Source organism: Ursus arctos, unplaced genomic scaffold (genome assembly GCF_023065955.2).
Source record: "Ursus arctos isolate Adak ecotype North America unplaced genomic scaffold, UrsArc2.0 scaffold_16, whole genome shotgun sequence".
NCBI lineage: Eukaryota > Metazoa > Chordata > Mammalia > Carnivora > Ursidae > Ursus > Ursus arctos.
Genome location: NW_026622830.1, coordinates 34,994,965 through 35,065,837, shown reverse-complemented (window position 1 = coordinate 35,065,837; position 70,873 = coordinate 34,994,965). Strand labels below are relative to the sequence as shown.

At 48.3% G+C, this 70,873-nt stretch overlaps 1 protein-coding gene across 1 annotated transcript; it reads left to right on the top strand.

Moving 5' to 3' along the window:
- Positions 1–33,975: 33,975 nt before the first annotated feature.
- JAG1 (jagged canonical Notch ligand 1) lies at positions 33,976–69,697 on the top strand. The gene is made up of 26 exons (XM_026503023.4): positions 33,976–34,545; positions 34,976–35,281; positions 43,947–43,998; positions 49,296–49,550; positions 51,281–51,341; positions 55,180–55,310; positions 55,618–55,737; positions 56,179–56,292; positions 57,517–57,630; positions 58,221–58,334; positions 58,751–58,797; positions 59,120–59,293; positions 59,715–59,865; positions 60,693–60,857; positions 61,336–61,449; positions 61,980–62,093; positions 62,192–62,305; positions 62,450–62,566; positions 63,058–63,085; positions 63,555–63,640; positions 64,752–64,865; positions 65,476–65,585; positions 65,680–65,913; positions 66,100–66,231; positions 66,419–66,569; positions 67,419–69,697. Exons 1-26 carry the CDS (start codon positions 34,465–34,467, stop codon positions 67,874–67,876), a joined length of 3,657 nt encoding a protein of 1,218 aa, XP_026358808.2. The 5' UTR covers positions 33,976–34,464; the 3' UTR covers positions 67,877–69,697.
- Positions 69,698–70,873: the final 1,176 nt, after the last annotated feature.

Genomic DNA, 70,873 nt, shown 5'->3' with positions numbered 1-70,873 from the left:
CCCTATCTCTAATATATGCAGCTAACTCACAGAGGCTAACATAAAAACTGAAACATCTACACACAAAAAAGTACTTTGAAAACTACAACATTCCATACAAATATAATAGATCCTTACTCGAATTTTTAATATCTTTATAGAATCTGGAATATACAACAGGAGGTGAACAACGACTTCCTGGGAAAAGGGCATGCATTATCTAAAATTATTCAAAATAAGCCATACCAAAAATACATCCAAAAATAGGCCAAATATTTTTTATGTCTTTTTTCTTATGAGAAATTTCATTAAGCGAAGATTCATGGATGTTAAGAAATTATCATTAATATTTTTAAGGCATAATAAAGCTGTTGCAACTTACGCCTTTCTAAAGAGTTCTTACTTTGTAGCGTTGCATGGCAGTGGAAGAAATTATAAGCCAGAAATTTGTCCAGAAAGGGTTAATTAGAGTAGAGCTGAAAGATTAGCTATGATTAATTACTGAAGCTGAGTGATGGGTCCTTTTGTGCCTGTTTGAAATAATAAGATATTTACAGGAAAAAGTTTTTCTATTTATTTAAAAATCTCAATACAAGTGGACTTCCTTCCTCCAGAATAAAACCTCCTTCAGCTGATATTTCAGAAATATTCCCAGAGCAAGAGGCATGGCATATCGAATCTGGATACTGTTTCTTTCAACTTTAAAAACCAATTACCATCTTTTCTCAATGGCCATAGCACATTTCCCCAGTTCCTTCCTTGACTGGATTCCCACTCTCATTTGAACTTCAGGTTTCACCCTCTGCACGCTAACCACTGCAATCTCACTCCGCCCTGGCTATCTTTCTTCGTAACTGTCTGTTCACCCTTGCCTGAGCCACTGTCCACAATATGTTTTTCTGGGTAGCAGACTACGGAGCAGGGCTTGTGTTGATTCTGTGCAGTCCACATTCCTGGGATGTTAGTGCTAAGCACAGAATTTGACCTGTAACACAGTGAAGAAAGAGTTCAAATGCAAACTCCAAAGATATCCATCCCACAGAATAAATGCCAATAAGCAATTTCCTTTTCCCAGCCTACAGAGATTTTCATCAGATAGCCCATAACAGACAGAACCCGTGCCAATATTTTATAACCCATAAAATTTCTTCAAGCAATTGTACAGATTTCCAGCCATCCTTTGATCAGTCTTTGTAACAGTGACTCCGGGCCTTCGCCTAAAAATGATTCCTAGATCTCGATATATATACAATGGAAAAGATCTGGCCTTCAGAAAGTCTCTCATTAAAGCGCTAATCTGTTCCACCACATTCTTCTGAGACACAGGGATCAGCATTCTAGAAGGCCTCAATGGCCAGCCCTAATAAGACTGATAGAAACAGCTTAAGTAATTGGATTGCTATATGGGATTGAATGTCTGACAACAAAAGATAGCCATCTCTATTCGACCACCATATCTTTGTTCCAGCAATGAATTCATTTAGCAATGCACTTAGAGGCTCCTGGGCCCAGGGAGAAATGACAGACTAGGGACACAAAAGCTAGGCCAGCTGATGAGCCCAGAGACAGAGGCTACGCAATTCCAAAAAGTTAATTATGGTGAACACAGTCAGCAGACAATGACTTGTTGAATCATTACCATAATCACATTACTGCACTGGTCTCCAGTTCCCAGCCAAGGGCGGTGTTGGCTACTTCTCATTCTGACCGTGCACTTCGTCCTCACTTGCCACCTGCAATCTACTGTACGTGACTTCTTGGCTGATGCACTCTTAACTAGCCCAGCTTATTCATGTGTCCTAGAAAATTTTTTTTAATTTTAATATTTTGTTTCTATCAAAAGAGACTGATAGAAGTGTTCAAACTGTCAGTGTAGAAGACATTGGTGCTAAAATTATCTCAAATTTGTCTCTAAATTTGTGACTTGGGAAAACAGTATTATTCATTAAAATATAATTACAATATCAGGGAACCTGGGTGGCTCAGTCGGTTAAGCGTCTGCCTTTGGCTCAGGTCATGATCCCAGGGTCTTGGGATTGAGCCCCACGTTGGGCTCCCTGCTTAGCGGGGAATCTGCTTCTCCCTCTCCCTCTGACCCTTCCCCCTGCTTTTGTTCTCTCTCTCCCAATCTCTCTCTCAGATGGATAAATAAAATCTTTAAAAATACATATATATAATTGAAGTATCAAAATCCTGTATTTACATATAACTTCAAATAGGTCTAAACAAAGTTAAGATAATATAAATCAAAACATTGATTTATAACTTCAGTCAGATCTAAAAAGGGTTAATATACATCAGAATACTAATATCTAAAGCCAATCCTAGAGTGAAAAACAGCAAGTACTCCCCACACTCACTGAGTCTGAAGCAACATTTCCAGTTAATATTTTCCTAGAAGCTTTGACGTATTTATTTCTTGACCACTGGATATTTCATTTTCTCAGTGGTGTAACATAAATTATTTCACTTTTAACTTCTCTGGGGCAGTTTTGGTCTCTCTGGAAAGAATACCAGCCAGTGAGTGAGAATGGCATCTCACTTTATAATAAACAGAGATGTTGGTACAATGACCATCACCAAAAATGTAATAACATAGCAGCAATAATAAAAGCAGAAATATTATTGTTATTAAATAATAATTACTTTAGACATGCCACCTTAGAATGAGGATTCTACATATTTCTAAATGAAGTTCTGATTGACCCATATGGCTCAGGGATCACTCATTCTGCATTAAAATGGAAAGAAATAGCAAAGCCAGGATATCTTTGCTCTTTCAAACAGTGGCACCAAAGAAGCCCAAATGCAAATGTCTTGACATACAGTCCAACACTCCAGGTCCTTAAAGAGAATGGTTCAGCCAAGATTCCTTGCCCAACTTGGCAAAGAGAAAGAACTAGCTCCCAGTCCAAATTGTGACTTTGGATCATAACTGCAAATACACAATCATATGTTGTCCAAAGCTGGCATGTTTTTCTGTTCTCAATTTATCATTCTGCCAAATGGAGAATATAGTCTTAAAGTGCAATACCCATAAAAAAGATTGAAATACTTCTAATCATGGGTAAGGAACATATATTTCAGGGTCACCTCGGTGGCTCAGTCAGTTAAGTGTCTGACTCTTGATTTTGACTTAAGTCATGATCTTGTGGGATCAGGCCTGCATAGGGTTCCGTGCTGAGTGTGGAGCCTGCTTGATTCTCTCTCTTCCTCTCCCTCTGCCTCTCTCAAGAAATAGGGAGGGAGGGAGGGAGGGAGGGAGGGAAGGAAGGAAGGAAGGAAGGAAGGAAGGAAGGAAGGAAGGAAGGAAGGAAGAAAGGAAAGACATATATTTCATTTTGACATAAATCATAAGCAGAACCATAGAATGATTTCTACTCAAACCTTCTCTGCAGAGACTTCTATGCTCTAAGCTTTACTATGATAAAAGGGCCTCAAGTTCAACACAACATCCCAAATACCTAAAATACCTTCATTTCTTTTTATTTTCTAAAAGGGATTAAAGTTGCAATCAATCTGTATACAAGACAATCAAGAGTAATAGTATTTGCCGTATCTTTAAGCACAGGACAGGAAGTAGGTCCTACCTCCTATAAAAGTTCTTCCTCACCATGCCAGTCTTCCAGGCCCTTCTCTCCCCTCCCATCTATGCCTTAGGCTCCTTCCATTCCACCATTCATTTCTCACTTACCATGCCCTGCCTGTACTGGAGACTGTTCCTGTTTTTTAAGAAAAAGCATGTATTTCTTCCCCCCTTCCCTAGATCTAAAGCCCCTTACCTATTCCTCACAGTACCAAACACAGACTTGCATTCCATAAGTATGGCTGATTAGGCTGGAGGTTAAAATACTAGACAGACTGTGTTGTACTTATATACAATGTAAATATGCATCCATGGCTTACCTTTGAGGTCATCACCAATTTCCCAAGAAAATAAGAAAACAATAGGCTTCTAGTTCCAATGTTTGCAGTCTTTCTAAATCACGTAAAGTATGACTAGAACACAGCCACAGCTTTGTGTAAACCCCGAACCTGACAGCCACTTACAGGGTTACAGGAAACGTATGTCTACACAGACGGGGCCTTTGTCTTGAAGCGGTAAATACCCACTATATCTGTGACTAACAGTGAAATCACTTCTTTCCTGAGACCACGCCCTGGCTCCTCTCCTAACTGCTCTGGGGTCATGCAGGAAGGCATGACATGTTGAAGAGAGGTAGACTTATGTCCCCTGACCCACAGTCATTTCACATTTTCCTCGTCTCTTACTCATTGTTCTCGGCCTTGTCACCTGCCCCTGCATGGCAATGGAAGGCTGTTGGGCCTTTGAAAAGGCTCTGTAAATCTCTGTTCAAAGGGCCTTTCCCCACCTTAATGTGGCTTCTCCTTGTCCCTGAGATGAAGGCCTAACAAGAGTCTAGGCTGATTTCTACCCTTTACCCTTACGCCTAGACCACTCCCAGGCCTCACTGTCACTTGCAGATTATCTGCCTCACAGGCTCTTATCTGATTTTCTAGGCTTTTCCCATTTACCACAACATAAATACTATAAATTAGCAGCCTAACATATGCAGGAAACATTAGGCTTACAAATGAATTTCATTTATGCTCTATACTTTTGTTGTTGTTTTCATAAATTCATCACCAGTATTTTTAAATTAAAAGGTTTTATATATCAATTAAGATGTCTAATTGCTCTTTAGAAATTAGAAGGTTTGGCCACCCCTGGTCCGCATTACCACCCGGCAGCATCAGCTGAACCTGATTAATGGCTGCCCTTTTAGACATGGAGGCAACTCTCCTCTTCTCCACTGTCCCCAAAACTCCCCATTGCCATACACCAGATCCTTGTACTCAGGTATGTGTCTGCCATGGCAGAAACTAGATATTAGCTCAGAAAACATGATTCTCCCTCTTTCTGAACACACAAGACTCTCTCTCCCATCCTCCCCCGCAGTTAGGTGTGGTCATGTGACTATGTTCTGGCCAATGGAATATGAGTGGTCACTCTATGTTAAGTTCCATAAAATCTCTCACATGTGATCATTCACTTCTTTTCTCCTCCACTTGATGCAATCAAGCCATGTATTAAAAACGGCAGAGCCACTAGATAGAAGAATCTTAGGTTGGGGGATTCACCTGCAAGAAATGAAACTACTTCTATCATGTTTGAGCAATCATGCATATTGTTTGTTACAGCAGCTAACATGAGCTTAACACATCTGCCTTTCAACTTCACAGGAAGTCCCTGACTTGATTTAATGCCTGTATGCCCATAGTTCTCACCTTACATTGATCTGACCATGACTAATCCCTCTGAAAGGTACCATTTCTTATAAAAATCTACCCACCATGAACTTCAAAAGATGTACTTCCTTCCTGGACCTCCCTAGTGACTAGCTTTGTATAACAATATTAATTTATGCAGCTACGATTGTGTCTGAACTTGCCCCCTCACCTAAATCCTCACCTTATACCCTAGAAAGTTCGGGCTCTGGTTTCCATGAACTTCTCCTTGGAAAAGTAATGGACACTTATGACAATAGAATTAAAATAAATATAATTACCATCCTTGGAAGTTGAAAAAATTCACTGAGATAGTATGGTCCATCAGAATTTTTTTTTTCAAGGTAACCAAAGTCTAGAAAAGAAAAATGACTTGCCTAAAATCACACAGCCAGAAGATGGGAGAGAAGAATCAAACTGTCCTTTTTTATTTCCAAATGCACTGTACTTGACATTATCCTTCATCTCTTATTGCAAAACCCAGTGGTATTTTCCCTTTATCTACCACACACACGCAGCCCTAGCAATTTATGGAACATTCATTATTGTGCTAAGTACTATTCTGAGTCTTTTGCATGCCCTTCTCAAATTTTAATTTCAGAATATATGAATTATATAATCTCCATTTTTATGATGCAAAAAGTGAGGCACAAAAAGGTGAGTGAAATGTTTCAATATCACATATCTAGAAAATGGAAGGGAAGGTCTAACTCAAAAGTCCATGCTCCTAAAACCCATGTTATATTGCCCATTACAAACTTACCTTTCTTCCTAGAAGGAAGCACTTTTTGCATCAGTTAGCTTTTCCTGAGAAAGAAACTACCTTAAAATAGGGTGGCGCTAAGCAGCAACTACTTGCTTAGCCCATGATACTATGGGGTAGCAATCTGGGCCAAGCTCAGTGGGGCAGTTCTTCTGCTGGACTTACCTGGGCTCACTCATGTATGGGAGGTCAGCTGGCCATTTAGGTTGTGGCTAGATGAGCCAGATGACCTCATGCTCATATCTGGGACCTTAGCTAGAAGAGTCAGGATGACTGACATGGCACAGCCTCTCTCCACATGGTCTCTCATCCTCCAGCAGACTAGCCAAGACTTGTTCCCAGGTTGGTGTTTGCAGAGTTCCCAAGAGGATCACAAAAGGCAAGTACCAAAGCACTGTTACTTCTCAATTCTCTGCTGGTATCCTATTTGCTACTATTTGGCTAACCAAAGCAAGTCACACGGCTATCTCCAGTTGCAAAAATGGAAAAATAGACTACTTCTTGACAGGCAGACCTTTAAAATTATATTTCAAGGGGCACAAGGAATGGGGTGGGAAAAATTTATGGACATTTTCAATATTTCAGATAATTTAATTATTTTCTTCTAGTACTTACATCCATATTTCTAAATAATATGTGTATATGGCTACCTCTTATGTAACCAATTTTAAATGTTATCTTCTGATTTATTATTATGACAATTTGAAATTTAGGGCTTTTTTAATCCCTTTCCTTTCTACCTAAAATTCATATACCTCTCACTCAAATTCCCTAAATGCTTTATACATAAATATATATATTTCCTCCAAATCATATAATAAATAATATACATGATGTCCCTTTATCCCTAAATATTTCAGTGTATATTTCTAAAATCAAGGCTTATTATAACCAACTGTATAGTTATTAAAAATCAGGAAATCAACCTTATAATTCTATGACCTACTTTATCTGGTACTGTTGAATATAGTAGCCATTAGCCACATGTGACTAAATATATTTAAATTTAAACTAGTAAAAAATAAACATTCAGTTCCCTGGTCATACTAGCCACATTTAAAGTGCTCGACTGCTCGACATATGGCTGGAGACTATGATATTGAACAGTACAGAGAATGTTTCCATCATCACAGAAAGTCTCATTGGACGATGTCAGTCTACATCTTTCAGGCCCTGTTAGTTTATATTTACGGGAGCTATAGAGATAAAATCTGTAGGTGTTACAAGATTATAGTGCAAGGTAGAAATTAGTACCCCTATTTTTGGATAGGGAGACAAAATTAGAAAAGTGAATTGTGTCCATGTCTGTATGATAAGTCAATCCTATAAGCAGGAATTTGAATCTAAGTTCAATCACTGGAAAGACCTTTCTCCTACCACAGCAACATATTCCCTTCCCAGGAAACATAAGTCCATGTCTTAGGTTGGGTTCTCCAGAATCGGAGCCTAAGACAAATACTCATGTGCACAAAATTATTGAGCTCTCCCTTTATTCGGGAAGAATTCCCAGGAAAAATAGTAAAGGAATGAGGGGACCAGCACAGGGCAAAAGGAGCCAAGGAAGGTGGCAATAGGAAGCAAAGTTCAGCCTGATCCAGCAGGTCACTGTGAAACACAAATCATACCAAAGGCCTTGTCCCACCTGAAAGCAAGGGAGCTAGGCTCTCACCTGCCTACATCCTTCAGTTGTTGGCTACAGGCTGCACCAAGGGGATATCAACTTCCAAGTACTTGTGTGGGCAACGCAGTGCCAGTAGCCCAAGGGCTGTCCTCTGAAGAAGGCCAGTAGTTCCCACTGTTGGGAATCAAAGCACACAAAGCCTGAGGTGTGAGTACCCTGAATCAGTGAAAGGGGTCAGAGAATATTGGGAGCAGCCCAGACAAAAAACATGGCAGAGTACTCTACCTTACTATTCTTTGTAAAACGTGTTTGTTAAATACCTCTCCATGTTGCCTTTTGTATAGGTAAAACTTGAAAATCTAGCTGGTTTAGAATAAGTGCTCACTTACCCTAGCCTATTTCCGTGAGATATTGTTTGAGCCTACAATATCAGTTGAGGAATAATGGGTGGGTTGGGTGGGGCCACCCTTGATAAGGAGCATAAAATCAAAGGGCAAGAACCATGGCACACAGATCCAGGGCCATCTGAGTGCAAAGCAGCTTGCTGTTAGGGGAACCCTGCATTGGAGAAGTGTCTTCCCCTATACTAAAATCTACCCAGACTACAGGAATCCACACAAAGTAGTTTCAGTAAAAGGGGGAGAGGGGATTGTTTTGTACAATTCAAGAGTGCCTCATATAACTCAAGATTACAAAATTTAGTGGGGCATTGCAAGAAAGCTGGAGAACCAGCAGGAACAAGCTGTCTCCTCTTTCCCTTTTTGTTCTTTTCTTTCTCTGTATACCCTTGGATCTCTGCTTCTCTATGCGCATGGACCAAAAACACCTGCCCCAGACCCATAGTCCACAGATCACATGGGCTCCAGAAGTAGATTCAGAAGTATGGACTTCTCATTCTCTGGATTACTTAAAATCTCAATCAAGATAGAATCCAATTAGCTCAGTTCTCATGTCAGGTGTCAGAGACCTTGGGACTTGTTACAAAGATGGTCTTGGGCAAGGGTATAGATTAAGTTAAATGGTGTGGCAGACTATTTTTTCCAAAAGTGGCCACTGCAATATCTCTGGTGCCCTATACTGTCTGAGCCTTGCCACTCACCCTGAAAAGTAGGGTCCGTGTTCCCTTCTCTTGAATCTGGGCTGGAGCTTTCGACTGCTCTGAGTAGTCAATAGTATAGGGCAGAGTGGTGCCAGGAGACTTCCAAGGCTGCTAGGTCATTAAAAAATATAGTTTCTGCCTGGTGCTCCCTTCTCTCTCTCCCTCTCCCTCTCCCCTTACTCACCTTTGGGAACCCAGCCACCAGGCTGTAAGGAAATGCATGCCCCCTGGAAAGGTCAGGTGTTAGTGTTCCCCCAAACAATCCCAGCTAAGGTTTCAACTGACAGCCAGCAACAACCACCAGACATTTGAGTGAGGAACCTTCAGAGGATTTCCAGCCCCAGCCTTCAAGCTGCTCCAAATGATCCTGAATGGAGCAGAGTTGAGCTGTCCCCACCAAACCCTGGGCAACTTACAGATTCATAAGCAAGATAAATACTGATACAAAGAATGAATCAATCAATCAATCAATGAATCAATGAATGAGTGAATAAATGAATATTGCTGCTGTTGCTGGTTTTAGCCATGGGGTTGTGGGTAATTTGTTGTGCTGCCATAGTTGGCCTTCACGTCCTCTTGATTTTTGACAACCCCAATGTTCTGCTTTCCTTGTCTGGTCTCCTGGCCTCACTATTACCTAAGTCAAGCATGATTCTGAGGATGTGTGGAAAAGCAGTATTTCATTTATTACATGTTTCTATTCTGTAAGGATGATTTGAGATACTCACTTGCCTCCCAGAACATGCAGGGCAAGGAAAAAAAAAACTCTAACAAGTACGCTTCCATCAAAATATATGAAGAACAATCAAAGAGGAAACTACTCATCTTTGATGGGTAGAAGCTTCTGAATTTTTATTTTCATTTGTTGGCATGACAAAATATACAAGGGGCAAGTCTCAAACACTCCTCCTCTCTAAAAAAAAAATTCCCAAATGTAAAGATTCATTCAAATACACTATTGTCTGGATCCACTTAATGCAGTCCCTCCTTGAACAACTCCTTATCCAAGACCTGTGGGTTCTTCAAATGCCGCCTCTATGTTGGTTCAAAACTTCGGGAGCTCCTCAGGTGAAATCTAAAGCTGGACTCCATACTTGGAGGGCAAGAAGAGACTGGAGAAAGAGGCAGACCCTCTGGATCTGTAGGTGGCAGGTTTAAAAAGCAAGGAACTTGGGGCACCCAGCTGGCTCAGCTGGTAGAGCATGCAGCTCTTGATCTCAGGGTCATGAGTTCAAGTCCCATGTTGGGTGTAGAGGTTACTTTAAAAAAAGAAAAACACAAGAGAACTTACTTCAGGGTTTGTCCTGTGTGGTTGCATGATGAGTAGATCTCTGCACCTGCCCAGCAGAATCTTAAAAGCTTACATAAGAGGCCTTACCTGGGTGCAGTCACCTATATGGTTCTGATGTCAACGACATTTCACTCTCTCAATGCTTTGTCCTCAAATATGGCCCCCACTGTGGAAAGAATGTATATTCCAGGGCAGTGCAAGGGGCCTCCAGTTCCCTGGATCCAGCTCAAGGGTCAACGACAGTGATGTCCTCTCGATGACCTCCTCCAACCCTCTAGCACACCAGTCTGGAGTGAAATCCATCACACTGCACAAAAGCTGACCACACTCACTTCCTTTCCCACTACATAGAGCTCCCTGGACCTCACCCTTCATTACTGTTAAACCATCATTACCTCATTAGCCAGTAGGGTTTCCTTGGGGCTACTTACTATTTCTGAGGCATTTTATAGCCGTCTCGGGACAAATATCTCTTTGAGGGCAGGCTGAACTTCTAGCCTTAACTGGTACACTGGTTCTCAAAGTGTGGTCCCTGGGCCAGCAGCATCAGCATCATGTGAGAACTTGCTAGAAACGTGAATTCTTGAGCTCATCCATAACTACTGGATTGGAAACCCTGGATATGGGCCAGAAATCTGTGCTTGAACAAGTCATCCAACGCATTCTTATTTTTTTCTTTAAAGTAGGCTCTACACCCAGCATGGAGCCCAACATGGGGCCCTAACTCACAACCCTGAGATCAAGACTCGAGCTGAGATCAAGAGTCAGATGCCTAACCAATCAAGCCACCCAGTCACCTCCATCCAGGGCATTCTGATACAGGTTGGAGTTTGAAAACCCCTAGTCTAGTCAGGTCTGGTTAGGCATCAGATATCACACTAGTGACTGAAGAGAGAGAATAGAATAGATTGTTAGCTGAGTATAAAGTTCTAACCAGGTAACTGAAAAAGTAGAAAGGGAACCCCAAGCTCTCGAGGAGACCGCAAGGAGGAAGCAGCTGACGCTTGGAAGGCTAGGGGAACAAAGAGAAGGGATTGGAATTATGAAAAGATGCCGGGAGAGGAGAGGTCCTGCTGAACCGAGTAGCGGCCACTGAGAGGGACCTCCAGCTCAGCGGGCCCGGTTCTCCAGACTCAGTCACCCCAGGGGTTTCTGAGGAAGGGCCTGGAGTCTGGTGCCTGAGTACCCTAGGGAGCGCCATGAGGCTGGTTCTGTGAGGGGTGAACAAACTGCAAAGGCTACTAACTGCTGCTGCCACAGAAAACAAAGGATGCTCAGGGGACGCCCACCGGACCAGGAAGCCCCTTCCCCCTCCTCCAGCCTTGCCTTCGCAACCTAGCACCCCCTATTGGCAGCAGCTGACCGGGGAGGAACAGGGTCTCTGTCCCAGCACTGCAGAGTTCAGAGACAATGGCTTAACAACTGACAAGGTCATTTGGAGCTATTATTTCCAAAGAGTCTTGCATGGTCTCAGAATAAATATACCCTTTGGGGCAAGCTGCCCCTTGTCTAGAAGTCTGACAGCTACGGTCCTTGAGTGGCTTACGGTGGGTCACTGACCCGTGTGTGTCTGTGGGGGGGCTCCTCAGATGACAGGATGCACTTTCCTTGGCCTCTTCTCATGGTGAAAAATGGCCAGGGATTCTTTTACCCACTGCAGAGGATGAAAGCTAGAAAAGAAAGAATGGAAGGGGACAGCCAAATGAGCAGGGATTCTGGGTGAGGGGAAGGAACTGAAGGCGGCTGGGGGCTCAGGGCCTTTTGCTGCTTTTGAGGATGAAACACGCAGCAGAGTTGTTTGCTTCTGTCTTCCTGGGACATCAACAACCCCAGAAAATGAAAGCTCCTTGGATTTCCATGGAGCTGGGATGGGCCTGGCAAGCATGTCACTTGGCTACTTCAGAGAGCGTCCCCTGAGCTTTAAAAAGACAAAATCGCACATCCTTGAGGTCCCCTCTGACAGCTGAGAGCAACACCTCCACACCAGGCCCTGTCAGCCCCCGCCCATCACTTTCAAGGCAGCACTGCCAATGACGCTGAGATGGGTCTCTCTTTCTACCACACTCTGGCTCTTTTGGGAAACGGAATGCATGATGCTTAATGGAGAAAAGAACATGCAGATCTCTCAGTGAAATTGAAAAGAAATGTTGAGGGGCAAGAGAATATTCTCCACTTGGGCAGTGGAGAATAATGAGGACTTTTTCATGAAGGTCACAGATACCAAGAGATAGCTTCCATGGCTCAGTCAGCTCCTGCCCATACTTCTACCATGTCTCAGGAAACCCCAAGAAGAATACGCTGGAAAATCCTGGTAATAAAACACTATTTAGAAAAGAAAATGCCAGTACAAGAGTATACACTCTGTGTGGGCCTTGGGCCTCCCTTCTTTGGCTGTTCTTTGAACTCTAGCTTTTCTTAATGTTTAAGATTTATGCTGACTCTAAAACTTGCTTTAATGCATTTGATGTCATGTAGAAGAACCATTTTGTCTCAATTCACACCCAGCTCTGAACCAAAATGAGCTTACGAGATTTATCACAAGGTAAGCCTATTTCTCCTGCCCTGCTTGCCTCTTTGCAGAAAGGGAATGGTCAGATTATCACATACCATCCAACTTTGGAAGACTTCCTATGGAAGAGAAGCTAAAACTCACTCTTTATCGTGGCATTCAAGGCCATCCAGAGTCTGGCCACAGTCTTCTCTCTCCCTACCCTCAACTCTCTGTTACCTAAACATATGTTTATGTTCACAGACTTTCTTTGAACTTATGCATTTCAATTCTTTATCAAAATGCAGCTCAACCTTCTGGCTCCTCCTCTCTTAAGAGGCCCTTCTCCAGCTGAACCAGTTCACCTATGGCCTCACCCTGCTTCTCTGCTACTTAGTTTGCATCAACTAAATCTGACAATGATTGGCACCTCATCTGTCTTTGCTCTTCTGTAAGAAGGCGAGATACAGAGGCAAGCCCTCTGAGCACCTAAGACATTTTAAACTGACAGCATAAATACAAACGTGTATGTCAGAGTTCTTGGTACAAACAATAGAAACTGACAGCAACAAAAAAATATATATAAGGTACCTAAGAATCTAACAAAAGATATGCAAGGATTTTATAGATAAATTCTTTATCAAGGGGCATTAATAAATAACTTTAATAAACAGCAATATACCATGTTCGGGGGTGGGATGACAAAATCGTGAGAACGTCAGTCTGCAAATCAAAATAAAATTTTAATGCAATTCCAGTGAAAATGTCTACACAATTCTTCATGGATCTCGACAATCAGATTATTGGGCAAAGGCCCAAGAACAGCCACGTCAATTCTGAGAAAGAAAGAGGGTGAATGGAGAAATTCGTTTACCAACATCTAGTATTTTTATGTGTAGTGATGGTGATGAAGGCAGTGTGGCACTGGCACAAAGGTAAATAGAAGTCAATAGAACAAAGTAGAGATCCTTGAAATGGTCCCATTCATACCGAACGTGACATGTAACCGAAGAGGCTCCACAGATTATTGAGGAAACAATGACCCACGGATGAATGGTGCTGGGGAGATAGCTCATTACACACGTAATGAGCTCCCTGCACTCCACTACCCACAAGAATCCATCCCAGGTGGGCTAGAGGCCTAATGGTGGCAATATAGGAGAACCTGCTTATGGTTTCAGGGGAAGGAGGATTTTCCTAACAACACACAAAAACCCCCCACAAATCACACAAAAACGAGATCAATAGACTCAACTGCATGAAAATGTAACATTTCTGCCCATCAAAAGACACCACTGAAAAAATGAAAAAGGCAGGCCACAGACTGCTGGAAAAGGATATTTTCAGTGCTGGTAACGATAAAGAATTACGATCCAAAATACATATCTCACTCCTACAAATCTGCAAGGAAAAGACAGGCAACTCAGAAGGAGCGAGGAGGGCAAAGGATTCCCACTGAGGAGGCGATCCAAACGTCAATAAGCATCTGTAGAGGTAATCGATGTCACAAATGTATGATAATAGTACCAGGAAGAATATGAAACAGGAAACAGAATTATTACCCAGAGGTGGGCGTGTAATGATGGGGAAGAGCAACTTGTCAAGCAGCCAGTATATCTGAAGATAAATGTAGGCAGGGACCCACAATTGCACTCCGAGGACCGTACCGCAGGTGATGCCCCCAGGTGATACCAACACCGCCTTGAGGGGCAAGTTACTAAAACTCGCCTAAAAGTGACAGTCAACCCCCTTCCCAAACGGAGGAAGTATGTGAACTAGAAGCCCCGCGAAACGCACTTGACACCTCAAGGTCTTTAAAGAGGACTCTAACACTCCCGCGTACTCATTCCAACGGTTCTTAAAACGTATAAGACACTTCACACTGACAGGAATCTTGGTTTTTAAATAGTACTAGCGTCCAATAGTATTTCGTGTTTTCAGTGGCCACTTAGCACCTCATTATCAGAACACAGATATGACTTAAATGAGCCCAAGGATAAAGTGTCCTAAGACTGCTTTTGTACCTCGCTAACTATGACCCAACTGAGAGTTTAACCCGAATAAACTTTAACACCAGGGAAAAGGACGGCCTCGGACTGAAAACATCGTCGTGTCAACAATTTAAAATCTAAGTCGCCTGAGAACACTTTTAAACACAGTCAGGTTTGCAAGAGTGAAAAAGGCTCAGCTTTTGACGTGGAAGGCATGGTGACCATGGTAATGTGATTCTACCTTTCCAGCCAGAGCGGACGGGTTATTCTGTCCGCTTTACCCCGAGAAAGAGAAAGGCAGAGGTGACCGCAAAAGGTAAACGAGGCAAGATTTCCAACAAGAGGCCTATCTTTTGTCCGTTGTTTTAGTGGCTTCCAATCTGACCTATTAAAGGTATACCCTCGGCTCCAAAAACGGGGAAAGAAACTATAGCTTTGTATTCCCAACTCATGTATCTTTGCTCGCAATCTTGCCTTCAATTTCAGTGTAATATGAAGAGGCCTATTCTTTTACCAAAAGTTCCCTCTTCCCACCAGGCTTGTTTGTTATTTTATGTGTTTCTGCATCATTGGTAGACTCCGCTTTGATCTGCATTCCTCCTGGATGTGGGGTTTCCTTTTCAGCTACCAAAAGGAAAGCTGGTTTGTTTGAAAAATCTGTTTATTTGGATTTTTTTGCTAGCCTAAAGTCCCTCTCTTTATCAGGATGCGCAGAGCTCCGTGTCTGCCAGTCTCAGACGGCACTCGTTTTCCCTAAGGAAAAAGGCAACTTGGAAATAATACAACTTGCCCCGTTTGTATTTGGAATATTCTGGGAAAGAGGCTTTAGAGGTTTTAGTTTAAAGCCGAGGAGAAGCGATTCCTTACCAGATATATTTAATCAGCAGTGGATCTTTCATGTTTAGACTGAGAAAGAAAAAAAAGAGTTTCCTCTCATTATTTCTCAATTAGGAATTTTCTCAGCAAGTATGAGCTTACTCGTGTACACCACCAACTCCATCCTCGTGTACTGGCGAGGACCCGTACCTTCCACAGAGCGAGGGCATCTAGGACGGCGTGGCGTTGCTCTGTCTAAACCAGCATGTGGATGTAGGAAAAAAGAGTCAAAATCACACCAAGATGACCATATCACTATGCCACCATTTCCAGAAAAGTTTCCTTTGGAAAACCAGTGTTTGACTGAGGGATGGCTAGTAGGTTGCCAACACCACCCCAGCTCTGATGAATGCGCAATGGCTCCACGAAGAACAGTGGGTACATCAAGGCTCCCTGGGAAAAGGGATCCATGGTCACGTGATGAGGGATGCTGGCCATTGCATGGAAGGACGTGGCACGCATGGAAAGCCAGCAGCTGATGTATCTAAAGGTACCCTGTGAGCATCAGATCACTGTCATTGATGAGTATGTGTAGGGGACTGGGGGAAGGGAGTACTTGTTGAGGGCAGGGTCAGGGGTCTCTTAAACCAATCCCATAGTTTACTACTTATTACCTGTACGTGCTATTGGCTCCTGACCAGCATTTCTTCTTAGGAACAGTTCTTAGGACTGAAGCAGTCTACAGACAAAACAGAGAGAGGAAATACAGGGTCTCTGAATGGGGAAGACAGAAGACATTCTCCCACATCCTCCAAATGCCTCTTTGCCGGAGAAACAGGATGTGTTCCCCAAGGAGCTTATGAGACCGTCACCTCACGGGACGGCAGTGGCCAGGACCCTCTCTTCGGAGGGTTAACCAGCAGGATTCAATCTGGGAATCCAAACAAACTTAGGAAAACAATAGGCAGGACCAGGAAGGAATGGGAATTATTTGTCTGTTTTTAATAGAATCCTGCCTTCAAATTGCGGCTTTGCTCTAGGAAAAAAAAAGAAAAAAATCACAGTTTTCTTTAAAGTTACACATGAACAGTTTCTGGCTTCAAAAGATAGAGATCAAAATAAACTCCAGTTGTTGCCTAAGAACCACCTCTTTTTGCAGGGACACCGGCCCTCACTCAACGGAGGCTGCTTCGGGACAGGTGGTGAGTCTACGAAATCAAACTAGTTAGGTAAAATGACTCCACGCTGAGTTTCGCAGCTATTCAAGCAGTTACAAACCCCAAATAGGAATTAAGATAGACTTGTTTACACCAAACGCTGGGCTGATCTGATTTCTCCGTGTGCCCGTCTGTAGGGAGACCTTTGAGTCTCTGAGAGCCAGCAGAACCTTACACCCCCTTTGGTTACCAAACCTCAGAAGTCCACACGTTTGAAGAAACCAGAGGGCTTTGTTTTGGCAGAACATTTAGATGAGACTTTGTTCCTAAAAAAGACGACACGTATTCACTGTATAAGTGCTAGGTCCAGAAAGAGAGTGGGGGGGGGGGTCAAACTGAATTGAGGATTTCATTCTGGCCATCAAAGAGAAACAAAAGGTTTCCTTGTGGAGAGGTTTGGTTTTGAGGCTCAAACTACAAAGTTCAGCAAAGTGGACAAAATTGTCAAAAAGTTAATTAAGAAGAGACTGTCTTCCTTTTCAACAATCCCCCAGGCGCAAAAATATGGGACATACAGACCAGATTTACAAAATTGTATGGGCACGTCCGCCCTCATCTCACGCCGTTGTATCTCACGTGCTTGGGTGGGACACGATAAGGAGTGGTGACTTTCCTTGGAAGAGCTTGGATAGCACTCCCAAAATCCCCTCTAAAAGGGCTAACATTTGAGGCCAGACTTCCAACTAACATCCCCTAGAGAACTCACTGAAGTCTAATCCCTTCCCTAGCAGATAAGCGAGGGCATACACTTAAGAATCCTGAGGGCAGGTAGGGTAGACTACTCAAAGTGTGGACCTCAGACCAGCAGCTGCAGCTGGAAGCTCGTTAAAAGCAGGTTCCCAGCAGCCCCCGCCCCCCCACATTTGCGGAATCCAAATTGTGGCTGGGGGAGGGGAGCAAATCTGCTTCACAAGTTTTCAAAGCGATTCTTAGGTATTCCTACTTATGAGCTCTTAGGGAACGGCCCAGCTGCTGGCTAAGAGGTCCACCCCTGAAAGACTTTGTCAATGCAGGAAGGACCCAGCAGAAGGACAGGTAGGGGAGAGTAGGTGCCCAGGATCCCGGAGTAAAAAGGGAGCTTGGTGATCACCACCCGTGCCTCAGCATGAGGCCATAAAACCAACAGGGATACGTTAACTTTGATCTTTGGTGGAACGCTGGACACTTCCTGCCACCCTTCTCATTTTTCCTGTGGCAATGCGAAGGAAGAGCAGGTTCAAGGGCCAGAAAACTAAACAAACCCTCTCAAATAAGAGTGGACTCTTACCAGCCTCCTCTGTTTGGGCTCCATCTTGACTTCACCCTTCAGCGGCTCATACCATTCTGCTGCTTGTGACCTACTAACAACCTCTCAAACACACACACCAGTATCTCCTCTACACTCATCTCGCTCCTCTTTCCTGGGGGCGCTCATTCAAACTCAGGACTTATCGCCACTGATTAGGCCGTGGCCCCCGACCCACTCTGCTGGGTTGTCACGTAGGGTCAAGCGCCTTCATAAAGTCAGTGTCACTGCCACCCTAGATGCCTCCATTTCAACTCAAATCAACTCAGCAAGCTTTTCATTTGGCGATATAACCTGTCTTGCTCCCTGGTTACATTCTTTTTTTTTTTAATGTTTTTTTATTATATTATGTTAGTCACCATACAGTACATCCCTGATTTCTGATGTAAAGTTCGATGATTCATTAGTTGTGTATAACACCCAGTGCACCATGCAATACGTGCCCTCCTTACTACCCATCACCAGCCTATCCCATTCCCCCACCCCCCTCCCCTCTGAAGCCCTCAGTTTGTTTCTCAGAGTCCATAGTCTCTCATGCTTCATTCCCCCTTCTGATTACCCCCCCTTTCTTTATCCCTTTCTTCCCCTACCAATCTTCCTAGTTCTTATGTTCATAGATGAGAGAAATCATATGATAATTGTCTTTCTCTGCTTGACTTATTTCACTGGTTCCCTGGTTACATTCTAACTCTGTTCCTTCTGAAGACGTCAGACACAAACGGACTTCTTCAGAGATAAATGAAGCCTCTCAGAGCTCAAGTGTATCAATCATGATGTCTTTTTCAAAGAGCTGTTTTAGCCTTAGTTTCTGGAATTTTTTAGTTTTTACTTTGTTTGTTTGGAAAAAACCTTCACTCATCTCTCCCTCCCCTCTATCCCTGCATCAAGGCTGACCTTAGTGTCCACCCCACAGCCCACATCACGGTGACCACAGTGACCATGGTGATGACAATGGTAATGGCAGTTAAAACCTGTAGAGAGGGGCGCCTGGGTGGCACAGCGGTTAAGCGTCTGCCTTCGGCTCAGGGCGTGATCCTGGCGTTACGGGATCGAGCCCCACATCAGGCTCCTCCGCTAGGAGCCTGCTTCTTTCTCTCCCACTCCCCCTGCTTGTGTTCCCTCTCTCGCTGGCTGTCTCTATCTCTGTTGAATAAATAAATAAATAAAATCTTTAAAAAAAAAAAAAAACCTGTAGAGAGCTTACCATCTGCCAGGCATTGAACTAAGCATTTTACACAACGTTACTTAATTTTCCCAGTCGCCCTGGAAAGTACTATTATTTCCATCCTATAGATGGGAAAACTGAGGCTGAGAAGGGTTAAGGAATTTGCCCAAGATTACAGGGATAATCAGCAGCAGAGCTGGGATTCTAACCCAAGTCTATCTTGTATTCTTTATGCTTCATTGCCTCTGTAGGCATAAGAGAAAATACACATGAAAGTAGTTTTACCCCCTGAAGCACCATCCGCAAGAAACACATCCCCCCTCTTTCTGGCTCCTTCCTTAGTCAATCCCATTCCCCTGTTGACAACGTGGCATTCTCTCCATTTCTCTTTCTCCATGATTGCTGATCCCAGTCATGCTATGTGGCCTAAAGTTTCCCCTAACCCGACTTTCCTGTCCCATTGTGGTCATGAGACCCACATCTGATGGGCCTTCTGGAGAAGAGAATGTCATTGATTTGTTAGTGATTTGTTTGCCTTCTTAGTACACGGTTTGTGAAGCCAGAGCCAACTTTCAACCTTGGCCCTTGTTGAAGGCTGCCAAGTAGACCAATTAAAGCGGACTCTCTGGGGGTGGGGCCCAGCAGCAATCGCTTTTAAGGCTCCCCAGGTGATTCCAGTGTGCAGTGAAGATTGTGAACACTGCCTTCCTGCTACTGTCAAATGTTTTGTTTTGTTTTTTTTTTTTAGGTACCTTCTGATTACAAAAGCCTCCAGGACAGCCTTACGTCTGTACGCCTCCTGGGCCATCCTACATTCTTGGAAGCTTAAATGATCTTGTTGGGGTCCTGAAACAAGCCAGAAGGAATGTATTGTTTGAAGAATGGGTGAAATTTCCTATATTCTTTTGCCTTCTCTGTACCTGTATGAACTATGCAACTCTTAGGAGACTTCTCTCAGCCTGGAAAGACCTGAGAGGGTCTGGGAGCATGTTACTCATGGATCAGTGAGTTCTGGGATAAAAAGAGTAAGTTTGGTGCTCATTCTGAATATAGCAGTATCTTATGACCAAGTTTCTTAAAATTAAAGAACTTAGCTATAAGATCTCACACTTCTTGGTGGCGGGGGAGAGACCCAAGATATGTGACGGCGGGGTGCCTGCCTGGCTCAGTCCGTAGAGCATAGGCTGCTTGATCATGAGTTCGAGTCTCATGTTGGGGGCAAAGATTACTTAAAAAAAAAAAAAAGATCTGTGGCTGGGCTTGGCAGTAGAGTAAGATCATCTTAGCTTTCTTAGCCATGTCTAAAACAGAGTATAAAAAATGTGGTAGAGATCCTTAACTTAATCCATAGATGAAAGTCTACTCAACTCCCCCCTCAAACATCTCTACTTGGCCTGTGTTCCTTTGCTATCTTTTCTGAAGTGAATGCATGGTTAAAAGAAAATCCGAATGTTACTTTTCCTTGAAGACCTTATTTTAACCTCTCTCAAACAGGGGTTATGAGTAGAAGTTTCTAGATTAGGGAAGAATCAGCTTCCTGAATAGGATGTCAAATCGCGTGACACCTTTCATCTCTTTTCCAGTATAAGAATTAAGCCCAGGTTTACCTCCAGCTGACCGCACCTCAGTGAGAGAGAGCGGGGAGGATTTTCAAAAGGATTAAATGATATGAATAGCTTTCAGGTTTCCACTGGGGGCAGAGCCGGGAAGGGGGGGTGGTGCTACAGCAGCTGCTCCATGGAGAGGATAAAGGATTTGCTGGAGCTTTGTGTGACTCGGTGTATCTGCTGAGGATTGATCTGAGAGCCTTTCTTAGCCTCCTTTTGAGGGGAAGGGGAAAGACTTCTTTTCAAAGTCACATTATCTGGCAACAAAGCCTGACCCAGGAGGGTGGTGTTTTGGGGCTTGCACACTTGCGGGAAAGAGAGGTGGGCTCAAAGCCTCCCTCAAGGAGGAGGCATGCACGCCTCAACAGATGGGTCTGGAAGCTCGGAGGAGATGGGGGAGGTAAGCCCAGCTTCCCTCACTTTCCCGAAACATCTGACCTCAGCCTTCTCCCAGGTGGCTCGTGATCCCGGCGGCTACCTCCCCAAGATCCTAAAGGGAGCGCTGTCTGTGCTGTGTGTGTCTGGAGCCCAGGGGCGGAGTGGTGTGCGGCTCAGAAAGATGACCCACCTATTGCAAGGGGCAGCACAAAATGGTACAGCCATTCTGGAAAACAATTTGGTTCTTATAAACATAACCTTACCAAATGACCCAGCAAACTCACTCCTAGGTATTTACCTAAGAGAAATGAAAACTTACATTCACACAGAAGCCTGTATGCAAATGTTTACAGCAGTCTCTCTATTCCTAATCCTCAAGAACTGAAGCAACCCAAAGATCTCTTACTGGGAACGGGTAAATACACTGTGGTACAGCCCCACAAGGGAAGATGGCTCAGCAATATAAAAGGATCGAACTGTTGATACATGGGACAGCATGTATGAATCCCAAGTGCTTTATGTTAAGTGAGAGAAGCCAGACTCAGAAGGCTGAACACTGTATGGCTCCATATCTGTGGCATTCTAGAAAAGGCAAAGCTCTAGGACACAGAGAGAGGAGATGAGTACAGAGGGTTGGCTTGAGGGGGTGTGCAGGGTGATGGAAAATGTGTATCTTGGTGGTGATGATTACGCGACTGTCTCATTTGTCAAAACTCACAGAAGTGTACAGCAAAAGGAGTGAATTTTATGATAGGTAAGTCAAGAAAACCAACCAGTCACAGTTCTGTCATGAGAGGTGTGAAGAGAGGTTTTTAAACTCCCAGCCCTTGTAGTGGCTTTCGCTATAACTCACCCTCCCTTTTCCTGTTGGTGGTACCCAGGAGGGCAGAGTGGATTCCCATCATATGCTTCTGCTGTTGGTGAGCAGCTGACCCGATGCCCCGGTTGCTTCCCAGAGGTCATGGTAGGGCACAAGCAGCGGGTTTTCTTACTCTGAACCCAGTTCCTTCCCCTCAGCTAAATACATTCTCGAGAAGAATGTATGGCCTTGGCATTCCTCCTTGAGCTCATTCTTTTAACACAGATTCCCCTTTTGATCCCTCTTCAAATTCTGCATTGACAAAATAAAAGGCAAACTGTATTGTGTGTAGATTAAAGGACCATTCAGGACCTCCCCTTCCTGCTGAGGGACATCCCAGACTCCGCACTGATGCCGATGGGGTTCAGAGCCTCCCTTCTCCAAGTGTGTTCAGGGACCAGCAGCCTTGACATCACCTGGGAGCTTATGAGAAATGCAGACTGTCAGGCCTGCCCTAGACGGAATAAGGATCTGCTTTTTAGCAAGACGCTCAGGGATTCACATACACGTTAAAGTCCAGTAGCCCTGCTTTAGATTCAAGCGCCCATCCTAATGACATAATTTAGATCCCCATTAGCTGTTGTGGAAAGAATGGGGCCTTTGGTGTCTGCCAACACCAACTCTTAGCCCTACCGCTTTCTAGCTGTGTCCCCCATTTAGGTGAGTAGTTATAAAAGTATATAATCTTTTTGAACCTCAATTTTCTCATCTGTAAAATGGAGATATTCATGTCAACTCTTTATAGTGTTGCTGGGGGGGTTAAATTATGTACTACACGAAGGCAACACTGCTGAGCACATGGCATAGGTTTATATATCTCGGTTGCCCCACCCCCGTTCTCGACCTACTTGGCCAACTTAGTAATTGTCAAAGAAATTCAATGGGCTGGGGAAGGTGGAGGGACGGGGGAGGGGCAGATGACCTTCGTCCCTGAACAGCATCACCTGGAAGCTTGTTAGAATACAAATTCTAGGGGTGTCTGGATGGCACAGTCAGTGAAGTGTCATCTGGCTGCTGGTTTCAGATCAGGTCATGATCTTGGGGTCCTGGGATGGAGCCCCATGTCGGGCTCCGTGCTCAGTGCAGAGGCTGCTTGAGATTCTCTCTCTCCCTCTCCTTCTGCCCCTCCTGTTCATGCTCTCTCTCTCTCAAATGAATAAATAAAATCTTAAAAAAAAAAAAAAGAAATACAAATTCTAGGGTCCTACCCCAGATTTACTAAACAGAAACTCCGTGGTAGACCCTAGAAATCTGTGATTTAACAAGCTGTCCAGGTGAATATGATACATGCTAGTGCGACCACATCAGGTAACACCAAAACCCTGCAATTTCAGCCTTTTTCGATGAACTGGTATAAAAGAATCGATATTTAAAGAGGTTTGCTGGAAAGCTAAGCCGTTCCCTTCGGCTTCTGGGGTACTGATTTTCACACTCAGTATTGAAACACATTGGTGTGTGGAAACACGTCTGGTTTAGTTGTGATGTATATGTCAGCGATTTGCAACGAATTCATTCAACAAATGCATTCAGCAGCTAGTTCTCGTGCTCCTGTTATGTGTCAGGCACTGCTCCAAGCTCTACTAATAGAATAAGACCAAGTGATGCAATCATGACCAGTAATTGGCTAATCAAAAATGTCGTTTAAACAGAATCATAAAACATGACACACACAGATCCCACAAATGGTTATTTATTTGCCCAGCTTCTGGTCTAGGACAAAGCTTTTTAAGTGGCCAGCCTTGCATCGTACTTCATCCATAGCACCTCATTTATAATGTTCAGTTTGGGTTTCTTTAAATTGGAATGAAAGTTAAAAGACACCCGGGAAGCAAGTTGTCTTTCTCACATTCATTCAACAAGAATGTATTTTTGTCTACTCACATTTACTGTCACCAAATTATAGGCAACTTAGTTTGCAGAGAAGTGATAGCTTTTTTTTTTTTTTTTTTAAGCATTCCTATTCCACCAGTTCATGGAATAGTGAATTGAACGATGTATTCCAGAAACAAGGACGACGGGCGTATACAGGTTTGGGAACCCTCCAAACTGACTATTAGAGAATGTAACATCCCACCCCTCTCTGGGACAAGATTTAGTCTATTAGCCGCAGATGTTCTCCGTGCTGTGGGTACCAGTCAGTAGGGGAGAAGGGAAGGAAGGCATCCAGTGATTACATTTAAATACCTTATGGCTGCAAGAGTCTCTGTCATGATTGTCTTATGGGAGGCTGCAAATAACTTATTTTTTAAGATAGTTTGAGTAGACCAAGATTGTTCCTATAATAACACCACTTTAACTCACCTGTCAGCTTCCTTTCTCAGGCGGAGGCTGTTAAGATTGGTCGCCCCAGACTGTGCTCAGCTAGCGGCAATTATCACTCATTTCAGGCTTGCAAGCCATTTTTGTGTTTCTGTTTTCTTTAACATTTCACCCATGGAGGCCATATCAGTTATCTATCGCCACAATAGTGCTGCATAACAAAACCAGCCCCAAACCTACGCACTTCAAAGACCAGTTGTTATTTCTCAGGAGCTATGACTGGCTGGGAGGTTCTGCTGAAATGGGCCGAGGAGGCTTATCTCCTCTGGGCTTCTTGGTGAGTCAACTGATGGATGCCGACTGGGTAGGGAAGACCTCCGCGGGGATCACTCAGTTCTCCGCTATACACTCTAGTTCTCCAGCAGCGTAGCCTAGCTTGTCCCATGGCACTAGCAGTCTTGACGCTAAAGAGAGTATGGAAATGGGCAAGATCTCTGGAGGCCTAGGCTCTCAGCCTGCGCACGGGCCCCAGCACAGATTCCAGAGGTGGGGAGATAGGCCACACCTCTTGGTGGGAGGAGCCACAGAAACCACATCCCAAAGGGGGGCCTGTGGGTATGGGGCTGGGAGGGTAAAGAATGGGGGTGATTTTTGCAATTAATCAATCAGAGATGCATCAGTAATTAGGAGAGCCGGAAAGGATAGATGAAGAAAGCTTGAGAAGTAAATTTAAACTCCCTGAAGCTCAGCTTGTAAGCTTATTACTATTACGTGTGGAGTAGGGGTCTGGGAGAAATCAAGACATTTAAAAAAACAAATTGTAGTACTTTTTCATATCAGATTAGCCATATTAACCATTCTTGTAAAATTTACATTTTTGAGAAAGCTAAATGGCTTATTTCGCTCCTTCGGTGCTCATGAAAGTCTTTTTAATAAGTACCCTACCTCATGGGGGAAAAAAGAGGGCGTATATCCTAATAGTTTTACTTCCCAGAAAAAGGTTACTGAATTTCATCAAAATCTACACATCTACGTAAGAGGGAAATTTATACAATTGGGGGGGAACCCCACTGTGTACTGAGCTGAATAATCACATCCATATAAACTGGAAGATTAGTTACCTCAGAAAAGCTGTGCTGTAAGGGCCCATATCGAGCTGGTCTGTGGACAGGGCGATTTGTGAACGTTTTTTGAAGATGAACAATTAAATTGTTAGGAATTCATCCGTAATCATTTCTTACCCATAAGAATTTGTTCAGTGACTCGATAAATAGTTGCTAAGCAGTTATTAAAAAAAAAAAAAAAAAGCCATGGTACTAGATAGTTAGGGGTCATGTTTGGATTAAGCCAAACTTTCAGAAAGACGTATTCCTGCCTTACCCCTGTCCCCACCCCACCCTGCTTTCCCTGAGCAGTGCTTTGGTGTCAGGCCCTCAGTTTCCAGCGTATATTGTACATCGTTCTCAGAAGACAGTTGTAGTTCTCAGCATTCCATATATGTAAGACCCCAGTCCTCCAAGTAGCTATAATATACCTGCACATATGTGGGTGTTTTTCATCACAAAATGCCAGGAAAAGCTTTGCTTCACCTGAGGGACTAGCTTGCGGGCTCTGCGGGGGTAAAGTCAATCTTGTAGCTGGCTGTTTTCTTGGTCCGCTTGGCTGTCAGCGAGCTCAGCATCCAATTCTCAACTCAGTTCAAGGAGTTATGCTCAACCTGCTTGTCTCCATTTATTACTTTTCCTCCCTGATCTTGGTCTTCTTCTTTTAGCTCTATTTTCTAGGTCCTGATATTTTTATTTACATATGTGTTTTACCTGAAAGCCTCCTGAATTTTTTTTAAGAATATGCCCGTAGATGGGCGGCTGGGTGGCTCAGTCAGTTAAGCGTCTGCCTTCGGCTCAGGTCCTGATCCCGGGGTCCTGGGATAGAGCCCTGTGTCGGGGTCCCCAATCAGCGGGGAGTCTGCTTCTCCCTCTGCCCCTCCCCCTCCCCCTGCTTGTGCTCACACTCTCTCTCTCAAATAAATAAATAAAATATTTTTTAAAAAATTATGCCAGTATATAAACATATAATTGGATAAAATGGCAAGGAATTCCCACTATGACATTGAGTCCCTGATGAGACAACCAAAACGTAGATTTGACTAACCAACACTTCTCCCCAGTGATATGGTATTGCAACCATTCCTGGAAAGAACATTTGATAGCTTCTGCCTAACCACAGACTGTTTCTATATTAGGTGTAGGTTAGACCTTATTGTGCATACGAATTGTCTGGGGAATTGCAGATTCTGATTCAGAAGGTCTGGGGTAAGCTGAGAGTCCAAAATTCTATCAAGCTTGCCAGATGCCAATGCTGCTGGTTGTCGGACCTCACTCAGAATAGCAAGGGACAGGATGATAATGAGCCAGGGTTGTGATGGTCAACTCTGTGACATTGAGCCTTGACTTCTTTGCTGCAGCCGTTTGGTAAATATGTGGGTGACTGATCCTTGAGAAGTCAGTTCAGAGAGCAGATGGGTCCATGCCATTCTCACCCCTGCACACCGGGCTCTGCTAATCCTCAATCAGTGGCATCAACATCACATGGGTTGAAAACTGGCTCCTAGATTCTCTCTGCAGGTATGGACCCGAATTGCCATCCTACCCGTTAATCCTGCCATGGCCTCATAGAGATGACGTTCCTAGGAAATCACCTGGTTCAGGCTCCCATCCAGGATGGGGAATCTCCCTGGCTCCTGCCACTGCCCAGTGGTCCCAGCAGGCTCTATTTGATTACCTTCACTGGCAGGGACTCACTATCCCTAAGGCAGCCTATGACATTAAGGAATAGCTCTTATGAAAGCAAAGCTTGTCTTTCTGCTGAGTCAAAATCAACTTTCTGGTAACCTCCACCCACTGAGCCTTGTCTGCTGTTTGCAGCATGTCAAGTCTGCTCTGACTCAAGTCAGCCTTTCCAGCACTGCAGACCACTGCGATGCCTCCTTTTCCCTCTCCTCCAATTAGACGCTCCCAAGTCCTCCAATTGCTGGGCTAAAAGGTCTGAAAATGCAGACCTTCTTCTGAGTATGGCCCAGTTGTCAGGATGACTCTTAAAAATGGTATCCAGCATATGTCCAAAATAATTGAAAGCAAGGTCCTGAAGAGATATTGGTACATCCGTGTTCATAGCAGCATTAGTCACAATAGTCAAAAGATGGAAACAACCCAAGTGTCCACCAACGGGTGAGTGGGTAAGTGAAAGGTGGTGTATACATACAATGGAATATTATTTAATCTTACAAAGGAAGGAGATTCTGACACATGCGATGACATGGATGAACGTTGAGGACACTATGCTAAATGAAATGACAGTCACAAAAAGACAAATGCCTGGGTGCCTGAGTGGCTTAGTCGATTAAGTGTCTGACTCTTGATTTTGATTCAGGTCATGACCCCAGGGTCATGGGATGGAGCCCTGCGTCGGGCTCTGAGCTCAGCTGGGAGTCTGCTTGAGATTCTCTCTCTCCCTCTCCCCCACCCAAATAAATCTTAAAAAAAAAAAAAAAAGACAAATGCTGTATGATTCTACTTATGTGAGGTAGCTAGAGTAGTCAAATTCATAGAAAGCAGAATGGTGATTGCCAGGGGTTGGAGGAGGGGAGGAATAGGGGGTTGTTTAATGGGTACAGAATTTCAGTTTGGGAAGATGAAAAAGTTCTGGAGATTGGTTTCACAACAATGTGAATGTACTCACTATGGAACCATACCCTTAAACATGGTTAAGATGGCAAATTTTATGTTATGTCTATTAACTACAATTTTAAAAACAATGGTGCTCAGACCTGGTCAAAATACTTCAGTTGTGTAAAGGCTAGTATAGAGTATGCTAGAGCTATGATTTTTCCTTGATTGCTAATCGACACTTCTGGTAATGCAGCCTCAGAACGTGGCCCTAGTATTTTTAGTAGGCAAGTTGCACCATTAAGGCATATTACATGTGTGGTCTATGAAACCACCCGCTCCTCTTCACATGAATTACTGCCAAACTATCCTACGATAATGTAATTGACTTCTCTAGTTGTTACCTTTGAAAAAATATTGCCGTTTCCATGGAGGCCACAGCCATCTTTTAGAAACTAAACTTTTCTTTTACAGTCGCTTCCAGTTTTCTATGCCTTAAGTTCATCTCCAAAAGAAAAAAGAATCTTTGACATGTTCTGAAATCATTTTTAAATGATGCTTATAAAAATCTGTGTATGTTATGACTGGTATCTAGGGATCTAGAAGTTTATAGGTAGTACTTGTGGCAATATTTCTCTGCTCAAGTGAATGTTTTTTTAGCCGTCCTTGAGCACTCTTGGCATAAATACAATAATAAAAACAACTATTTACATTCCACATGAAAAATTAAAGTATTGCAAACATCCACTTTTCATGTCGTTCATAACTTCTAATTTAGAGAAAGGCATCAGTTAAGACACCGTCGGCTTGAGAACAAAAGTGTCAAACACAGACATTGTCTTGTAATTTATTGAGAACCATTAACCCAAACATGAAATACTCTGAGTGGAAAGCCCGTGGCTTTCATGCCATTGGCAGGTGTAACCACCTTTCTTTGACTCTCACATTTATGTATGTTTCGAAATTTTCTCAGATAACTGAATATATTTAGCTCTCCTTTTCCCAAGTTCCAACAACTACGTTAATTCTTAAAATTTTTTTTAGATCTGGAGGCAGATTTGGGTTTGCGCCTGTTTGCAAAAGCTGAATGCAAACAAGATGAAAAGGTGCTCACAGAGTGAATTGTATTGTGGTAGTTTCCACGTGCTACCTGCTTCTGAGAGTGTAATTTCCAGAGCCTTTTAGGAGATGAAAAGGTTTGTAAGAGCTCAGTCACACTTTGCAATTACAGAAAATTGTTAGTTGCATTTAGATCAGTCAACTGTACAAATGGACCAATTTGGTGTTTTTTTTTTTTTTTTTAATTCTATCCCAGAATATCTATGGGTCATGTTGTTCAGGTGTCATTCACAGAACAGAAAACTCACTACGTCATCACCACAAAAAGGAGGGTGAATGAATCATTTATAATTGTTTTGAGAAGGCCAATTTAACAGCAATTTACACCCAAGATTTTTTTTATTTTCAAAAAGGCTCTCAGCTATAAGAAAAGGTACATTTTACAAGTAGAACTTTTCCCCCCAGTAAACTATGAAACTATAAAACTATATAAAACTATGAAAGGTCATACAGAATTTTTGGTTTTAATTCAAGGAGTAAAATGAGGAAATCAGTCCCACGGTTCCTGGATTTTGCATCTTGGGTTTTTTGTGACTTTCAATCACTGGCTTGTTAAAGGGGCCGTGGACACGGAACTCTGTCCTGATAGCTTTTCCACATAATGTCTGCGAGACGGCATCGGGGCAGGACAGGCAAAATTATAAATACCTGAGCTCAAAGCCAAACCAAAACAATGTTTTAAATGAAAGCTCATTCAAAATTACTGTTAATAATGCAAGAAATTCATAGTTCTGGTTTCCAAAGAAAATTAATTCAGCTCTCTTGTGGATGTAAAACGAACCTTTGAAAAAAGAGGGCTGGATCTACTCAGTGTCTGCTTAAATGGATAAACTTGTGGCCTGGTGATGGTTGCTGTGGGAGCTATAACTTTATCCTAAAATTTTTAATGTCTTATTTGCTGCCCATAGGTTTTTCTCGGAACTTCTTGTGATGCGGAGGAAGGAGACTCATCCATGAAGCTGGTTGTCTGTTCAGAGACCGTGCTTCCTCAGAGAGCCGGTTGGGCAGAGTTTACAGGGGCTTTGCATTTTCTGAAGAGATAGAAGGTGGTAGAAGGAAAGAAGAGGTTGTAGGACACATAAGCATCCTTTGGTTCTAGAAAGGAACAGGAAGATATCACCACCTGCCCTTCCATGGAAGAGGGCTCCTGAACTTGTCTGAACTTCTCTGCAAATGTGCAAACAAGAAAAACGAAGACATTAAAAGATTTTTTTTTTACAGGTCCTTCATGTGTTTGGACCTTCCTCTCTTATTTATTGGAAAGAAGAAGGGTATTAGGGAGACGAGGAATGGGGGGAAATAAGGACCTTCTTTTTGTTCACTACCACAATCTACACGGCCATCATCCCTTGCAGGAATGCCCGCCACTCCGTAATCTTAAAGTCCACTGTTCTGGTGTCATCCCCTGTAGCCTTGGCACCCTACACAATAGCTGGCATATTCAGGTAACCGTTTTCCTCAACACTTTATAGGGGAAAATTTCAGGCAGAGACATTTGAAAGAATTTTATGTGAACACCATATACCCCCATCTAGATCCTATCCTTAACCCGTCACTATTTTGTCCAGCATATCTCCAATCAGCCAGCCAGCCTCTCTCCATTCATAATCTCATTTTTAAATGCATTTCCAAGCTGCAAGTATCATTTCACTTCCCTCTATATGCTTCAGCACCCGTATAATTAACTCAAGTTGACTATTACAATTTTGCCTCTTTTGAACACACAAGATGCACCAATCTTAAGGGCACTTACGGATTTTGACAAATGCATACACCCGTGTAAACCAAACCCTTATCATGATACAGAACATTATCCCTCCCCTGGAAGAACCCTCAAGACCATCCCAGTTCATCTCCATCCTTCCATCAACATTTTCTTTTACTGCAAATCAGTTTTGCCTGCCCTAGAATTTCATGTAAACGGTTTCATACAGCATGTAGTCTTCCGTGTCGGGCTTCTTCCATTCAGTAGGATGTTTTTGAGATCATCCATGTTGCTAGGTGTAATGTAGTTCTCAATAAATATTGATTTGATTTTTATCACAATGCTGAGGGATTTAAGTTGACCAAATGTATTGATATACAGTTATTACAGCTTGAATGTCTCTTATTAAGCCTTTCGTGGTGTGGGGGGTATTCAGGACTGCTGTTTGGGGATGACTCAGTAAACCAGGGCAAGTTTTGTGGAAGAAGTAAAATAAGGCATCTTTTTAAAATTAAAGCAAGTGGGGCGCCTGGGTGGCTCAGTCAGTTGAGCCTCCGACTCTTGATTTTGGCTCAGGTCATGATCTCAGAGTCCTGAGACAGATCCCCATGTGAGGCTCTGTGCTCAGTGGGGAGTCTGCTTGAGATTCTCCCTCCTTCTGCGCCCCCCCCCACTCTCTCTAAAATAATTACATCTTTAAAATTAAAGAAAGATACTGAAGGATGCTTATGAATGGAGCACATGAGATGGGCCAGACAGGAAGGGACCACAAACCTCTCTCCTTCTCACAGGTGTAGGTGTGATGGCTAAACATGGCACTTTCCACAGGAACTTTTTTTTTCTGGCATGTTCACTTGCCGTACCCGAAGGCAGGATGTGACTTGGCCAAGGGGGAATCTGTGTGCTTGAGTTCTTTCCGCAGTAGTTCCCCCTTCTCCAGAGATTGAGGCTGAGAGCCGGCTGCAAGGAAGTAGAGGGCAGAGTTTCCACTTGGTGTCTGTTGCGGTAAACGTGACTGGCTTTTTGGGGGAGTACCAGTTAGCTGGAAGAGTCCCAACTGAAAATTTTCAAAAGAATCCCCTCTAGCCCACAACTGCCTTCTCTAAAAGTGGGTTCCCAAGCTCAGGAAGGGTGAGGGACATGGTGCTCTTCGGCATGTGAATTTTGTGTTTATTAGTGATTTCACATACCTGTCAGGGTTCATCAGAGAGTTTCAACCCCCAGGAATCTACATTTTCTTTCTTACTAAGAAAAAAAAAAAAAGTCAAGGGGGCTAAACTCAACTGTGGCCTGAAGCTGACCCCAGTTGACCTGCAATCCAGATTACTACCTGGAGGCACCTGAAATCTCAGGTGGCCCTTCCAGGTTAACCCAGGTGGCGGGATCTAAACTCTTCAACTGAAGGCCTCAGCCTCCTCCCTGAGAAGTGTGTGCGGGACCAGCCACCATGCACAGAATTAAAACCGTTCAGACATGGGGAACTCCAAGGAGTGTGCAATTTAAGACCTCATCAGCCTTCACGAATTGTGTTTTTCCCCCCAGCACAAGCATTTTGCTTTTAAACCATTACTTAGCACCCAATGGACATTCAGAGGACAAGGGAGAAGGAGGCAGATAGGAAGTAGATAGAGGAGACTGGTTTGGAAACTTTGGTGAGAAAAGCCTAGATGCAATTACAGTTGACAACTGGATGCCTTGCATTTAGGATAACTGCAGGGACTGGGGCACATTAAGACAAAATGCTCAGGTTGTGGCCTATGCCGGCTGCAAACTTGTTCCACTCTTGGATTATGTCCTTTCCAAAATACGGGTTATCTCACCAATAATCATCAAGATGGGACACATTACTCCTAATAAGGTACCTTTCTTAGGAGTATTTTCTGGGCTGTTAAAATGCCAAGATTGCTAAACCACCCTTGGTGGCTTTGAAGGAACATAAAGAGGTCAGCTGGCTGCCTTATTCCCCAGCGTGATGAGATCTGGCACCGAAAATATTGTCCATTAACTGCAGTAAATAACCACAATTTACCCAACCTTTTATGCACTCGTAACTCAGTATATTGTTAACTATTTTCCCTTGACCCATTGCAGCCCATCATGCCCCACAGTCCCAGAGGGCTCAAGCCACGATCCTGCCCCTGAATAGTCACGCTTTTCCAAAGAACATACCCAATATAAGGGCCAAAACTGTGTCTACCCTTCAATGGAAATCAAGAGGTTCCCCTCAAACGCAGCAGCAGGTCTGCTGTGAGAGGGGTTGGCAGAAGCTTTGGCCAGCCCGCAGGTTTCCTTTGACCTTGGTTACGACCAGGAGTGTCGCTATTAACTGCAAGGCTCGCCTCAAGGTGGAAAATAGCATCGGTTTCCACTGCCACCCCAGAAAGCCAAGTTCTGCGGCAGGGCGATGGCGATGAGACGGTCCCTTCCAGGCTCCTCTCTTGCCACCCAGAGAGCTGCTCGGAGGCCGCCTACAGGTGCAATCCCCGCACTGCGGCCCGGGCAGCGGGACCAGGATGGTGGGAGCCCAAGCCCATCAGCATCTCGCTCAGGCCCTCCCCAAACTTGAGCAGACCCCAGTGTGTCCGCCTCCCTCCCCCACCCGGTTTCCCCTAGCCTCTGCCCTGGCACTGTTTGGAAAAGAAGCTGGGAGCCCTCCGAGATTAAGCAAACTCGGATAGGGGGGGGGTGGGGCGCGGCCGAGGCTTCCCCTCGAATCTGCGGCAAGCCTGGCTCCGGGAAAGTTTTTCAAAGTTCCCAGCAGCGCCTGCCCAGGTCGCCTCCGCCGGGCGAGCAGACGGCTGCAAGCACGCCAGCCTCGCCGCCGCCGCCGCCTCTGCCGCTACTGCTGCCAGCAGCGCGCTCTGGGCGGCTCGCTCGCTCGCGGGAAGCGGGCCGGGCTCCCGGCGGGCAGGCCCTCCTCCCGGGGCGAAAGCCGCAGCTGACGCAGGCGGCTCGGAAGGCGGAAGCTGCCCGGCTCCGACCGCTCCGGCAGCGCCGCGGCGCCTACACCTGGGGCCCCGACGGGCGGGCACAGGCGCCCGGCCCGAGGCTTCCGAGGGGGCTCCCGGGCAGCGACGCGGCGCCGCGCGTCCCTGAGCAACGGACCCTAGCAAGTTCCTCGCCGCACCCTGCCCCCTTCCCGCCTGGCCCAAAGCTCCCGAGGGCGGGGGTCCGCGCTGGGCCCTGGGACGTCTACGCAGTCCCGCGCGTCCCTGAGCCCCCAGCCCCTTCCAAGTTCCTCCCAGTACTCCCCCTCCCCATCAACCAGAGGGAGGGGCGTGTCTTCGCTTGACACGCCCCCTCATGAATATTAATAAGCGCGCATGCGCCGATCCGGCGCGCTGGGTAGAGGTGGCCAGCCCGGGCCGCTGCTCCCAGACGGGCTCTCAGAGTCCCTCTCCGAGAGCCGGGCGGGCACGCGTCATTGTGTTACCTGCGGCCGGCCCGCGAGCTGGGCTCGGGGTTTTTTTTTTTTTCCTCCCCTCCCTCTTCTTTCTAAGCAGCTGATCTGAAAGGGAATAAAAGGCTGCGCATAATCATAATAATAAAAGAAGGGGAGCGCGAGAGAAGGAAAGAAAGCCGGGAGGTGGAAGAGGAGGGGGAGCGCCTCAAAGAAGCGATCAGAATAATAAAAGGAGGCCGGGCCCTTTGCCTTCTGGAACGCGCCGCTCTTGAAAGGGCTTTTGAAAAGTGGTGTTGTTTTCCAGTCGTGCATGCTCCAATCGGCGGAGTATATTAGAGCCGGGACGCGGCGGCCGCAGGGGCAGCGGCGACGGCAGCACCGGCGACAGCACCGGCCGGAGCACCAGCGCGAGCAGCAGCAGCGGCGGCGGCGGCGTCCCGAGTGCCCGCGGCGCGCGGCGCAGCGATGCGGTCCCCACGGACGCGCGGCCGGCCCGGGCGCCCCCTGAGCCTCCTGCTCGCCCTGCTCTGCGCCCTGCGAGCCAAGGTAGGAGCCCGCCGGGCCTCCCTCCCGGCCCGCCCTCTCCTTTCCCTCGCAGCTCCCTGGACGCCTGCGGTTGAGCGCCTGGAGCGAGCTTGGGAGCCCTCGGGTGCCCGGCTCCCCGGCTGGGTCCCTGCTCTTGAGAGGCTGCACCTGGGCTGGGGAAGTTCCGGACCTCCTAAATGTACCCTCCAGGCGGGGCAGGGGGCTGCGTTCTCTCCGCTCTTCTCCCCGGGGACAGTCCTCGGATTTCGCCTGCGCCCGTGCATTTTATGCTCGGGAATCACGTTGAGTCTTTGCGCTCAGTTTTGCAAAATTATTTTCACTTGGCGCTGAGGGCTCGTCGGGTGGGCGGGGAGGGAGTCGCTACTTCCACCCTCGAAGAAAAACCACTTTCCCCTGCGCTCACCTCCCTCCCTCCCTCCCTCGCCGGCAGGTGTGCGGGGCCTCCGGCCAGTTCGAGTTGGAGATCCTGTCTATGCAGAACGTGAACGGGGAGCTGCAGAACGGGAACTGCTGCGGCGGCGTCCGGAACCCGGGGGACCGCAAGTGCTCCCACGACGAGTGTGACACGTACTTCAAAGTGTGCCTCAAGGAGTACCAGTCCCGCGTCACGGCCGGGGGGCCCTGCAGCTTCGGCTCGGGCTCCACTCCTGTCATCGGGGGCAACACCTTCAATCTCAAGGCCAGTCGTGGCAACGAACGCAACCGCATCGTGCTGCCTTTCAGTTTCGCCTGGCCGGTGAGTGAGCGACGCGGTGAGCGAGGCCCGCCGAGGTCCGCACACGCGCTGCCGAGTCCCGCTCTCTCTTGCGAGAGGGATTTAAAGGGCCTTGGCTTGAAACTCCGCGCTAACTGGAGAAGTCTTGCGGGGTGGGGTGTTAAGCAGCCGAGACTCCATAGTTAGATCTCAGCAGGCCCCGTCTTCGAGGCTCTCTGCTAAGCGCACAAAAGTGGGGAGCCCACAGGGGTTTGCGGGGCAAAGCTCCCAGGAAGGCTGGTTTAAACTTGCAACTTGAAGGCCCTAGAGTGACCAGCCCGCCACCCGAGCTGGGAGTCATTACAGACGATCTTTGCTTAACCAATTAAACCTGATGCGCCGTGGAAAACGACGCCGCGCAGTTTTGGCTTTCGAACGCCGTCCAAATCGGCACCCTCCCCTTTCTCGTGAGAGGCCTGGAGGGCGGGTGTGTCCTTCCTGGAGGGTGGGGGGAGCCTGTTTCCCGCTGCTCCCCTGGAGACTTTGGGGCGTGCGGGGACGCGCTCCAGGCTGGATATAAGGGTGCGGGGGCGTCCACCGCTTGGGGCGTGGGGGGGGGGGTTGTCTCTGGGCCTTGGCTGGAGCTGGGAGCCCGAGAACCTCCGCCCCCTGCCGGCCCCTTCCTGCCCTCGCCCCCGCGCGGTGTAGCCCTTGTGGCCTCACTTCCAGCGGTTCCCGGGCTCTGGAACCAGCTGTGTTTGCAAACTTCCCCGGGAAGGGCGGGGGTGCGCCCTCGTCCGGCGGGCGCCCGGCCCCCGCTAGCCTCCGGGGGCGTGTCAAGGCCTGGAAGGGGCGGCCCGCCCGAGGCGGCTGCTGAGAGTGCAAGTGCGTGGACCCCGGCCCCGGGTGCCACTTGAGGCCCCGGGCCGGCCGACCGACCCTGCAACGAGGCCCTTGCAACATCCCAAACTGGGTAGAAGGAAGATGACTGATTGCAGAAGAGGAAAGGGGAGGAAAGGGGAAAACGCTGGTGCCCTCTGCTCCGCTCCTGCTGTCCAGGAGGCGTGGCTCGTCGCCAGGACTCGGGCTTGGCCCAGCCGGAGCTGCGAGGGTGGGCGGTGAGGGGGGGGGGGGAGGGGGAAGCTCGGTGCCCGGGGGGACTATTCTCCGCCACGTGCTCTGATGGGGTGCACTCTGCTGCCTCCTATCCGCGGGCTGGGGTGTGATTCGCTTCGCTGGGAGGGGAGGGAGTGGGAGAATGCTTTGGAGGGGGGGTGTGTATCTTGGGATGGCTCTCAAGGCCCGCATTTACTGGAGCTAGCGTTTATAAAATGCCCTCTGCCATGGGTGAGATAAGACAGTTATCGGAAACATGCCATTAAAAGGGACTTATAAAAACCCGTGGTATGTAGAGTTCTCTGAGAATGGAGGGCTGCCTCTATTGTGGGATTTCAATTTTACAAAGAGTGTTTATCTCGTTTGTTAATCCCCTACTAGGGAGAACTTTAAAGAGGCTGGCCACTTTTTAATCTGTGCCCAAGTTAACTGTGAATACTGACCGCCCTTGAACTTGTATTTGGAGTTTGGGGGGGAAGGGGCCTGCAGGTGGTTCCACCCTTCTGAGGAGCAGTCCCGAGCCCCTTGCTTTTCACAAGACCATAAAAGGAATCTTATTAGTGATGTGGAAAAGCTGCAGGCCTGGCTGAGGCTCACTTTGGAGAGTAGGGTCAGAGGACGGCTTGGATGAGAACAGGGAGACTTGCTCCCCGGACTAGCTCTGGAAAAGTGACCTGGAAGGTGTGTCTGTCCCCATTTGACACTTGGCAGAGTCCTAGATGGGGAATGAGCAGAAGCAGTGTGTGGGGCAGGGAGACGATTGATTTGCTGGGGCTCTTCTGTGGTTTCAGGGCCCACGGGTCACCAACCATGAAATAGACTCTCGGCTTTTCTAGAATAGGGAGACCGCTGGGGCTACACTGAGTGTGGTTCTTTTGAAGTTGGGCCAAATGCATGTATCACTCATAAATGAGTCTCCACCCTGCCCCCCTAAAAGGCCTGCTGTGAAACATAAGCTTTACTTCCCAAGAGAAAGTGGCGTCTAGGTGTATTATTTTAGTTTATTTTCCCGAGTGTGGTTAGAGAAACACCACAGTCTGTAACTTTCAAGAATGATTTCAGGGTGAGTGTTAACCGAAGGGAAAGCCCTTAGGTATTGAAGTACATAGAGCAGTTTCATTCAGTTTGGCGATTAAATATTAGTAAGCATGTCTATTTAAAACTGACTTTCTTGAATAAGTAATAACTGAGCTTGGTACAGAATTCAAGATGGAAAGGCGATAGGGTTTTTTCGTTCGTTCTTTTTTGTTTGTTTTAATCAAACCACCTTGGACTTGCAGCCACTTGCGCCCCTGACCCTTAGGCAGTCACAATTACCAATTACCGTTCTAATGGGTCCTCCCAAATGTGCTGACCGTGGAAGAGCTGTAGTCCAGGGTGAACGGTAGAAGGTCAGTTTAGAAGGTGGTATAATTCATGTTTTTTTGGGGAATTACGACCGCAAACAACTGTTCATGTTCTAGAGAGGAAGAAGAGGACATGAGCAGTCACATTTGAAATCTAGTTCACATTCCAGTGCCCACGTGGGGAGCTCTGTAGAGGTGGGTCTGCCCGTGGGATAGTATCTAATTATGTTCCGCTGGATGTCTGCTGCCCCAGCTCCAGGCTCGTGGTTCTCATTGGGAGCTTCTAGTCCCCATACCAGTGCTGTGCTCACAAGGTCTTGACTTGAAGCAACTGGCCTGATTTATGACCCTCCAATCAGGGGGACTCAGTGATAAGAACACACATTATGGAAGGTGATTGGGCTCAAAGGGAAGTGATTTGTGCATAAGCATTTATAAGTCCCTGAAATGGTTAAGTTGCACCTCCCCAATCAGTGCTAAATCCTGGTAGTACCTGCTTATTAAAAATCCATTAGTGCGCTTACTACCCAGCCCCCAAAGCTTTTTAGGAACTCCAGAACCCCGGTTCGCTGAATTGATGCATTGCAGGCCCTGCAGTGAAATGAATCTAGAGAAACTTGGGGGGAAGCCGTTAATATATCCGGTCTCCTTGGCCCCCTATTTAAATGCCATTGACAGTGATAAAAGGCTGCTGAGAACAACTGAATTTTTCAGGGAAATCCAGTGAAGTGTGTTTCTTGCATATCAGAGGGATGCCAACTATGGCCTCCGGTCACACTTAAGGCCTGATTGAACAGCTGCCAGGGGTTTGGGTAAATCAGATGCTCCCACCAGGTTCATCACAGAATGTAATTGACATGTCCTTGTCTTCATGCCCTCTGCTATGTTTCTGGGTCCCTGTGCCTCTGTAGGTGTGGTGTGGACATGTGGAGGGTGGAGGGATGGGGGTCTCCTTTGGCTCCTTTCTGCAGCCGGTATGTACAACCCACGTGGCCATGATGCACGCAAACAGTACCCGTGAGTGTAAGTGCTCAGAGCAAGGGATTTTTCTCACGTGGAGAAAAACTCGTTTGCTCTCAGACACCTGTGTCAAATTAAAGTGATAAAATGACATGTCTGCATTGCAAAACCAGGCTGGGGGGGGGGGGGAAGTGGACCTGTGCTCACTTTGTGCTAAGTGTCTGCAGAATGGCCGTTCCCCAAATGAAATCCCCTCTCAAGGTACTTGGTTTCTAATTTTTTTTTTCTTTTCCAGGTGTAAACTGCTCTGTTTTCTTCCTCCTTATTGTCTTGTTTCTTAGCAACTTATTCAAATGTCCAGTACTTCTTTGAGTTTGCAACCCACCAACTCTACACCCATAATTCTACAGGGACTTCAGACATGGGTAGAGAGCAGTGAAGCTTTTGGCATCAAGGCAGTGGGGGCGAGGAGGAGTGACAGTGGCCTCTTACAGGCACGCCACTCCCCTGAAAACCAGTGATCTGAATACTGCCGAAAATCTCTATAGCAAAGAGCAGTAAGGGACCCTTCGGGTAGAAGGCGTGTGGGAAGCTTAGCATGGAGGAAAAAACGTTACTCATGAAGAAAGGTAGCCAAAGCAACAAGGAGTCTTCCTCTTCCTGATCTGAAAACACGAATGCACACAGAGGCCGTGGCTGGATTCACAGCAGCCACCAGCCCCTTGTAAAGGGCCAGCACTTGGTTCCAATGTCAGGCTTTCCAGATTATGCATCCTTGCATTGTAACGAATCTCCAGACGGGCATACAGTTAGCATGGTCATCCATAAAGGCAAACATTCCAGAGCATTCCCCCTTGGTAAACTGCTCTAAGTGTGTTCCTTCTGAGAGAAGGGACACTTGGCTCCAGCTTTTAAATGCACTTAAAAAATTAGAACAAAATACACTTAACACACCTTCCTAAAGTTGAGAAGTAGGTTAGGATGCGTGGGAAGTGATGATTCTTGCGTTTCCTAGAACGGTGGCAGAGGTGGGACAGGGTTCCGCGTTCAGAGAGACTCCACCTTTATCTTGGCTCGTGGTGCCGAGGGGCCGTGTGGTGATCTCCTTGCTGGTTTCTGACCACAGTGGGGACTGCCCTGCCCTGCGGCCCTTGTTTTCACCGTGCCCGAGACATTTGTCACTGGTGCAGTGCATGTGCAGGGAAGAAGTTCTGCAACGCGGCTCCCCGTGGTTAAAAGTGGGACATAAATAGTCAAACATTCAGAGTCCTCTACCAGCTCGGCCCAGTTTTTATGCACTTTTGGTAAATAAGTAGAAAGGCTTCTTGTTCAGGCTTGCTCTGTGTGAACCGGACGGTTGTGCTTGGCTGGCTTCTCGGTATTCTATCTATTAACCTCGCCACCCTTTTGTAACTGGTGCATTTAATTATCAGTGGGATGCTTTTCAAACAGGTAAGGGTAATGATGGGAAAGGGGGTGGGGGCATCTCATGGAGAGTCTCCAATCTGGCTATGAGCGGTGGGGCCCACTTGGTGAGTCTTTGAGGTGGGCTTTCATGAGAAAATCACCCTTTGTAACCAGATCGGACTCTATTGAAATGTCAAGCCCCGCAGACTAAATTGCTGTCTCCGGCTGAAGTCGTCTTAGCCTGGACGCTGTGGGGCAGTTGTCCTTTCTTCAAGCCTCCCCTTGCCGCAGCCGTGGGACACGTGAATCGTTCGTGCGAGCGTGCGTGCGCCCACACATGCGATCTCCGGAGCCTTTATTTAATGTGTCTGTGACCGGAATATTTTATACCGTGGCCACCCAGACGCAGGCAGGACAATAGTGTGGCCGAATTGACTGAAATGAGGATTACCGAGAATAATGCCCCCTCTCCAGAAATACTGCTAATACAGGGCCCGCGACAGGAAGCGACAGTTGAGTCAGCAGAGCGCAGGGCCCCAGACCAACCCCGCGCCGGCCGCCTCGCACAATGGCCCCCCGGGCACGTCGGGCCTTCCCAGAGTGTGGGCTCCTCGGCCGCCCCGCGCAGCGGCCTGGGGTTTTGGACGCCGCACGCGTGCCGTTTGGATGGCGGTTTGTTTGTGTCCGTCCGCTTGGCAGGAGTGGAAGCAGCCTCTTCTCAGGGCTTGGTTTGGCTGCCACCGTTGCCAGGAAAAGGAAGCTCCCAGCTGCCAACACAATTACCTTTGTTTCTTACATCCCCCTTCTTAATGTGGCAATTAAGTGCTTACCACTCTGCCCGGTGCCAAGGTAACCACCGCGCAGTCGGATGGGCGCAGAACACGGCCTGTGCGCAGCCGCGGGGCCCGGGGCGGCGGGAGGCTGGGCGGGGGGGCGGGGGGAGGACCCGGGACGCCTGGGGAGTTGGGGACCAGGTCCCTCCTCTAGGTGAAAGGCCTCGGCAGTCCTCCCCAAAGGTCGTCCTGAGAGCTGGCCATTCCTCTTTCCTGCTGCACCAGAACGAGAACCAGGGGCTGTGGCCACATTGCCCTGGGCCTGGAGGTGAGGGGAGGGAGGCGCAAACCCACACCGAAGTTCTGTTAGCTACCCCCTCCCTCCTGCTTTGCCCCCCCCGCCCCCCCCCCCCCCCCCCCCGCAGCCCTATCGCTCTGGGGAGATTTCCGAAAAAAGTAAAGCAAGAGAACTCTCCTAGTCTTACTTTTGTAGTGTGAAACCAAGAAAAAGCCAGGTATGCGCTCTGTTTCTCGTGAATGGTATTTTTGTGTGAACTTGTTAAGTTGGACACTTGCCCTTCATCTGGCCTGGCACCCACTCTCCAAGCCCTTAGAGGGGGTGCCCAGGGGCTTGGCCTCGGCCGGGGGTCAGATTTGCGGTGACGAATTGGGAGTGACATGATCCTAGCAGATTGCATCCGATTTTTGGCCTGGTACCGGCCTAATATGATGACATCAAGTGCGTGGTCTGGATCTCCTGAGTCTGGATGTATATTCTGGGATGTACAGAGGTCAAGCGTGGGCCTGGGAAAAATTGAAGTTCCTAGCAGCTACTAATCATTACCAAATTATCTTGTTGATCTGTAGTGTGGGGATGGAGTGGGAGGTAAGAGGGCCTCCTAATAGGGGCCTCGGAGGGCATCCTTTCTTCTGAAGGCTGGGTGGAAGGAATCCTCCTGCCCTGGGAGGTGAGGCCCAGAACCATAAGCCCTTCTCAGAAACTGGGGAGAGAGAGGGTCCAGAGTTTCTTATTTATTTTTGTTGGCAAGGCTTTGTTGCCAATGCTGGAGCCTCCGGCCCTCACCCCATGCCCACCTCTGAAAAGGCAGTTCATGGAAGATCATGACACGTGGCGTCCCGAGCTCGGTGCTTCTCTGTGTCACTCTTTTCCCTCAAGGTTAGGCAGTGTTGATCAGCACCTCCTGAGGCCTTCCCAGCTCCGGTGAGGAGGGGCCTGGTCCACAGCTTGGTCTTCCAGGCTCTTGTGCAAGGACGGAGGCTGCCTCCTCCTTTCTGCATGAAGCAGAGTTAATACCGTCATGCCAGCTCAGTCCCGGCACGCCTTCCCCTTCTGTGGGGTTTGTGGCGATGACATGTTGAGCGCTTGTGCAAGTCTGTCAGAACTACGGGTATCAATGCATTTAATCAGAGGATTAATTACAACAATACGTGGAAGTAGAGAACGTGGGTCTCAACGTGGCCAGCAAACGAAGGGCTTAATTATACAGAATCAGCCCCACATCTGGCCTCATTTGGACTTGGCTCTCCCCTCCAATCAGTAGAGAAATGTAATTTCTTGCTGCTCTCAGGGAAGAGTCCTGTAATTTGTAGTAAGTCCCAGGAAACTTACAGGCTGTAAATAAGGTGTAACTTTTACTAATAAAATATTAACGACGACAACAATGAATTTGGACCCGGGGCCACCAAGCAGGAGAGGGCTGGGTATGTGCCCCGGCTTGCCTGGTTTTGCTTGCTTTTCTGAGCATTTTCCCACAGTTATCAGTGAACGAAATGGAATCCTACTCTGCTTAGAGTATGAAACATATTTCGGCTGAATTCCAAGGCAGGGTCTATCACAAGATATTTTTATATTCGGAGACAACATGCTGTGTCTGCGTGAGCAGTAAGCTTGCCTAGAGTTATGAATGAAGCTCCTTTTTTTTTTTTTTTTTTTTGCCCTTTCGCTCCATTTTTGCCTCCCCTTGTAGGTGCCTTCTCTTGCTGACGGTGTTTCTGGTGGCAAGGTATTATTTGAGCAAGGTGCTCAAGGTGCTATTTCCGACGCATTGGTACATGTCGGTGACAAGAGGGATACAGAGGAGGAAGGGCTCCTGTGCCTTTTCGCCCCACCCCCCTCCAATCTAGTTCTCCAGCGCCACGATAGCTGGTTTATTTAAACCCTGGTGTTTTGTGAGACTGACCTCATTCTAAATTACAAATGAAGATTTGAGTAAAAGCGGGAATTTGCTAATGGCTTGGATTTGGGGGGGGGGGGGTGGAATTCTGAGATAAGCCTGGAAGATAAAAGGTGCCTTCAGTATAATAGCTGGCATCCTGCCAGTGTCCAGGGAATTTGTTTAGTTAGTGGACTCTGATTATTCCTGGAATGTTAGATCTTATTGACAGATAAGTCCATCAATAGCTATAACCCATGGGTGTGCGGCTATTTCTCCCTTTTGTACTTTCGTCCCCAGAGTCTGCCCCCAAGCACCCCAAGTTAGGTTGCCGCCTTTGTGTTAGTCTCTTTGCACCTACCCCCCTTCTTCCTAGAGTCACCTGATACTTGTGGGAGCCGAGATGGTCTCGCACAGACAGGGCTTTCAAAGGGGTTCTGAAAAGGAAAAGGGGGCCTCCCTAGGGACTGCCCCACCAGGGCCCAAAGTGTAACCTTAGCAATACCCAGCCCTCCTCACTGGATGCACCCCCCCCCCCCCGCCCCGGTGCAAATACCTGGTTAGGTTAAGTTAGGTTAGCTTAGAAGAAATTCTTTGTGTGTTTTTTCTCATGCGCTAGACTTAGGGGTCTGGAAAGTTTTGGAAAACTGTGGAGTGTTCACGTATAGGGAGGTGGTATTTCCTGATCACGACTTGGGGCTGCTTGTGTAAGATGATGGTCACTGACCGCAGTGGGCCCCCACCAGATGGAAGGAGTCAGCCTGGGGGTGGGTGCTGGGGAGGGGAGTGACCTCAGTTCCACGGCAAACAGAGTTTTCATTTTGGCTTTACGGTTCTGTTTGGCAGGGTATGCGGGGAGGCCGAGCAGGTACGACATTTGGGAAATGACCCCTGTTTCTGAATACTAAGCTGCCGCTGTTCTGTGTTGCAGAGGTCCTACACTTTGCTTGTGGAGGCGTGGGATTCCAGTAACGACACTCTCCGTAAGTATCACAGCAATGCGCTTTGCTCCAGGTGTGTCTTTCTGGAAGAGCAGTGCTTGGAGCGTGGTAGTGTCAGAGCTGGATCTGTCTCCTGAGGGCTTCCGAGGACTTGGACCACTCCCTGTGTCTGTGCCCACCCCGTCCCCACCCCCACCCCCAGGGCGGACTGCTCCACGGAGTCCTTTCCACAACCTCCTCTAGAATGTCCACTTGGAATATTAAGTGGCCGGGACGGAGTCCCAGTTAACTGAGTCCCTGAGTATGGGACCTAGATTATCTTTGGGATCGAGATCTTCATGGTTTTACAACTTTAAAACCTTGTAGACTGCTAAAGGATCGAAGTGGTGACTTTTTAAAAGTCCATTTAAACTTTGAGTGTTTAATCTCTCATCGGAAAGATAAAGGCCAAAAAGGTGGCGCTGGGCTCTACATCTAAAGACCGACCTTGAATTTCACTTGGTGGACAGGTGAGCTTCTAGCCCTTCGGTCGGGCTTTCTTTCCCACACCGTGCGTGACCGGCCTTCCATTGACGTGGAATCCCAGAGCCTTCCCGGCACCGCGGCCACCTGGGCCCCTTCGGAAAGAGGACTGTTTGAGGACAGGTTGCTTTTCAGAGCTGCGGGGGGTGGCTTTTGGTGGGGAAGTCACAGAGGGTGTGTCTGGACATGGCAGCAGCCTGGCTTACACGGGGGAGTCTTTGCTCTTTAAATGTGACTTGACGACAGTTTCCCTCGCGCTTCCTTTTTGCTAGCGGGATCTGGAAGGTTGTCCTGGGAAAACTTGATTCATGCTGAAATCCTTTAGTCTGCGTCGGAGGAAGGGTTGATCCAACTCTTTGTCTTTGCCCTCCCTTCCCTGAATGTCTCCTCCCTTTGGTTTCTCTACCTCACTGACCCTTTCTTTGTGTTTGCTGCTGATAACATTTCCCCTCATTTTCTCACCATGCCTTTTTTTTTTTTTTTTTTTTTTTTAAAGCGGATCTGAGAATGGTGAGTGCCCGGAGTGGGCCCACTGAGGGCTTGGTACTTGTGAGGTGGGCTGCTTTGGGCTGTGTCTGGCTTATTGGGTGCCCCCCGCCCCGCCCTGGGGCCACGTAATTATTGCTGAGCCCTGGTGTGCCTGAGGCTCCAGGCCATTTGGGTCACTCCTCTTGTTTTGACATCAGAAGCCCAGATCTGTGGACTTCCTCTCTGAGCAGCATCCCTGTCCTGCTGTGGTGTGGGAGGGGAGGGGGGTAACCAGCCGTGGTCGTGGCCGATGCCAGTCAGGGTCACAGACACCTGTTCTCTCCTCCCTCCCTGCCACAAACATTGGAGATTGTGTGAGCCTTGTGTCACTGTGACCTGGTTACAGTGGTAGCTAAACATTGGGAAGATGGGGGGTTGGGGGGGGAATAGATGCTTCACATATTCTGGTGGAGACTGGTCTTCTCCTTCCCTTCCCCCTGAGATGTTAAAACACTCTGGTAGAGTGAACGTCCTTGAGATTGATCCTGGCTCGTGGCAGGAGCTGGTTCAGGACACCTGTTAGGGCGTGCAGGACCCCTGGCATCTGCAGGGCCCTTCCTGGGCCTTCCCTCACGCCACAGGTCAGGTAGCTCTGCCCCTGGGAAGCTGGTGTCCATCCAGAGCTGCCCACAGCTGTCTGCATTTCAGGGTAGCCCTGTTGTGGGGTTCTGGGGCATCTCCTCGCTGGGGAGAGGCTCACCAAGTCACTGGAAGGGCACAAGGAAGACTTGGGGAGAAGGAGCTTTCAGACCTCTACTCTGGAAGAAAGGAATTGCCCCAAAGTCCTGGAATGCCTACGGCGAGTCACTGAAGTTCACTTTGTGAACCCCAAAGAGGAGGGAGTGGTTTATCTGCTGGCTTATTCAGCCTCTCTTTTTACAGTACTTCCAAAGGATCTTGAATTCACGTTCAGAACCATATTTGGCATCTTCTCTCTCCAAATTAGATCCTGCCTAGGGCCCTTCATGGATGACTGGCACCAGCATTTCAACACCTAGCACCATGAGCCAGAAATCTGGAGGACACCCTGTTGTACCTCCCTTTCTCTTAGCATCCATATCGAATCAACCTCCAGGTTCTAAACAAATCTTCTGTCCAGTGTTTCACTGGAGTCCTGCCACCTCCCGCCATTTCCCCTGCCACTATGCTGGTCCAAGTCACCATCTGCTGACACCTGAGTGCCTATGGTGGCGGCCGAATTAGTGCCTCCATGTCTACTCTGGTCCACCTCTGCTGCTTTCTCCAACATTCTGCCATCCTGGTCTCTCCAGGGCATTTTCCTTTTTTAATGTAAATATGATTGACCTACAATGTCCTCTATTAGTTTCTGGGGTACATCTTGATTCGATTTGATGGTCAGCTTCCCTGAGAGCCACTTGGTGGCTTCCTGTTGCTCTTGGGACAGCTCTTTGGCCCGAAAGGCCTTGCACGGTCATCTTGTTTGCCAGCTAGCTCCATCCCACGTGCCACATTGTCCTCTACCATATCCGGATTCTGGTCCTATCCCACCAGTCACCGTTCTGTCCTCAGATGCGTCCTCCCATTCTGTCCTGCCACAGGGCCCTTGCACCTGCTGTTTGTGCTGCCTGGAATGTTTTGCGTATTACTCCCTTTACCCCCTGTCCCTTCCATGGGACTGTACTCCGTGAGGGCAAAGGCCAAGGATGTGGAGCAACCCAGATGGAGTTGGCTGCTCTTTGGGGGCCAAATAAGTTGCCAAAATGCTGGCTTCAGATTGGAGGCCGAGCCCTGAGTTTTAAGACGCAGAATTCCTTCTCACGTGGGCTCTGCAGAGAGGGGCTGGCCCAGATGAACCCCAGGTGCTGTTCGTGCATTAGAGTGTTGTCTGAGGCTGGCCCTCCTGGCGTCCGTCCTCTGAGATCATTTCTCTTCTGTTTCAGAGCTGTCCTAGACAAGGGTACACGTTTTTCGGTCTCCCCCAGTGCAAATGGTTTTCAGTGTATGGGACTGCTCAGGAGATGCGCCAACACAAACAAGCTTACTCAGACCAGGTTTTCCTTCTACCTAGCCCTCTTGACGAAGGTCCTGGTTGGTGTGGCCCCGGGGTTATGCTCCGACTCGCCTCATTACCTCCGCCTTGGCCTCCGGGGCTCTGGTGGGGGCTTTGTGCTCCATCGTCACACAGTGAGGGTCTGTAACATCCTTTTCCAGTCATAAAGCTGGGCTCCCAAGTGAACTACCCCCCGGATACACCTCTGTGCCCCAAGCTGAGCGGAAGGATGATTCAGGTGGCGGCAGCTCAGAAGCAGCAGGCAGCAGACGTGATCCCTCTAACCCAGAAGCCAGAGAGCATGTCCCACACCCCCGACTCCCTGCCTCTGGGCTGCTGGGAGAAACCTGCCACCCAGCTGCGAAGTTGGTTCTACAGATCTGTTAGCCCCATGGAGGATTCCGGAATGACCGTTTTCATATTTTCTAGACCTAGGTGGAAAGCCTACCTAACTACTGAAAATGACCCGTCAGCCTGTGCCTTTAGGATTGCCTTGGACTCTTGGCTGGGTTGTGTGTTGTTACCTGCCCCAGAGATGCTGGAGGCCTTTGAAACGTGTGTTTAAATAATTCCTTTATTAAGATCTCGTAATCACATGGTAATAACTCGCTACACTTTTTAATTGAACCGGCAGAACAAACACACAGTTAATGGAGGGACATTTTTGTCATTCTTTGGCATGTGTTTATTTGTAAAACTTAATGTTAGTGAAGCGTTATCTGCAAGTGGTTGTGTGTGTGCTGGGGTGTAAGTCTGCAGGTATGTGGGCTTGTTCAAAGCTTGTCCTGCCCACACGGCAGTTAAAGCCAGAGGGTGAACGCTGGGGCAAAGCTGGAAGTCGTGTGGACGGAGCCCCTCAGGAGCTCCTCCCTCCTTCCCTGGTCACCTGTTGCCTTTGCATAACCTTGTAGGTGAGCACAGGCCTTGGGCCTAGAAAAACAGGGGTGTGGGTGGGTAAGAACCGTGGGTAAGAACCACAGACATAGCGAGTAGGTCCTAATACGGTCTCTCCGAGGTGGCCTTGCATTTGACAAGGCGGCGAAGGGTTGGTGCTGGCAGGGTTAAGAAAACAAACCCCAGATCAGGCCGCGGTGCTGACTTAGTGCCTCGCTTCCTTTTTACGTCCCTCCGCTGGGCTCCTGGCACCTGGCGTTGGCGTTTATTTCTGTACCTGGCTCTTCTCTCAGACTAGATGATAAGTGACCTCAGGGCAGGACCCCTTCTTACTCCTGAGAGCTAGCTGCCTGAGCTCTGGGCATGTTCCTTTTCAATGGGCACCTTTAAAGGAGCATGGCTTGGCTCAGACAAACCCCCAAGCTACCTGTCTCTAAACTGGGGTGCGTTACTTTTCCCCCTCTGCCTTCTGGGCGAAGGTGAAAGGTGAGACGCATCAAGTCCGTGGCACAAGGGCCAGCTGACAAGGTGGCAAAGTTTATCATTTTTTAAAAACCTAACTCTACCCCTTGGCTTCTAGTGAAGAGTTCGGAAGGTAGACCAAGCCCTTCTAAAGCAAGACCCAAGATGCTAAAACCAGAAGAGCAGGCTCGCTAACCTTTACCTGGAATCAGGTGCTTTCTATAGTATGTAAAGTGCTTTTGCAAATGCCCAACAATGCAATAGAACACTTGGCAAAGGAGAGAAACAGGTTACAGTTCACAGGAACAGCTACAGATGGCTGGGTAACCACGTGGAAGGGTGCTCACCATCACTTAAATGCTAATTAAAGTAAGAGATACTTCTTTACCTATCAGGCAGAGATCAGAAAGTTTGATTATCTATACTATGTTGGCGTTGCTGGCAGGAAACCCGGTTTCCCGTGCAGGTGGAAGGACAGGCTGACGGGGCTTCCTTTGCGGTAGTTTGCGGCTGGCTGTGGATGGACGTGCATTGGGTGCGCTTCTGTTTCTAGAAGGCCTCTTACTGCTAGAACCACGCACGTGGGCAGATGGGTACAAGGATGTTCGTTGTGGCTTTGCTGAATCGTAAAAGGTCCAAGTAACCTAAATGTACACGTCAGGAATTAGGTGAACATATTTCCTTGTATTCCCAGACAGGGAAATACTACGCACCCATTAAAAAGGGTAAATAAATGTAAAAGGATGGTTGCCTCCGGGAAGGGGGACAGGCTTTTCACTTTTCTGCCCTTTTGTACTGTTTGCATTTTGTACTATGTGCATTTGTTTTTGTTATTAAAAACAGGCAAAATGGTCAGGGGAGAAGACTCTGTTGTGAATGTTAATGCAATCAGTGCTTTATTATTTGTATTTCCTTGCTCTAGAGCCTGACAGCATTATTGAAAAGGCTTCTCACTCGGGCATGATAAACCCCAGCAGGCAGTGGCAGACGCTGAAGCAGAACACAGGGGTTGCCCACTTTGAGTATCAGATCCGCGTCACCTGTGATGACTATTACTATGGCTTTGGCTGCAATAAGTTCTGCCGACCCCGAGATGACTTCTTTGGACACTATGCCTGCGACCAGAATGGCAACAAAACGTGCATGGAGGGCTGGATGGGCCCGGAATGTAACAGAGGTGTGTGGGCCTGTGCTGGGTGGGTTATAACCAGCTCTGAGTGGCTGTCGCCATTGGGGTCGGGTTCTTTCCCCACCCAGTCAAGTGGCTGTCTCAGGTTGGGGCGGTGTTTGGGCTGTTTTCTAGGCCTGAGGCACAAAGATGCTGTTAGTGTGCGCCCCCCCCCCCCCCACCACCATTGGCTGTTAACAGCTCACAGCCGTTCCTTCTCTAGAGCATTGGCCTTGGCCAAACAGCCATTCCATGCCCCTTCCCTCTAGCTCACAGTCTGTGAACGACTGGATGGGGGTACAGAGGCCAGCCCCCGCTTCCACTCCGTGCTAGAGTTCACACTCCAGGGCTCCCCCTGGGATCAAGGCGAAGCCGGACTCCAGCTGAGACCCCTGCTCAGCTCCTTCCCCTGCCCCATCTGCTGCCTTCAGCTCCCTTCTCCTGTACCCAGATCCCTGTCTCAGGCTCTGCTTCTAAGGAGAAGGAACCTGACCCAAAACAGACGCTAAATGGGACAGGGTTAGCTCCATGCCTGAACTTGTGATCCTGTAGGAAATGACAGCCCCTGAGCTCAGGGTGGCCTGCTGGCGAGCTTTCACGGGGCATCTCGGGGGCCGTGGCGTTGAGGGGTAGGGGTGAGTGGTGAACTTGAGCTTTCAGACTCGTGTAGATTTGGACCCATCACAGCAGTGTAAGCTTGCATATGTGCTGTCCGATGTCCCAGCCCTTCTGGGATTCAGGGAGTTAACTGCATAGTCACAGATGTTCACAGAATCATCTGTGATTTGTACCTTTACAAAGCTTCTAATTCATAGCAAATGGGTAATTCTAGTTGACCAGAGCAGGCCCTCACGAACATGACTGTACTTTGCTTATTTCACCTAATTTGGTAAATTCTTCCAGGATGCACTCAAATTAAAAAGGGAGTTTTTGAATTGTGACTGACGGGCAGGACAAAGAGGAATTTGCAGGTCTCCTGAGCTTTTCTTAAATCACTAGAATTTTAAAAGGATGGCATTTCTGGGATCGAAATGAAAGAATTGGCAAACGTACTTAAAGTAGTTGGTGTTCTAAAAAAAAAAATCAGTAACAATTACTTAAAAACCGCGTTTAGTGTTTTTTTAACCATCTGTTCAATTTAAAAAAAAAAGAAAAAAGAAAGGAAGCAGAATTGCTTTGCAAGGATACTTTGCAACAGTACCACCCGATCTGGCCTCCGGATTAGCCTGCCAAATGAAGCCAGCCCTGTTGGCTTTGTTAGTCCCCTGGGATTTTTGAGCCATCAGGCGTTTTAGGGGGTGGGGCGGGGATGTGGGGGTTAAGGAGGCTGGGGCTCATCTGAATGTGCCCTCATGGGACAGAGTAGTTGAGATGAGGAAGGATCTCAGCTCCTGTTCTTTTGGAAAGGGTGGGAATTGACAGCGAGCAGAGTAGCTATTGTTGAGAGAGACTGGATGAAGACCCCCCTCCCCCATCAGCTTGCCAGCGTTTGTCCCTGAGTAGTATCATGTTTTGAAGATCTGCTAGCAAGGCCTTGAAGTTTAAAGCTGGATTTGCTATTTGGGCACCTCCCATCTTCTTGTCCTTACAATGGACTTGACATGAGATCTCTTAAAGTCGTGGATTTTGTAGGCTTAATGTACTAGGCCATTCTCATGATGGTGGTGGTGGTGGTGCAAGAAACAGTGTGCTTGACTCATCTTTGTGTTTGTTTGTTTTTTGTTTTTGTTTTTTTACAGCTATTTGCAGACAGGGCTGTAGTCCCAAGCATGGGTCTTGCAAACTCCCAGGTGACTGCAGGTAAATGACTAAACTTTTTTTTTTTTAAATCCTTTACTGCAAGAGGGGGACTGAAGTTATTGCGAATATGCTTCTTTTTCTTTGGAGGACAAGAAAGCTGAAAAAAAAATCCAAATAGGCACATCCGAAGCTTATTAAATTATACCAGCTGTCTGGTGGAATGTGCACACTTCTCTCTCGGAAGAAAAAACTCTTATGGGCATAGTCAGTGACTTCATGTATTAACTGTTCTGTAAATTGATAACACGTTTTTATAATCTTCCCCTTAAAGTGCTAATGGATGAGATGGAGGGATGTGGGTTTCTTTGAGTCTGTCTCCTCCCCCAACCTGGTTTTCCATCTCCCAGCCCTCCCCCACTTTTCCCATCACTAGGGGACAGCGGAGCATTCTTTAGAATGGGATTAGTACAATCTCCTGGCCCCTTTGCAGGCGGGAGCCGGGCCGGTGCTGAGAGGTTAATGGCTGCGCTGGAATCTTGTCAGTTGAGCCTGATGAATGTAGACTTTTGCTGCTGGCCTTTGAAGTCTGTTCTTTTATGGTCCCGGACAATGCAGAAGCCAGAGACCCACCCCGACTGCTTCATGATTACAGTTTTTGGAACCTTCTTGAAACGTACATTATGCCAATTCGGGAAAGGCTTGTTTCAGGAAATGGTGTTGGTGTCTGTGGCATTCTGACACGATCTCACACTTCTTACTCTCCCTCCTCCCAGACCTGAAGGATTAGCAGATTTAGTGTGACACTGAAAGGATCCTCGGGGCCTATCACTTTTGCCCCAGAAGCCGCCCTGACTTGAGCCAAGGGAGGCCTACGAAACCGTCTAAACGAGTGCAGCTCAAACTGACATTACCTGGAGCTCTTGTTAGGATGCAGAGCCCGATCCCGTAGGTCTGGGTGGGCGCGAGTCTCTGCATTTCTCACAAGCCCCCCAGTGACGCCACTGTTGCTGGTGGGACCATACTTTGGGAATCGCTGCCCCAGACCTCAGTGCCCATGTCGGTAATTCCCCCAATGAACCAAGGAACTGTTGGAATGCAGATTCCTGGGTGCCACCCCACACCCACTGAATCCCAGGCCAGGGTTTGGCCCAAGAATCTGCATTTTGAGGAGCTCCCCCCCCCCCCCAAGCGATCTTGCTGCTCGGGGTATGCGGAGGACTGCCGCTTTGCAGAGAGTTCTCTGGGGTGTTCACTTTGTGGCTCTGTCACCGCATCTGTCCCGCTCCTGTGCAGCGGGGCCACTGAGCTCTGAGGCCTGACACCGAAGTGAAAACTAAAGCAGCTGGGACTAAAGTAAACCCAGGTTGACCTGGAATTGTCTCTTCCTCCACTTCAGAGAGAAGTTTATTTTCTGGAAGGCTGGGGGGGGGTTCGCATACTAAGCCCCACTCGTGGCCGCTGAGCGTTGTATTTGACAGCATTGCTGTCAAAGTTCGAGCAGGAATCCACCTACCTTCACCCTTCTTAATTAAGGGCGTTCTAGAGAAAGTCGGATCAGCAGCGCCATGAGCGACTCCGGGCCTGCTCCGCGCTCAGATGAGTATCAGTGGAGGCCGACCGCGATTTCTGCTACTGTCATCAGAATGGGGAGGGCCCTCCCAGCCAGAACAACAGGCTTTGTTTCCAGAATTTAGCCCTTTCTCTTTCGAAGTCTCCCCTCCCACTCCCTGCCCAGACACGCACCGCTGCCCTTATTTACTTAAGGTGCCATTTTCCCACACGTCATTTGCATAGTCTCCCGGCCCATCTCGTTCTGCCTACCTTGAAAGAAAATCCAAACAGAACCTTCTAGCCGAGGAAGTTCAGGTTGTGTCCTGCTGCAGAAATAGTTGAATGGCGAGTTACCTGTAACTTGTCTGATGGATTATGTAGTACAGAGGTGGTGGGGTTTTTGGTTTGTTGTTTTTTTTTTTTTTCATCCCCACGTGGGAAAACTTCACTGGGTCTGTTGTTCCCAAGTAGACCTAGATTCCTTCTCCTGGGTGCACATGCTTTGCTTTATTGCAAGCCTGCCAATAATATCAAACTTAATGATGAATCATCGTATGAGGAAAGTCACTTCAAATTCTCATGAGAACCTTAATCACATATTATTAAACTGGGATAACTTTGTGGATGCCTCTTTTAGGGTCAGTATTTTTATTTGTTTTCTTTTGAAGTCATCCATGGCCTCTTGTGGTTTCTTCTTTATGCTTGAGGATCCAGCTCTCATTAATTAAGAGGTGAGGTTGGGTCCTCAGCTGCCTCTTCTTGCTTTTATTAGGCAAATTGAAGAGGTGTAACCACCCATAATTTGGAAGGGAGTAAGAGAAGACAGTAAGAATACTGCTACTTCCAAATCAGTTCCCTCTTAATATCTCTAAACCTCAGATAATCTTTTACTGAATGAAACCCCCCTCCCCCAACTCCCACTAACTTGAATGTCCCACTACTTAAAAAAAATTTCTACTGGATTTTTTTCTTAACTGCTGTGAATGGTCACGGTCATTTAGACTGCTGTTCTGTTTTACGTAAAGCCGAACCCTCTGTCTGATTAAACCACGCATTCTGGTGGTTCTTTGAATTGGGGTGTGGATGGCTTGTTTGTGGAAGTTAGGAAGTGGTTAGTCAGTGTTCTCAGGGGTTAAGCTGACTCTTGGCCGTGGGTGATTAGCTATTAGCTGGATCCCTATAATTTTCCCATGATAAGGATTTGCTAGCCTGCCTCTGGCTCTCTGGAAACGGAAAGCCTTCCCTTCTTGAGGGTGCTTGTTTTCCAGAGTTAGAGCTGAGTGGCTTGGGGTGGGGGAGGGTGCTGGTAGTTCTTACTGGGGCTTTTCCCAGGTCCTGTTCTAGAAATGCTCTGCTCATCCCTGTTCCATGCTCACCCCACCTTCACCGGGCTTTCTCCTGTTTGTCAAAGCCTGAGTCTTGAGAGGGCGGTTAAAGTTTCCGAGGGCTTGAAACTTGAGGGGAGGGTGGCTGAGACCCTGCCCTCTCTCCCACCCTAGGTGAAGGTTTATGTTTGTGTTTCTGTTTGGGGATCAAAGGCACCATTTGGCCTTGAAAGAGTCCGATTAATGAGGCGCTTATAAAGGAAACTCGACTCTGTTCCCCAATACTAGATAAACTGAGTTGACCTTTTTTTTTCCCCCCCCAAAGTGAGAAATAACTATAAAATGAATTAGCGTAAGCAGCCCCGGTAGTGGGTCATAAATTGTCTATGGGATTGGTTCCAAGTGCTGTGGCTTCCCTCACTCTCCTGCAGAAGGGTGTTCTGAGATCTTCGCCTCCTCTTTGCCAGAGGAGGGGGCCCCCTTCCCCCCCTCGTTTGATTTCCTAAAGCCTCATCAGGAGGTGGCTTCCTGCCGCCCTGGGTGTCTTGTTGCATTTTTGCGCACTGGGGTCGCGACTTGCTCTTTAGACAAAGCCGGGCTGCTGTGGAAAGCTGCCGACCGGGCCGCCTTGAGAAGACTTTCACATGGCTATTGTCACCCGAGAGTCCTTCCTCGGCCTCCATAGCTGGCCGGGCCCTGAACTGATTTATTCCACGCCCCCACCCTCGCCCAGCCCTGTGAGCCTGAGAAGAGAGTGGCTTTGTGAGGGCAGTCCCCGCCAGCCTCTCCCCAGACAGCCCTGCTTTTGTGGCAAGTCGCCTGGGAGGGGACCTCGGCCCAACCACCGAAAATGTTTGTTTAGACGGAGCCCCCGCACAAACCTTGCAAGTCTGACTGTCCTGTCACCAAAAACGAAACAAGACCAGAAAGGCCTGGACTTCTTAGCCTTGCATTTAAATGGCACAGATCTCTCCGAATGTTCTAAGGACTAAAGGGAGCGTGCACTGTCTGTCTGTCCCCAGGTGCCAGTACGGCTGGCAAGGCCTGTACTGTGACAAGTGCATCCCGCACCCTGGGTGCGTCCATGGCACCTGTAACGAGCCCTGGCAGTGCCTCTGTGAGACCAACTGGGGTGGCCAGCTCTGCGACAAAGGTACGCTCCTTGGGGACTGGACCCTGGGGCAGGACAGGGGGACCACGGGAGGCGCGGGAGAACTTAAGCGGGGGCGGGGGGGGCGTAATTGGGTTTTTACTTTTATTTATTTTTATTTGTAGGGGCTTTTCATTCTGAATCTGTCTGAATTTGCCTTTAATGCCATGGTTTGGGATATTTTTTCCTGGTTTTAGTTTTAAAAGAGGACCGGTCAGTGGGGGCGGAGGGGGGGCAGCGCTAGGAAAAGGGCGGCTCGGCAGCCTGTGCCGTCTGCTCTGAGCCACTGACGTCTTGGGGTCCCTGGCAGATCTCAACTACTGCGGCACCCGCCAGCCCTGTCTCAACGGGGGGACCTGCAGCAACACGGGTCCCGACAAGTATCAGTGTTCCTGCCCTGAGGGCTATTCAGGATCCAACTGCGAAATCGGTAAGTGGTCCAGGCCCAACCGGAGCCCTTCCTTTCATTTTTGGGTATGCTCAGCTTAAGAAAAAAGCCCCATACGCTCAGGGATTTGTGAAAAGATGAAAGTAGCCTCCAGAGTGAAGACTTACCCCAGCAGTTCCGTGGGTCTTGGAGACTTCCTGGAGGCAGCGCGAGGGTCTCCGGTGATGCTGCCTAGCGTGGGGGTGGGGCGTTTGCCACGCGGTGACCCTGGCTCTGAGATGCCTTGGAATGTGCTGGAGACCCTCAGGGCGGGAGAGGCCTTCCCGTCTTCCCTAGACACAGCAGGGTTATAGCACATGCTTGCTTTCATTTTTTTGAAGCGAGCTTGAGCTGGTGGCCCAGGCGTGGGACTTGGCTGCGGGGAGAGGACATAGGTAGCCACAAGCGGGAGCCCCTTGCTGACTGCCCTGCTGGTTTTCGCAGCGGAGCACGCCTGCCTGTCTGACCCCTGCCACAACAGAGGCAGCTGCAGGGAGACCTCGCTGGGGTTTGAGTGTGAGTGTGCCCCGGGCTGGACGGGCCCCACGTGCTCCACAAGTAAGTCTGGGTTTCGGCCTGTGTCTTTTCCAGGGGATCACTGTATTGAGTCTTGGGCTGGGGGCTGGGACCTGGGCTGGGTTCAGTGTCAGGTCTCCGCGATGGGTCTGTCTTGGTGGGAGGGTGTGGCTTGGGCTTCCAGCCCTTACACTGGAAGTCTCCAGGCACCCTCATCCCAGCGCGCTAAGTTAGCACATTGGGCGGCTACTAGAAGAAACTTCTCCATGGGATACCTCCGTCCTTCTTGTGTGCTCCCTGGAGCTCTGCCTCTGCCCAATCACGTCTTAGTTCTTCTCCTTGCAGCCATGGAGAGGCCGCCCACAGGGGAGGCTGTCACTCCTGAATGTGGTCATGGGTGTAGGTGGCCCCCAAAGAGGAACCTAGGCTATAGAGTTGTCGTGGCTGCGAGGCCTGGCTGCACGTCCGAACCCACCGGGGTGCTGGACAGTTGCAGGTGGGGGGGGTCCTCCCCACAGTTCATTTGCCGGATTGGGGAGTCCACATTCTTTCACAAGGATCTGGGTTTCTGAGGTGCAGCCAGGCCTGAGAACCAGCGTCGTCAGCACCCTGAGAGCAGCATGCCTGGTGAAGAATGTGGGTTCTGGGGTCGGGTTACCAGGGCTGGCACTGTGGCCCTGCCTGCATCTTGGGAGACTGGTCATTACCTCCCCGTGCCCTGTTTAGACGGGACAATAGCAATTCCCATCTCTTATGGTTGTGAAGAACCCATGAGCAAATTCAGAGCGAGAGCCTGGTCCTTTATAAGTGGGCAGCAGATGAATGAAGAGGCCACTATAGTCCCGTGTGGAAGTGGAGGTGGGGACCCCATTTATGTAATTTTGGGAAAACTCTGTGAGTAAATGAGAAGAATGAAGTTTTCTACCAGTAAAGATGACTTATTTTTCCTTACCTCTTCTTAGCTACCTGAGCCATGCTGAAACTTTTCTTTAAAAATAGAGTAGGCAGAGCTAGATGTCCCATGTTACCAGTAGGTCGATGCTCTGGGGATCCAGCTGGCTTTCCCTGCTGCTTAGGTCGGGGATTAAATGAACTGGGGCAGTGGAGGATTTAAAGCTAAAATCAGGCCTTGTCGTCATAGCAGTCACTTATAGCAGGTGTCTGGCCCTGAAGTGAAGGCCCCTCATGTGAGGGTTGGCATTAAATTATCTAATTGTCCAACGGACGGAGATTAAATTGCCAACCCTTTTCCCTTTTGTCCAACAGACATTGATGACTGTTCTCCAAATAACTGTTCCCACGGGGGAACCTGCCAGGACTTGGTTAATGGATTCAAGTGCGTGTGCCCACCCCAGTGGACTGGCAAAACGTGCCAGTTAGGTAAGGAGGTTCCTGCACCGAGGTTGGCTTTGACGATCCGAGCTGTTCCAGAAGATGAGCCTGAGGCTAGTGGTGTGAGTTTGCACACCATCATACGAACAAGTAATTTATTGTCAAGAGTCCAGCGGGCCTGGGAGAGAGAACTCGAATGCAAATGGCCTAGCTCTTTTAGGCCCTGTGGGAAAGTCGTGGGATTCCTTGAACCATGTCAGTCGTCTGTCCGAGGAGTGTTCAGCTGGGTTCCAAACGGGGATGGTCTCATGAGGAATGAGCTGTCTGCATTCTTCCTGCCATATTTAAATCCCAGCAACTAGGCTGCGCCGAGTTTCGCACAGCAATGCCTGGTGGCTTTCTGCTCTCCTGTTGGGGGCCCGTTGTCAACTAGCAGCCGGAGAGTTATCAATTAGCATTCCTTATTGGGTAATGGCTAGGGAGAGGGATCAGCTGTTCAAAATAGTGGGAACCTAGTATGTGTGATTTAGCTAGGTTATTAAAATGTCTTCTGGTTCAGAGAAACCATCGATAGGTGGTTTTTTTTGGGGGGGGGGGTAAATCTCCATTTCTCACTGCCTCTCCACATTTTCTTTCAGATGCAAATGAATGTGAGGCCAAACCTTGTGTAAATGCCAAATCCTGTAAGAATCTGATCGCCAGCTACTACTGTGATTGCCTCCCGGGCTGGACGGGTCAGAATTGTGACATAAGTGAGTGCCTTTGTTTCCATTTTGATTTTTGTGAAACCTGAGTCCTGAAGGCTTTCTCAGCCTGTATGTCAGCTCCAGCTGGAAGACTTGAGTGGTAAAAGGAAAACCTCAGAGAGGCAGTGTTTTTGGAGAGGGAGTGATCAGTGCAGAAATGAAAACATGGTACTTTATCAGGCTCATTAGCCGGTAAAACAGCCATATGCTGATAAGGTGGCTAAAACAATGATGTGAAGTTTCACTGGCTCAGTCTGGAGGAATGAGGGAGGGTCCCACCCAGGTTCCCACCTTGTGTCAGGGGAAGCACACAGGAAATCTGATTTGAGGCTTTTATCTGTCCTGAGCCGAGAACGCTTTTCAGTGAAGCCCAATTTCAACGTAAATTGCCTCTTTAATATGATGACTTGTTTATTTTTCAGATATTAATGACTGCCTTGGCCAGTGTCAGAATGACGCCTCCTGTCGGGTATGTAAATCTTTGCTTAAACGAAAACCTTACTGATTGACACAAGTCCATAAGATACATGTGACCCTGGGAGAGCTCTGTCCCTCTGAGATTAAAAAATGCAGGTGAAAAGTGATTCTCTGGAAGTTTCACTTGGGCTCCTGTTACCCCCAGCCCCCTGGGAGCCATCTCGAAGGCATGCATGTAGAAATTCCTCTCACACATTTCGAGAGGCTGGGCGCTGAGCGATTTCGGTGCATCTGTGGACCCGCGGCAGTCCCCTGTGTTTGTGGAGTACAGAGGAAAAAAGCATGTGTTTCTCCCCCTCCTTCTCCTCTTCCAGGATTTGGTTAATGGTTATCGCTGTATCTGTCCACCTGGCTATGCAGGCGATCACTGTGAGAGGGACATCGATGAATGCGCCAGCAACCCCTGTTTGAACGGGGGTCACTGTCAGAATGAAATCAACAGATTCCAGTGTCTGTGTCCCACTGGTTTCTCTGGAAACCTCTGTCAGGTGAGCGGTGCTCGAACCTCCAAAGGCCAAGTTTCTATAGCAGAACTCCCTCCTCCTCCTCCTGCCCTCCCTTCCCCACCCTCTTCCCCTCCTGACTGTGGAGTTGCCATGAAGTCTGTTCAAATCCAGTGACCAGGGACTTCTGCTAGGTGAATGCAGGTGGAAGGACACCAAAGCGTGGTTTTCTTCATAGTGTCAGCAGCCTGTCGATTTGACTTTGTGCCCCCGACTCCGAGCGCTCCCACTCTGCCCCGTTTCGCCCGTGCATCCCTGGACAGTCTCTAGGACATAACTGTGTATATTATGTAGGGTGCTCTAATGGAAGGAGGTGAAGGGGTCAGATTCCAGCGCCTGCTCCCCCAGAGCTGTTACAATCACACCTTCGCTTCCTCTCCCCCTTCCCTGCTCCGGGTCCTTGCAGCTGGACATAGATTATTGCGAGCCCAATCCCTGCCAGAACGGCGCTCAGTGCTACAACCGCGCCAGCGACTATTTCTGCAAGTGTCCCGAGGACTACGAGGGCAAGAACTGCTCCCGCCTTAAAGACCACTGCCGCACGACCCCCTGTGAAGGTACCTCCCCCGCCTGCCGTCCTGACTGGCCTCCAGGGCTCCCTCCTCTTGCCCCATTTGCTGCTGCCCCTCGATATTCTCAGAAGCCGTGGAGGTGCGACCGAAAGCCCCTAGCCTGACCGCCTAGGGAAGCCAGCACATGTGGAAGCCATCTATTCAGGCCCGCCGGTGGGAGAACCATGTCCACACGTAGCCCAGGGGAGAGCATTCCTGATCTGGGGCGGGCTGATTTGCAGCACTGAGACATTCCTCAAAGCAGTGCTGCCAGAACTTTCTGCAGCCGTGGAAATGTCTGCTATCTGCACTGTCGGGTATGGTAGCCACAGGAGCATTTAGGGACTGGTGCAATGAGAAAGGGTGACTTGACTTAATTTCAATTCATTTAAATCTAAATAGCCACCCGTGTCTCGTGGCTGTTGTATTAGGTGACGCGGCTTTATAGGGTCTCTGTCCTTCCCGCTTGCTTAAGTATGATTACATAGGAAGTAAAGCTGGTCCTGCTTCCTTTAGCAAGCTTTTGCCAGACTGAGGAGATGTCACAGGGAGGAGGAGAGGGGCCCACAGACACGTAGGCTTCTTAGCCACCTAGGGGGAAAATGCCATAGAGAAAACAAAACTTCTGTCTGCCTGGAGTCCCAGCTTTGCTTGTCACAGTGTGATGTGGCCCACTGCCAGAGTCTTGGCCCCCAAGGCGCCTCTTGATTTCTTACCCTCATTAGCCAAAGGGTGCCGGTCTCAGGAAAGCAAGCTTGGCGTAGGTCCTTGGCTTAGGAATGCCATGTCTTAGGGGTCCGCGGCTGTGATCTGATTCTGAGTCTGTCTTCTAGTGATTGACAGCTGCACAGTGGCCATGGCTTCCAACGACACGCCTGAGGGGGTGCGGTATATTTCCTCGAACGTCTGTGGTCCCCACGGGAAGTGCAAGAGTCAGTCGGGAGGCAAATTCACCTGTGACTGTAACAAAGGCTTCACCGGAACGTACTGCCATGAAAGTAAGACCCCTCTTCCGGGAATGGGTCAGGGTGCCCCCCCCACCCCGCCTCTGCCCAGCTCAGGGAGCATTTGAGCTTGAGCTGTTTCAGGCGAGACCAGTGAAGGCTTACCATTCCATCTGGGACCTAAGACTGAGTTGTGTTTAATTTATGAGATCACTGACACCTCTGACCTTTCAGCACATTTATGTTCTGGAATCTTACTAGTTTGGGTGGTCCTGCTTTTCTGTAGGAGTTTCTTCCCCACTCCCTCCAAGGAGCTTGGCCTATGAAGCATTAAATAAAACAGACATGGCATCCTCTGGAGGCTTCTGCCTGAGAAGCTGCCTATTGAATTTGAGAAAGGGTCCTGATGGAGTTGAGAATGTTGAGGTGCCCCCCTGGCCCCTCTTTTTCTCAGGAGGTGACCTTGGGACCAGTGCCTGGCTATGGCATTGGGTGTCCTTTATTCACCAGCTTTTTTGTCCTCGTTTCACAGATATTAACGACTGTGAGAGCAACCCCTGTAAAAATGGCGGCACTTGCATCGATGGGGTCAACTCCTACAAGTGCATCTGTAGTGACGGCTGGGAGGGGGCCTACTGTGAAACCAGTGAGTGTGTGGTCTTTCTGGGCCAGACGGCTTGGGGATAGTGGGGGGAATCCTCATGGGAAACTTGTTTTTTTCATGGGAATGAGACCATAAGACCCCAACCGTTTTTGTCACGGGACAGCACTGCCTGTGTCCCGTTAGTAGTTGTGAATGCCGATGACAGCCAGAGGGGAGGAGCTTCTGCCATGGAGCTGTAGAGTCAGACTGTAATTAGGATAAATATCCCCGCTTGCCGAGAAAGTAACTTTCTGTTTTGATTGTAATTTGTGCCTGTCCTGACGTTAACTTCCATGGGAGCAACAGAGGTCTGTCCCTGTCTTGCCACCTTGAAGTGTTAAAAGTAACCCAGTGGAGGGCTCCTTTACTCCTGGAGAAAAGTGAAGGTGTTGAAGTCCCGGGATTGCTCAGCTGGTCTTGGACCTTGGAGCGGAAAGCAGTGGGTGGAGGTAGCCATAGGAAGGGTTCGGCTCTTACATGTGGCGAACAGTTCTGGAGGTTTCTTGAGCTGGGTGTCTCCTCTTTGATTCTAGACATTAACGACTGCAGCCAGAATCCCTGCCACAATGGGGGCTCGTGTCGTGACCTTGTCAACGACTTTTACTGTGACTGTAAAAACGGGTGGAAAGGGAAGACCTGCCACTCACGTAAGTGGTAGCTGGCTGCCCCCCCCCCATGGACCCTCCCACCCTGTCTTCTGTGAGGGGGGCTGGCCAGGGGCTCACACGGAGATCCCCTCCTGCAGGTGACAGCCAGTGTGACGAGGCCACGTGCAACAACGGAGGCACCTGCTATGACGAAGGGGACGCTTTCAAGTGCATGTGTCCTGGAGGCTGGGAAGGGACGACCTGCAACATAGGTAGCTTTCTGCCCCACGTGGGGTTTGCAGTGGGCGTGGCCATCTCAACACCTAGGACTGTTTTCGCGGTGGGTTCAGTTCTCTGCTCCCGGGACTGTGGTTGGATCCTCAGGGAGGGTGGTCCTGTCTGTTCTTGTCTTGTAGCCCGGAACAGTAGCTGCCTGCCCAACCCTTGCCATAACGGGGGCACCTGTGTGGTCAACGGGGACTCCTTCACGTGTGTCTGCAAAGAAGGCTGGGAGGGGCCCATCTGTACTCAGAGTGAGTGTCCCCCTGCCCCGCGTCCTTGAATTCTGTGAGGGCTGCAAGAGCACAGCCTAACACCCTCAGGGACTCGAGATGGAAACTAGAAGCAGAGCTGTTTGATGTCTGCTTCGGCATCACCTGGGTCTGTTCTAACGCCCGTGATGGACTGCAGCCCTGACCTGGGCATGAGAAAGTCGCCGAGGAGATAAGTGGAGACAGATGGTGTCTCGGTTCCCAGCGTGGGTCTGACGAGCAGCCTGTCTCCTTCCATTCTCACAGCCCCCTGCCCGCCGTGAGCGGGGCCTCTTCCTGTGTAGTGTCCCACGGCACAGGGAACACAGTGGGGCGCAGGCCTGGTTTCAATTGAACAGAGGTCTTCAGTGCCATTTGCCGGTGGAAACTACAACTCTTATGGCTATTAGAGAAATTAGGGGTGTTTCTACTTAGGGTTAAAATTGCTTCACCCGGTGAAGGCCTCGGTATTAAGTTGTCTTTTTACTTTGCAGATACCAATGACTGCAGTCCTCATCCCTGGTAAGCATGACCACCTCCGAAGCCAGCCCCAGCGCTTGTTGGCCGCGGTGTGCACGGGCATCCCCCAGGGCTCTTGTCTAGCGTGCCGGTTCTGCTGTAGGAGGTCTGGGTGGGGCCGCAGCCCCTGCCTAACAAGCTCCTGGGTGATGCTGGTCCTGCTGGTCCACACTTTAATTAGCCAGGCCGTGTCTCCCCCACGAGCCGTGATTCTCCACCTTGGCTGTGCATGAGAATCACCTGGGGAGCTTTTAGAAGTCCCAGTGCTTGGACTGCAATGGAGATCTGTGAAATGAGACTCTCTGGGGGTGGGACCCGGGCACCATTATTTGTAAAGCTCCCCAGGCAATGGGGAGTGTGGCCAGGGGTGAGAGCCACCGAATGTAACTAGCACGGCTGCCCGTGGTGAACTGGCTGGTGGGATCGTGGATTGGGAGGTCGGTAACTGAGGCGGTCTTTGCTTTCTTCTTAGTTACAACAGTGGCACGTGCGTGGATGGGGACAACTGGTACCGGTGCGAGTGTGCCCCCGGCTTTGCTGGCCCTGACTGCAGAATAAGTAAGGACCAGCCCGAGTTAGTTTTCCCCAGGGGCGTTCTTGCCCCTAACTCTGACACTTTTCATCTTGAAAACGGTTAAGGTCACTGCTCCCTTGAGCCCTGAGAGGCACATAACCTTCCACCTCCAGCTGGGATTAAGAGAGCCCTGGCTGGAACGTCCCAGGTCCCTGCTGGACCTTCCTGGGGGGCACAGTCCTCTTCTAGGGGAGAGATAGCAGCCATAGAAATGGATGATTAATCTATTCTGAGGCCCCAAGGAAAGAGTGCTTTTCCCCTTCGCTGCCCTGGAATTATGGACAAGCAAATGGACATTAACCACAGAGGACAGAGCTAACGGCAGTGGATGGGACTAGGGTTGTGGTTTCTAGGTTTGGTCAGGCCTTGGTGAAATGATTAAAACAGGAGACAGGCAATACAGTTTTTCGGGGTGCTTAAAGTTTTTATTTTGAGCCTTTTCCTACTTTTTTACATGCCTTTTAGTTTGAGGGGGAGGGAAAAGGATAGTTATATTTTTCATTGTGTTCTCATCCCCAAATTATTTGAAATTTTACTAGTACTTGAGGTCCCTAAGTCTAGGACTGACTGGTCTTCAGCACTAAATTGGGGTAGATTTGGTCTATTCCATGTTTCTAAATTGTGTTAGCAAACTGTCGCCTTGGCCCACTGCCTGTTTTTGTAAATAAAGTTTTATTGGTACACAGCTACTCCTTTATGTACTGTCTAAAGCTGCTTTCATGCTACAACAGAGTTCAGTAGTCATGACAAAGCCCACATGGCCCGCAAAGGTTAAAATATTTGACCCTTTTCAAGAACTTTGCCAGCCGTTACTCGAAGTTGTACTATCTGATAAAAAGGAACCTATTTAATCAAAAATTGCTGCCTCAACTGATTCTCAGCTGCTCAGAAGTCAGGCTCATGATCTTTGGCGTGGGCAGTGACTGGGGGTTTTTGGGTACTGATGATCGGTTTCTTTATTTGGGTGCTGGTTATATAACTCATCAAGCTTATACTTAGGGTTTGTATGCTTTTTTGGTGTATGTTAGGTTAGTAAAAACTTAGAAAAAACATCGTTTCCTATTGGAGCCTAAATTTGATCTCCATTTCTCCTAGACATCAATGAATGCCAGTCCTCCCCGTGTGCCTTTGGGGCAACGTGTGTGGATGAGATTAATGGCTACCGGTGCATCTGTCCCCCAGGGCACAGTGGTGCCAAGTGTCAGGAAGGTATGTATGGGTCAGGCTGCAGCTGCCAATGTGTCTTGTAGGGGGAGCAGGCACTACAGTCACTACAGTTACCCTTTGACTGTTCCTGAGTGGGCACTGTGCCATGGGAGAGAACATGGAGGGGATATGCAGAGGGGGCCACAGAGACCAGGGAAACTTAAGGGGTCCCCTACACATAGGGTAGCTGTTTTTAGTCAATTCTTGGGTAGTTTTGCTGTGGGACAAAGCATCCCAAAACGTGGCTTATAGGAGGCATTTATTTGTCTTGCTCACGGGCATGCAGCGCAGACAGAGTGATAATGTGCCGCAGGCTGGGCTCAGGTCTGGTCTGTGTGCTTCCTCATCCTCCTTGGACCAGCAGCCATATCTGGCAAATGGCAGGCTTGCAGGAGGCCAAGCCCAACTGTGAGAGACTCTGCTCACATCACCTCCCCTAAGGCTGCACTGGCCCAGCCAGGTCATGTGGCCATGTGCAAAGGCAGCAGGTGAAGGCAGATGACCTGGTGTCCCATGGCACATGTTCAGTCCTTCCCTAACAGGGAGGGAGTGAAGAACAGAGAGCGGTCTACAGAAAGGGAAACCCCTTCCACTCATGCATCCTACCTTTCAGTTTCAGGGAGGCCTTGCATCACTATGGGGAGTGTGATACCAGATGGGGCCAAGTGGGACGATGACTGCAACACCTGCCAGTGCCTGAACGGAAGGATCGCCTGCTCCAAGGTACAGCGTGAGGGCCTCCGCAGCTCCCCTGCGTTCTGGAGTTGCTGCTAGGGGTTTCTCCTGAGCTGCCCGCCCCACCTCTCTCCCTCTCCAGGTCTGGTGTGGCCCTCGACCTTGCCTGCTCCACAAAGGGCACAGCGAGTGCCCCAGCGGGCAGAGCTGCATCCCAATCCTGGATGACCAGTGCTTCGTCCGCCCCTGCACGGGGGTGGGCGAGTGTCGGTCTTCCAGTCTCCAGCCGGTGAAGACCAGGTGTACCTCTGACCCCTACTACCAGGAGAACTGTGCCAACATCACGTTCACCTTCAACAAAGAGATGATGTCACCGGTATGGAACAACGTCTTTTTCAGTTTGGAATGGTGCTGTGTGTCTGCTTGTGCCAAAGCCAGGAGCGTCCCCAGCTAGGATCTTGTTCTCCTTAGCCTGAATTCCTAACTTCCAAGGAAGCAGCAGCTTTTTTTTTCCTTCCTTCTTCCAGTATCTTACATGTGTGGTTTTTAAATGTGATTCTAGGGTCTTACCACGGAGCATATTTGCAGTGAATTGAGGAATTTGAATATCTTAAAGAATGTTTCTGCTGAATATTCAATCTACATAGCTTGTGAGCCTTCCCCTTCTGCAAACAATGAAATACACGTGGCCATTGTAAGTATGACCCCAGTCACACTTCATTACTTGATTGCAGGGTAGTTCATAAACTCCACAGCTAGCCATTGTCCAAACAGAGCCAGGACGCTGGAACCGAGCTTGGCAAACGCGTTCAGTAACTTTCAGGAACGGCTACTGTGAAGTGTTGCCCTGGCCCTGTATCTGACCGTTCTCCTTTTCCCAGTCTGCCGAAGACATACGGGATGATGGAAACCCTATCAAGGAGATCACCGACAAAATCATAGATCTCGTTAGTAAACGTGACGGGAATAGCTCGCTTATCGCTGCCGTGGCGGAAGTGCGAGTGCAGAGGCGGCCTCTGAAGAACAGAACGGGTAAGCGGCAGGTGGGGCCGGTCCCCTTGGGTGAGGACTATCCGATCCATCTTTGCTTCCCATCCAGCAGGTGGGGCATTAGGAGACAGTTTCCCCTCGAGGACTGCCCCACCCCCACCCACAAACCCCTGCCATTTAACTGGTGAAAAAACGGGCCAGTTCCCATGACCAAGGTCCTACGGTGATGGGCAGCAGTACCTGTTTTCCCTGCTGCCAAGCTGTACTCTGGGAAGCCGGCACCCCTGCAGAACATGCATTGTTTCTAGATCCACTGCGAAGCCCCAGGGCAGAGCATCGCTGCGCCTTGAGCTCGTGGCCACGCAGATCCTGCTGTGGCATTCTGGTGTCGTGGGACAGCCCGGCCTCGACACTGGTTTGATAGGCAGCTTGATGGCCCTGCGGGACATCCACACTCACCTTTTGACCACCATTGTTCTGGCTAAGCGACAAACTGGGTACACGAGAATATGGGACATCTGAGCTATGTGCGCTCAGATCCGGTTGCTGGTGACGCTGAAAACCAGCTCCTCTAATGAGCTGCTGCCCGAGGAGCCAGACTTCCCTTGACTGAACCAGATGCTCCTCTCCACATGGGAGTCAGGAGCCTCTACGAGCTGCTGCCATGCCTGGTCTCTCGGGACAAATGTAGCAGGGTCCCCAAGGGTCCTGGTCCTGTCCTTGCTTATCAAGCTGTGAAGTGACAATATGTGGTTGTGAAAAGGGACCTGTCCCCATGGCACCCCTTTTAGGAATTACGGGCAGCAGCACCACTGTTGGTATTCTTTTGTTCGTGTGATGGCTTTTTTTTTTTTTTTGAGAGCGTTAATTGGTTTTGTGCCCGCCTTCCAGATTTCCTGGTTCCTCTGCTGAGCTCCGTCTTAACTGTGGCTTGGATCTGTTGCCTGGTGACGGCCTTCTACTGGTGCGTGCGGAAGCGGCGGAAGCCCAGCAGCCACGCTCGCTCGGCCTCCGAGGACAACACCACCAACAATGTGCGGGAGCAGCTGAACCAGATCAAAAACCCCATCGAGAAGCACGGGGCCAACACGGTCCCCATCAAGGATTACGAGAACAAAAACTCCAAAATGTCAAAAATCAGGACACACAACTCCGAGGTGGAGGAGGACGACATGGACAAGCACCAGCAGAAAGCCCGCTTTGCCAAACAGCCGGCGTACACGCTGGTAGACCGAGAGGAGAAGCCCCCCAACGGCACGCCAGCCAAACACCCAAACTGGACAAACAAACAGGACAACAGAGACCTGGAAAGTGCCCAGAGCTTAAACCGGATGGAGTACATCGTATAGCAGACAGCGGGCGCTGCCGCCGCTAGGTAGAGTCGGAGGGTGCTGGGGGCTTGTAGTTCCATGTTGTGTCCTAGTCCAGTCTGAGGCTGTCGTTGACGTAGAATCCTGTGTTAATTTAAGTTTTGACAAGCTGGCTCACACTGGCAATGGTAGTTTCTGTGGTTGGCTGGGGAATCAAATGCTGCATCTCACAGCTATGCAAACACCAGTCCAAGTGCCCCGGCGCACACGCCCCACAGGCGCCAGCTCGCGGACCCGGCTCCCCGGAGAAGGCCCGGCCCCTGGGCCTGAGCTCCCGCTTCTGCCAGATGTCCCGATGGTGATGCAGTCTTAGGATCATAGTTTTTATTTATATTTATTGACTCTTGAGTTGTTTTTGTATATTGGTTTTATGATGACGTACAAGTAGTTCTGTATTTGAAAGTGCCTTTGCAGCTCAGAACCACAGCAACTATCACAAATGAGTTTATTATTTATTTTTTTTATTGTATTTTGTTGTTGGGGGAGGGGGGACTTTGATGTCAGCAGTTGCTGGTAAAATGAAGAATTTAAAGAGGAAAAATGTGTCAAAAGTAGAATTTTGTATAGTTATGTAAATAATTCTTTTTTATTAATCACTGTGTATATTTGATTTATTAACTTAATAATCAAGAGCCTTAAAACATCATTCCTTTTTATTTATATGTACGTGTTTAGAGTTGAAGGTTTTCGATAGCATTGTAAGTGTATGGCTTTATTTTTTTGAACTTATTTTCTTATTACGTGTTGCCTATAAGCCAAAATTAAGGTGTTTGGAAATAGTTTAAAACAATAGGATGGGCTTCAGTGCCTGGAATACTGGTGGAATTGTTTTTTTTTTTTGTACGACGTCAGATGTTTAACATACCTTCTATAGCATCACTTTAAAACACGTTTTAAGGACTGACTGAGGCAGTTTGAAAATTAGAACAGGAGGTTCCTTTTTTTTTTTTTTTTTTTTTTTTTTCTGCTTTAGACTTGAAAAGAGACAGGCAGGTGATCAGCTACACAGCAGTGTAAGGGAACAAGTTTGAGCTTCGACTTGACGTAGCCAAAATGTGAGTGGTTGGATATCATTAAAAATATCAAATTAATTGTGTGAAGTTGGAAGCACACCAATCTTACTTTGTAAATTCTGATTTCTTTTCACCATTCGTATGTAATACCGAACCACTTGTAGATTTGATTTTTTTTTTGTTATCTACTGCATTTAGGGAGTATTCTTATAAGCTAGTTGAATACTTGAACCTTAAAATGTCCAGTAAGATCACTGTTTAGATTTGCCGTAGAGTACACTGCCTGCCTTAAATGAGGAAATCAAAATGCTATTACAAAGTTGAAAATCAAAAAGGCTTATAAAACAGCTTCGTTGGTTCACCATTGAGACCGTGAAGAGACTTTGTATTGTCCTATTAGTGTTATGAACATAAAAATGCATCTTTGATGTGTTGTTCCTGGCAATAAATTTTGAAAAGTACTATTTATTAAATTTTTTGTATGAAACACGGAACGGTGTGGCCTCTCGTGAGCTGATGTGGTTTTGCTTGGCTCTGCCTTGCGCCTTTGCCACCCCGCCGAGTCTGCTCTGTAATCGGGGTGTGATAAACCGGCCGCGCTTGACAGGGGCGTGGAGGAGAACCTGAAAGCCTTTTCAGCCACAAAATTCAGCTGAAGTTCTCAAAAAACCATGGGCTGCTGTGAAGCCAGAGCTGTGAGAGCCCCATCTCGGGGGGGCCTTGATTCCCTTGTTATTCAACAGCAAGTGTGAATACTGCTTGAATAAACACCACTGGATTAATGGCCTGTAGTGTGGAGGTGAATTGTTTGTGAGCACTCACGGGAAATGCCCACCGCACTAAAAGGGTTTTTAAAAAGCTTGGAATTAGTGTTGGGGGAGGAAGAGGGAGATTCGGTGCTTTCGATCCCCCCCCCCCCCCCCCGGCTACTTGGATTAATATTAATGTCCTGCCATCATTCCAGGCCACACCCTCGTGGCTTCTGTGCACGCTTCTACCTCCGGGGTGGTTTCCTTGCTGCACAGGGGGTGGTAGTTAGAAGCTTCTGGGGTTAGAGCCATCTACTCATCACCTTGTGCCCAGGGAGTCCACATTTGGGTGGCCTCACCACTGCAGCCGTGGGGTGCCAGGTATCTGGCCTTCGAGGAGGTTCCAGAGGCCACACATCCGCACCTGCTGAGCACAGGAGAACCGTGGCTCTGCCTGTGGCTGCTGGAGCCAGAGGCCCAAAGGGCCCTGCCCCCACATCACAGGTGGGGTTGGGGAAGCTTCGCCTCTGGCACCTCTGTAGCCAGGAGGAGCCACGGGGATGGGCACATGGGTGGCTTCCAGCAGCTGTGTGGAGTTGCCAGGAGTTCCCTGCTTCTGATGAGCAAGCCAAAGCTTATCCTCCCTGGAACTGTCCCCCAGCGCTGCACAGTCGGGCCATCCGCCCACCTCTGGTTTTCATAGGTTTTTCTTCTTCCTTGGGAAAGTTTTCCTCTACCAGACTAGGATCTATGTTCTCTGATGGGCATCTGTTTAAGAAGGGGCGAAGGGCTTTAAAAATATCCCTAGCTTCCTGTGCATGAGCAGAGCACTGAGGAGTCAGAATCCAGAGCAGTGTGTTTGGGTTTGCTGGGAAGACAGCCCAAAGGACCTGGACACCGGCGAGCCTGGATTCCCACGACATCTCCCTGCCCTGGTGTAGCAGTATTTTCTGTCCCTCATCTCTGCTGATGGACAGCTGGTTTCTGCAAGGGAGAAGTGCTCTGGTACAGGTTCAGTGAGCCAGGACACAGTCTGATTTAGCAGTGCTCAACTCAAACACCATCCCAAACACCAGCAGTATCTTGCTCTGGTGGTTTGTGAACTTGGATTCTTCAGGACCCCAGAATTCCTTGGGTAGTTGCCAAGTGCTTTTGTGCCAAGAGAAAAAGAAGTTTAATGAGCTCTGCAATGCTTTATTCCAGGAGGGAAGTGA

Bases quoted from the DNA above. Each gene is read 5' to 3' on its own strand.
- JAG1 (XM_026503023.4), top strand. From the start codon at position 34,465: ATGCGGTCCCCACGGACGCGCGGCCGGCCCGGGCGCCCCCTGAGCCTC. The intron at 55,738-56,178 runs GTAAGTGGTCCA...TGGTTTTCGCAG, and splicing joins AGGATCCAACTGCGAAATCG to CGGAGCACGCCTGCCTGTCT. The intron at 57,631-58,220 runs GTAAGGAGGTTC...ATTTTCTTTCAG, and splicing joins TGGCAAAACGTGCCAGTTAG to ATGCAAATGAATGTGAGGCC.